The 72089-nt window shown below is 29.6% G+C and overlaps 1 protein-coding gene across 1 annotated transcript; it reads left to right on the forward strand.

Moving 5' to 3' along the window:
• The first annotated feature begins 5919 nt into the window (after window positions 1-5919).
• Window positions 5920-55857, forward strand: LOC132934542 (nephrin-like). The gene is made up of 20 exons (XM_061000861.1): window positions 5920-6424; window positions 26251-26388; window positions 26610-26795; window positions 30022-30174; window positions 30439-30621; window positions 32941-33094; window positions 33569-33705; window positions 36335-36634; window positions 37584-37720; window positions 38779-38932; window positions 41685-41990; window positions 46750-47019; window positions 47422-47703; window positions 47999-48171; window positions 49055-49271; window positions 51540-51734; window positions 52278-52454; window positions 52690-52826; window positions 53055-53241; window positions 53694-55857. Exons 1-20 carry the CDS (start codon window positions 6316-6318, stop codon window positions 54056-54058), a joined length of 3960 nt encoding a protein of 1319 aa, XP_060856844.1. The 5' UTR covers window positions 5920-6315; the 3' UTR covers window positions 54059-55857.
• The last annotated feature ends 16232 nt before the right edge of the window (window positions 55858-72089 follow it).

Below are 72089 nucleotides of genomic sequence, written 5' to 3' on the forward strand. Positions count from 1 at the left end.
AATAATTTTGGGTATTTCAATCTATGTATGTAATATGTGTACACAGTATTAGTTTCATGTTCCTGGGCAGGTTTGTTTTGTGATTTGGGGCATTTAACATTAAATATCATGCTTTGAAGTTTGAAATACAGATTTTGTTGATCATACGATTCATATTATAATATGTATAGGCTCTTAGCACAGATTTAATTAGGAATATTAAATTTATTTACCTACATCTAGACTTATATCAAATGTTATAAACTCCTATTACGTTTACTTAATTGTGAATGTCACTGTCTGCTGTATTGTGCCCTCGTTGCTAGCATTAAAAATAATGTAGTATAGCACACGATACAATATGTTTATAGTTTATAATTATTTATAAAACTGCTTTTTCATTATAAAACCCATTAAATAGATTTATTTTAAATTATTTAATAACACTTGCACAGTAAAAACATATTAACAATTATTAACTGAATAAACAATGTAGTTTCAAACATTGATATTGTACATTGTTTAAAATTATTTCAATTTAAAAAAAAAAAACAACATGTGTTTGTTTTAACCGCACATAATGTTTGCAATTTTCTACTAAACTCATTACAAAACGAATTGTTTACTATGATTATTTTCACGTATTGTAAAAATCCTGGTATAAATTTAAAAGGATCAATAAACAAAAATGTACAAATAGCTACAAAATTGTAATCATAATGGTGTACTATATTTACACAATATGTTTATACAATATCTATCGTTAATAATAAAATATTAGTATTTTATTTTCACTAACAACAAAAATTAAAACACTTAACACTTTCTTCGGGACTAGGAGGCACCTACTTCTATACTATCTTTAAACATTTTACTTTATTACTTTGCGACAGGTTTGTTCATATAATTTATTATACTTAATTTTGGATTTTAGTCAAACTACTGTATTGTGTACTCTCATGAATTGATTGTTTCCACTTAAACAGGATTTTCACCTGAAGGTTCTTTTAAAACTTCATTACGGTCGCCTACACTGCCATGTTCCTACGAGAAAATTATAATTTACGATGATTGCGGTCCATTTATGTAGCCATTGGTTTGTACACGAATCTACCTATAATCCATCCTATAATCATATTTTGAATGCCTATTTTAAATAAAATTATAATATAATATGTTGCGTTTTTATTAATGCCCATAGAACAATTTGTTGCGATCAATTCATAGATCATAACCGAATTGTATTATCCACATGGTTAAATTACATATAATTTAAAAAATCTCAAAACATGGTCTATGAATAAGCTGGTTATATGAACATAATATGTAAACAAGTCTTTTTATTAATACGATTCGTTAAATCCCAATCAGCGACAAAAAAAATAAACAAATGTATTAAGTACCTAGGTATAATATAAAACTAAATGAACTATGGGATTTGGATTGAATAAAATTATTATGTTTACACTTAGTTTTTGTTATTTCCAATTTCCACTATACAATGGTTTGTGTAGGTACAAATATATTAAATATATTTCATGTCTTAATCACTGTTTCAAATAATTAAAATACTCCATGTTTAAGTGAAAAGCGGTAATTAATTTAACGTTTGACGCTAATATTGATCTATTAAATAATTATTTAAAAATACAACAGAATTTCTGCATTGTATTATCCATGGTTGATTCTAGGTATAAGAAATCATGCGGAAAATATCAGAAAACAAAGAACTCAAGTGCCCGTCCGTGTTCATCGATTCGAAACTAAAAGCAAAATCTCGAAATTAAATGGATTCGGTTTATCGACCGTATAGAAATCATTATCATAACAATCTGGTCTTTGCTGGACGTCATTTTAATACCTTGCCCGGGGTTATTTCAATATAGGGTTCTCCTGTTTATTTTGATTTATTGCGTTTTTTTTTAATTATATTTAATACTGAGTTCAGAGTTGTACTAGATTACTAGAACGTGTTGAATGTTAATAATACATCTACAACAGATGGACGTATAAGCAATTGTAAATATCATACTCGAATGAAAAAAATATTTCAAAACAAACGTATCGAATTATAATGCAATTATTATGTATATTATCAGCCATCGCGAAAGATTCATGTTATTATATGAATTATAAATATGTATATTCGTACCAAAATATAACTATATTATAAGCCATATGATATTATTAAAACACTGCATAGTCTATAATGTATACAACATTTATTTGTACGTATTATTAGTTTTTAGAAACCATTAGGGTGGGGACATATAAGGACAAATTTGAGTAAAACAATATCTAATACAATGTGTCTCTATTCTCTATATATTATTATCGTTATTCGATGGTTGGCAGTTGAATAAATACAATGTTAATATTTTCCTATTTAAATGAAATAGATTTGGCCCTTGACGTTGATACTATGTAGTCATCAAAGTAGTTTACGCAAACAATAAGGGTTCATCTAGTAGCGCAACTAGCAATTATGTTCACAGAGGGTGGTCATTTCCTCCCCATTAACCCCCGCTGGTTGCGCCACAATGTTTATAATATTTTCGTGTTATAGTAATTATTTGAATCACATAAAAACTTAATGTAATCACCGAATCCCATCATTTTTGTAACATGCTACTTTGAAAGCCCTACAATTTATACTGAAAGCCATCGATCTATTATTATATTGTTTTTCTCAATTTAATAAAACACAAAACCCCTATATCAAATTAACACCAAGTTTATATATTATTATAAAAACAAATTACAGTCTTACCTAATTAATTTCAATCATAAATAATGATATTGAAGATTGATAAACTTAGGGTATGTGCAAACGATAATTTTTTCGAAAAGAGTATTTAGAAACTTCAAAGATTACCGAACCAATTTAAACAATTTACATTTCTTACATTTTTTGAAACAAATACATTATAAGACTAATATTACAGTCTATATTAGGGTTGAAAATAAAATAAATATGCTATTCACATATTTTTATAAAAGCATTATTTTAATAAAAAATAACAACGTTAACGTATAATATCATACACAATAAATTTGAAATGATTGTACGGTCAATTTGAACAAGTTAAAAAAGTTTCAATTTAATCAACATTTTTAGTTTACCTACGTACTTTTGTTGCTTACGTTCAATCTCCAACATTCAAACCATTTTTACTACCCCGAATAGTTTTCTCAGACAAGAACATTCACAGTTTAAAATTATGAGTGTGTCTCGAAGATAATTGCATTTCACATTTGAACATAATATAACATATTGAAACAATATAATGCATAAATATATAAAAACATTATGATAATATCACACAGAATTACGTGATTTTATACAGGAATAATGTAGGTAGCTAAACAAAAATCATGTTAGTTCGACGATAAAAAAAGTCAACGGGCCAATAAATATAAATAAAAATGTAAATTGAATTTGAAAAAGAAATATTACAATATTACGAAAAAAATAAATTCTAACAGTTACCTAACATCTTAAATGGAAAATATGCTTGTATAAGACAAATATAGATTCATCCGAACCGAAAATATATATATCGACATTATTATAAGGTCTACTGCGTAGTAGTTTGATGCCAAAGAAGTTAAATTAAAAATACAATTAATTAACGTTTAAATTTTCTTATATTATACAACAATTTGTCTTACAAAACAAACTACAATTACAAATTAATTTAAAGCCATTAAACAAAATGTTCATAATACGCAGTTAAAAAAAAAGAATTGAACACGTGTACTTAATAATTTTATTTTAAATCACTTTTTTGAGTAGATGTTGGTTTTATTGATAAATTTCAACGCAATAATAGTATAGCTCTCAAAAAATGATGTCGAGTGAACTTGTTTTAGAAGTCACATGTGATAAAAAAATAATACAATTAGAAATAAACACAGAATTCTAATTTTTTTTTTTTACTTCCTTCGTGGGCTTCTTCGGTATATTCTTATATAGCTCTTAACATACGTAAATTCTCAACCTTAATAATTTAAAGTCTCATTTATAGTTAAAACTTTGTTTTATAGCTATAACAATACGATAAATAATAATTTAACGATGATATTATAATATTATTATTGAAGTTAATTTATTCATTTTTCAAAATCATTAAGTAATACCAAGCCAGTTTTTAATGAGAAAACACATATAATAATAATGTAAAACAAAATATAAGTTCCTCACTTCCGTTCAGACTTAGATAATAATAGAATGATAAGTGCCCATAATTGATTGCGAATGATTGACTTTAAATGTAAGTACACGCATGTTAATATGAACATTTCATCATATAAAAACGCCATATACTTTTACTTATTCTTGCAAATGCATGCTACCATATTATGTAATAAAAATGTCATTTCAATGAATGTATAATTGGGTATTATTCTACGTCTTGATCCTTTTATATAATAATAATATATTTAATTAAAAGAGGAGTAGGTACAACAAGTTCTCGAGGAAAAAAAAAATCAATCATTATTTATTATTAACGTTATTATTTAATTTACATTCGTTTCTGACAAGCCATTTTAGACACGTTAAAAAAAAAACATAAAATAAAAAAAAAAATAGACAGATGAACTTTATAGGGATTTTCTGCTGGTTAAACATGTAAAAGTTAAATACTTTTCCGTTCATCGTGCGTTTAATATGGATTTAAAATATACGCGCGGGCGAGGGTTGTGTGTGTGTTGGGACATAATTTGCTCATTCTATTATTGCGTATTCATAGGATATTCGCGTTTAAGGTATTGAAATATTAAAATCCGGAATCTCATTTAAGGTATATAATTATTATTAATAATAATATTTTTAAATTGGCAACCACGACAAAACACGTGATCTCGTTGCAGTTTACAAAACGAATCGCGTGTAGTTGACTTAAATCGCCCTTTGAAGTGCATAAGAAAAGAATGAAAAAAAAAAAACGTAGAAATAATAATAATAATAATAATAATGGAAAATATTATGTACAACACCAATTGGGGAGTTTTCGACGCAGAAACGAATTATCCATTGACGAGAAGAAGAATATAATGCCCTGCAGTTTTCTTTGTCAATTGTTTTGATCCGTATTATTCGTCATATCTACACGTGCAGTACAATAATAATATATTATTATATTGTAATATTTTTTCCGTTTCGTATACTTATGCCTTATGGTAAAACCACGGCCGAAAGCCAAAATAAAGCCCTTCCCATCCACTGACACGTCTGAAATAGAGGGTGTGCGCGCACACATGTGTGTGTGTGTGTGTGTGTTTATAAAATTGTATATTTTTATGGTCGTTATTACAAGGTATAGTATAATATTATTATGTCGTCGTTATTATTTATTAATTTTTAATTATTTTTTCATATCGATAATATTATATGACGCGCGCACGGCCTCCGAGACGGCGATTAGCAAGCGGCCGGATTTTAATGGTGATAATCGTTTCTTTCTCCGTTTTTTTTTTTTATTTTTTTTTTTATCCGTCTCCGGACGAGGCACCCGTGACTCCTCTCCGGAGGAGCAGATGCGGCGGCGGCGTGCATAGAAACTCCGGGGGCTACCGGTCCTAGCGGTGGCGGCTGCTCGCACTACTACTACTACTACTGCTACTAATTTATAAGCTACTACTGCACACTACTCATACTACGACGTATTACCATTTAACCACCCCGCTCTGATTATTGGTCTCTCGCTCACCCGATCAGATGTATCGGTGTGTACACTCACACGATCAGAATAATATGTATCGGTGTACACACATATAATATATTATATCATTTATAATACATATGTGTACACGCATTATAATATTATTATGTGCTTGTGCGTTGTTCTGCTGCCGTCACGCGCGTGTTCCTGTTTCTTGGTGCCACCGCAGCAGCAGCAGCAGCAGCAGCAGCCGTCGCAGACCAAACGACGAGGCGACCGACCGGCCGGCCGCGGCGGTACACACGCAACACACACGCGGCGTCTCGTCTTCGCGCGCTACCATTCAGTATCGTCAGTCGTTCGGTCACGGTCGGTTCTTCGCTCGCGCGCGCGTCTTATCCATCGTCGTCGTAGTCGTCGCCGCCGCCGCCGCCGTCACTTGCCCACACGCGTCCGTCGACGGTGGTGCTTTAGTACCTAAACACTATATCAGTGTGATATTCCTAGTTCTGCCGATACGATTTTTCATCCCCTAAATTTCCCTAATTTTTTTTCCTCGGTCTCCTCCCCTACCCCGCCACATTGCGATTCGCCCCCCAACACGTCCATGTCGTACGACCCGGCGAAAACGGCCGACCACCGCTGACCGACCCCTACAATTGCAGCTGCTATGCACCGTTGCAGTCGTCGTACCTGCAGCGGCAGGAGGATTCGACGAAATCCACTCCGATCGTTTCCGCAGATCGGATTGCTTCTGTTGCTGTTTTCGTGTTTGAGAGGTAAGCACCGCATGGCCATCACTCGTATAATCAACGTATATTTAAATACGTCGTGTGTATAATATATAATATAGAGGCTGTAGGTTGAGACTAGGTAGCTGGACGGAGACATTAATTAACGTTTATATTACTGTTATGACAATATTGTATAGGAACTACACAGCGAAGTAAGTGCATAATATGTGCTATACGCCTAAATACATAATATGCATCGGTCATGTTTACCGCCAACGTGACTCGACAAAGTATATAATAATGATAATAATAATATAATAATACAGTAAAGCACGACGACAAAAACGGACGAACGATGGCAACAATGACACGTTATAAACCTGTACAGAATTATCGACGACACGTCAAATCCTCATCATAATACGTTATACCAGTTCAATTTATTATTAAAATATTGTATTTTCAAATATATATTATATTCTAAGAACATCAGTTACGGGGTTCGTTTTATAGTCAGAAAAACACCAAAACGACGCAATTCGTGTATAATGACATAACATCAACAATGTTTAAAAAGTTTAAAAAGTTTGAAAAGAATTTTCTATTTTTTTATCAAACACATGTTTTTATTATTATTTTAAATTTAAATATAAAGAAAAAATGTAATATAAATATACTGTAATATGTTGTATTAACTTTAGGTAAATCTTATAATATCGAATGCACATTACATTATTTGATAATTTATTTATACTCAATAAATGATGTATATGATTTATGATTAATGATTATATATCAATGTTATTCCTAGTTATATATACTAATAACAGGTTGGGTCGAGTCCGAGAAGATTATATTTTGGTCTGGATGTCGTATCCAAAAGTCTCATTTTATCTTAATAACAATAATAACTTTTAGTTTCAACATTTTAAATTTTAATATTTTTATTTAGTTTGGCATTTTTTATCCTGAGTTAATTAATATTTAAATAAATAAATAGTATGATCTACATTTATATACATTATTAATACACTCATATATATAAACTATATTAATTTGATTCTGTGTTCAAACTGAAATAAAAGTATTATAAGTTATAACAAGTTATTAGAAATTCAAGCGAAAAAAGTCTTAACAGTAAATAACTAATAAGTAGGTATAAGAGTTTACTCAACTTGAAAGATCATATTATTGTAACAATGTGTCAATAATTGGGTAATTGTTGGTACAATTAATAATCTACCTACTATTAAATGTTATAATACCTACTTAACTATTTTTAGTTTGTAATTTCATTATAATATGCGTATTTATAAGTTATATTTGAATCAATTTTAAAAAACACGATAAATACCTTAACGTGTTAATTAATAAAAATACTGAGGGAAATATTATATTTACACTATAAACAGCTTATAAAACAATACAGAATAATTTAAGTTTATTTGCTTCGATACCTGGACTCATTGTAATGTAAATATAAAAATAAATCTATACTTATTATACCCGTAAACTTGTTTTAAAAAACATTAAAAATGTATTCAGATATATTATATATAATATATATGTTTATTTTTTTTTGTTTTCATTCTAGTCTCTCGCGGGAAGTTTAAATCTCTAATGTTTTGTTAACTTAATAACGTGTTAGTAACCAACACTCATTCTGAATTCGGAGTTAGGACGTATACACACCGGTAGGATCATGTTTGTTGTATAAAATAAAAAAGCGGACTGGGAGGAGGGGAATGGGTTTCCAACAAAATCAGATCACTTGGGCTACTACTACAACCGGTTTTGATAGTAATAATTATAACAGACATCGTAATTTATTCAGATTAGTATTTTTCGAACAACGTTCGCACAGAGAAGATAAAAAAAAAATTAGCTACCAACGAGATCATCTGTACGAGAACAGCTATCGACCAAACTACATAGGAACGAAAAGAAAAAAATTAACGCTATATTTTATACGAATTGGTAATTGCAATTACAAACAAACCATGATATAACATTGATATTTTAAAGGAAATAAATATTTTGCCCAACGGTTGTAGTAAATCATGTCAATGCTTATAATATTATAATATAAACAAACGACACATTTAAGTTTTCCAGACTCGTTTTAATCAAGTCTTTCTCCGCAAAATCTGATCAAAACCAATATTTTAATAATGCTGTGATTATATCAACAAACGACGAATCTGCGTTTTGTAGATTTAAAATCATTTCTACTAATTTACTGAAATAACAACCATTATTGATGATAACTATAATAATACATAACACGACAGTATAATATTATGACAGTATTAAACCAACTAATGTATTGTACTAGGCATAGTAGTTACGTACTATAATATACACGTAGTATGTTCTAAAATTGTCACATCTACCTATTAATTAATATTATGACATTTAAATTGTATTAATATTAAATCATTTTACATAATATTATGATGAATATTAATTGACACAGATTGATACCACCACCTAGTAAATTGATTTTCCAATAATGTATGCGATAAAAACGACAATTTCATCACACCTGACTAACTTTTAAGAATCGTACTATTTGTATCCATCGATCTATCATATCAATACTAACTAAACTAGATATAAGATTAAGTGAACAATAGTTTACATCGTTTAATGATGCGTGCTTTGAAAATAATATTATGATTATATTTTTTGGAAGTGTTTGTTTTTTAATTATTTTAGAAACAACAGCAGGTACCTACTACAATATGCTATTCAATGATAGATTTATTGGATGAAAATCAATAATAAGCAATACTTTTTTACAATTAATTTAATAAAATACATTGTTATTAGACGATGAGGTGTTTTATTTTAGTGGTGGACAGTAAATTAAACAAATAACATAATATAGATATAACACATATACGGTTTGTTTTAAATTAATTTTGTATGAATATATGGTATTTTCTAGGTTAAACTGTGGTTTTACATTTCTAAAATGCTAATAAACAAAATATTATTACATACATTAAATGCATTTAAGGTAACAACAATTGTGTCGGAAAATGGAGTAATTTTTTGAGTTTGTATTGAGGGTATGGAATTCTGAAGTTCGTACATTTAAATATATAAATTTAATAGAAATTTAAAGTTTTTAAATTCATAACTCATAAGTTTGAGTGAGAAAAAATACTATATATGTATATTGACAAATTTACAATAGTGAAGCATCACACAACTATATGTATCAAAATTTCAATAGAAAAACTTAAATGAAACTTTCACAGTATTTCTATAATACTAAAAAGTGTTTACAGGAAAAATAGTTTCATTGTAAAACAAATATTGTCTCCGATTGGAACAATAGTTTCACAGCAATTCAGAAATAACATTGATTTAAATTGTTGGTAAAACTAAACACCAAATAAGAAACGCATCAAAATTAAAAACAATAATAGGTAATATGTTTCTGTAACAAAATAGGTTTCTATAATGTAACTATAATAATATTATATTTAAATTTAAATAAAACAATTAATACATTTAAATGCTCTATCCATATTTTGTACCAATCTATGTATAATTATATTCAGCTGTTTTATTATACATATTTTATATGGTTTTTCAAATATTTTTAAGACATACTAATCCATTGATAACTTAATAAACGCATACATTTTATTCGAACAAAATTGAATAAATTTTCCATACTGACACTGCCTTACACTATTCGTGTAAATATTAGTTAGTTTTAATGAATCACTAAGGCATATTGTACCGGTGCGTGCGGTGGGTATTTTGATAATCATATGCGCTGTGTGCTGTTATTTGCCTATAAACGAAATGTAATTGAATGTTAAAACAAAACACTTTAATTATGTCTATCGGCGACCCCTTCAAAATCACTCGTGACCCAAAATGCGGTCGTGACCACTATTTTGAGAAATACTGTTCGAAATGTCAGAATCTGTTCTTGTCACCCTGTCTATTACCTGATTCATTATTGGCACCAGTTTTGTAATTGGACATTTTTTTCTGTAACGGTTGTTTTGTAATTATTATGTTAATAACTTACGTCAGCGGAAATATAATAAAATGCTTCGCTTATTTAAAATAACAAAATTTTACTAGATGACAATACTTAGGAATAGTGCGTAAACGCTAACAAACGCTATTTTTGCGAAGAATCATTCAATTTTATTTAGTTATTTATTATTTATATACTTATCATACTTAGTGATAAACATTTACATGCTTCGTGGATTTTTTACTGTGTATTAGAATAATAGCGCATGCTTATTACAGGTTATTTTTCTTAAATGACAACCTCCCCCCTCCTATTGATCACTAATTATATGTTTCCATGAATTTTATTGGTTTAGTCAACTTGTTGAGTACAAAATTAGCAGAGTAACATCAGTTTAAATTAGTTGGTGTTTTTCGCATGAATTTGTGACATTTATCATATCATAATATATGGTCACTACATTTCTTAGTTCCAAAGATTGGTTGGTATATAATATTATCTTTTATGTTTAACGATAGTTTTTTTAACCTGTATATAGATAAAATAACTTTGATATAAAGATTTGTCACAGATTTATTTGAATAAGTATGATTAATACTTAAATTATTATGTAACTTATGTACCTATTTTTTACCGACAAAGGGTTGTGTTACATCAGTTTAAATTATTGTAACCTATCTTATTTTGTAATAAGATTATAATAAGATTGTAAAGTATGGAAAATTATGGAAAAGTGTGTTTGCTCACTATTTTTCCACAATATTATGTTTAGAAATTTAATATTTTGGTGATGAAAACTATATTTTCACAGTTAATTTTAGACTCAGAGAAAACTTGTAGGTATTTCAATAATATTATAATATGTTTAATGTATTTAATAAATAATAATCTTTTAATAATTGATCTTATATTTATAATGTTAACCAAACATTAAGTAACATTTCTTATACCTACTTCTGAAAAAAATACAATGTAGTACCTAAGCTTTATTTGATAAAAATATATTATGCCTTTGTCCGATAGAAGTGGGTTTAAATTCATTATGTTTTCTTTTTAATATCTGTTATAAGTTTATAAGTTATAACTTATAAGTACAATTTCTTTGAATTTACATTTTATAAATCTGGTTTATCATATAAACACTAATAACGAAAATAGAAATAATTGTGTTTATTGAAAAATGTAATTATTTTTAAATATTGCTTATTACTTTTTACTTTTAACACTTTATTTTTATTTTTTTTTTAAAACTATAAAAATACCGTAATTGAATACGACATTATAAAATTGGCAAAATGCCATTTAATAATTGAAAATATTTTTTTATCAGTTTCAGATTAAATGTATTTACGAATGATAATATATTTTTAAGTTAAATTGTCCAAGTTAAACAAACTATAGATTTTATTTTAGATTTTAATAGTAATTTAGTTCAACTTCATATCATAATATATATATATACGTACAATGACGTGTATAATACATACCCAATCGTTATCTCGACAAATACCTACCAAAGTGCCGAAACATAACATTTTAATTTCATATAAGAGTAATCCATAAACTATTATGAGTATTGCAGTACAGCATCATCAATAGTTAAAACATAAATACGCTTCCGTGAATATTCAACATTTTTAATTGGTCTCCTTACAATGTATTTACCTTTTGACTATAATACTTTTATGTCTTATTTCAAAGATATATGTCATTGTTATTATTGTTATTTATTACCTACGCTATGTAGGTACCAATTATAAATTATTTTATGCGATTTTATTTTTACGTCAAACATGTCAATATCATTTTATTCGAATAATATTAAATGTTAATGGAGCTATTTATTTGGATCGGTTACTCAATTATTATTCCCAACAAATGCGTTTAACAAAATATGTTAATATAAGGTTGTATGAGTCGACATGAACAGCCGCCGAATATATTAAGAAAAAAAAATTCAATTCAAAATTCAGCACAGTGCTGTCAGTCTAATTTATTATATTATTATTATTGTAGTTTTATTTTTCAAATAATTATACCGCATTAATTGGACTACGGAGCCAAAGGGAATAGTAATAACAATAATAGTAATAGTAATAATAATAATAATAATAATAATTGTAGATTGTAGATGAGACCTGGCCTTCTGTGTTACGGTGCATTGAGTTTCCCACACGCTTAAATAGTCCTTTATTCCACAAAGACGCGGCTTTTCCGGTTTCGCACCATTCTGTGTATCCTGTCTGGGCCCCTGTAATAATACCTAACACGTAGATGTTGGCTAATACATCAACGAAACTCGGTGGCCAATAAGACAAAACCCCTACCCCACCCCAACTGTATTTTGTTATTGTACACTAAATATATACGTGTACTGCTCTTTTAATATATAACCGTGTACCTAAAACTATCATTGACGGTTACAAAACTCAGGGAACCATCGTACACAAACGTTACCGAAGACATTAAAAACGAAGTTATAAAAAAAAAAAAACACGAAACAATAGCACTAAAACGGCCGTAATTTATGCGGTTTTTGATGAATCTCGACTTGCGCTAACACTGAATTTAACATGTTTCACCGTACACTCCGAAAAACGTTATTTTTTCCAATTTTATTTGTTACCCTCTTGAGTCTTGAGTTAAATAATCCCGTAAATATTTTTAATCGACACTCAACTTTTTCCATCAATTGATAATCCATTTCTAGTGAATCGGAATCCATTAAACAATGAAATTTAATGCACTTGAGAGTTTATACTGTCACAATTAACATAAACCGCAATGAGTTTGTATTATGGATGTCCGTTAAGTAGGTGCAGATTACACGATCTACATGACTGAGATGAGTGAAATCGCGAAAACAAATATTTGAATAATTAATTTACTATAAATAATTAGGTCCGCTGCACCTGAAAATATTACACATTTTGAGTTTGTATTTTATTTTCGTAATCATGTGATTTTTTTTTATTTAAAACATAATGCGATTACGACGTTTTATAAAAATGATGAAATGATAAGTACAAATAAAATTTACTTGGTGCATAACTATACTTGCAACATTTTACTGGTCAAATCGTTTTCTAAAACATCGTATTACATCGTTTATTCATGATATAAGATATTATACCCACATTAATTAATAAGATAGCTGAATAAATGTCATTGATATCACGACAAACCGATTATGGTTTAATAGTTTAAACATAAATCATAATATTATGTTTACTTTATTGAAGACGAATAACTAATTAATAATATTTCAGACATATCGTTATTATGATTGTTAAACAAATTTTACTTACTTAGTAATTTTATCTACTGAAATCATTAGAATAATATGTAAAATGTATAGTATACGTTTATCGATAAGTTCTATGTTATGTGCGTTGCTTACTAGTTTAATACATTTTAAATTCAATCACACAACTTACTGTTTTTTTTAAAAATACATCACAATAGGTACGTCTACTAAAAATATCAGCTATACATATGTTATAACTTTCCAATCTTGTGGTTTATTGAAACGAATTTGTAATGCTGTGATGTTTATAACGCATTGAAAAACTTTAACTTGCCCATTTAACCACAAGTTGACCTGATGTATGTATCGCAATAACTCATAGTTCACATACTATATCATCAAAATAGTATATAAGTGCCTTTGTTGAGATGCTTTATTTATGTTTTATTTAAAACAATATAGATAAAAAAACCGTTAAGAGCAACAATATTATCTAACAAAACACAATTCAATTAAAAAAATCTAAATGTAAATACGATTCCAATGACGACTAAAACCAGGATGTTTTCATAGTGCGATTTGGTTTAAATGCACCATATATACTGGTAAACGGAAGTGCGATCACTGGATGGTTTCTTCTCTCACCCTTTTTCGTGTTCAAACTTATTCTAGCACATATTCTTATTATGCCTTTGGCATAGATTGTATATTATCTAATAAAAATTTAAAAAAATATATAATTATTATATACTGGTAGATGGTAAGTTTTAAATGGTTAATGTTTATATGTACCTATGCGTTGGTGTATATTTGTCTATAAAAATATTTTAAGACAATCCTAACTATTTTATTGATCAATATTGAAATAAGTGTTGTTTAAGTGCGCACACAAATTAATACAGATATCTTATTTTACCGAGAAAAAAAATGGTTATATATTATTATATATTAATTTCGTTACTTCATTTTTAAATTCTGTCGTTGCATTTTATATAAAATTGTACCCAAATAATTTCTTTGTCTCCACGGTGCGCGGTGGGCTATTTAGTTAGCTACGATATTAATACTGCACAATACCTACAATAACTACTGCAATCGCGATTGTTTCGGTTTTGAGTGAAGTAGTGCTTATCCTAGTGCTTATCCTAGTGCTGAAAATAACTTGATAATTATTGCAGTATTATTAGGTATATATAATATTAATTACCAGACATTTGTGGTTCGATGCTTCTCGCGAGCGTGTGAAAATATTTTCCAATGTGTTCCATAGATTCCGTCTGCGCCTTCGTTGTGTATAGAACAAACAATATAAGGTCACCTACGTAAAACAAATCGTCACAGGGTCTCATTATGAAAGCTAATCCCCCCCCCCCCCCCCCCCCCGTTGACTGTTTCCAATATTTATAGCAACAATAACATAAAATAAGTGCCGAAGTCGAGTATATATAATATATATATATATAGAGTACGACATATAAGCCACTACTAATATTGTTTGTAGAAAGTGAAGTGTCCAATCTCGGGCACCGAATCGATGTTTTCCGTCACGCGGTTAATGTCAACGACGGAGATGTGCGCTCCTCGAAATAATTCTTCGCGTTATTCGCAAAAATGTTGATTTAGCTGCCGCCGAATGTGTTGATAATGGGTGGTCATCGCAGTGAGTTTTTTCACGCGAGATTCTTTTCACCGTCTTCTTTAATCACGGACGTGACCAGCGATTACCCACGGAGGATGTACGCTCGAAGCCTCCAGCCGTGACAATACAAAATTAATAATAAAATCTGATTGGGATCAGGTACACTATGATGGTGCCTACCCATGTTATTATGACCGTTTTAAATAAAGCCCATTGCCCAGAAACAGGACGTCATCGTCGTCGTGTCGTTGTCGTTGTCGTCGTCGTCGTCGTAGCCGTTTTCGATCGTATATTATATTGTCTACAATAATAATAATTATTACCATTACAGTGTGGCTGGTGGACAAATCGAGTGAAACTGACTTTTTTTCCTCGACAAAGGGAAATTTACCACAATTTCGCGATTATTATACTTATAGACACTGGACACCGCAGCATGAAATGTCAAATTCCACGACCCGTTTATGTGAACCTATTACGATCTTAATTGTCTTGAAATTCTTGTCAGAATCGTATTACAACTGGTAATTCACATTCACACCACCAGTCGTAACCGATACTTATCTATACTGGTTACATATTATTGAACATAACATTATCGTGTAAATCTTTAATCATTTGTTTATTTATTTATTTCTATTATATACAATTGGAACTACTGTTTTTGTAAAACACCCATTACACACGGCATTGTACACGGTGTTTTTGAATTTATCATTAACCTCATAATAATATACAGTTATTTAATCTTATCCGAGTATTACGATCCGATTTAATTTCATTAAATCAAGTGGCCATTTCAGTAATATGATTTCACGATGTATTGTAAAAATATTTCTTGTTTTGTGTTTCATTGTATTTTTTCTATACATTATTTGGCAATGAAATAACCAAAACAAAAAAACTGTGTTGACACAGTGCCAAGACAACGGATTGTACACTTTTGTCACAGAATATAATTAAACATAGTTAGTGAATTTTTGTTAATTGATTTCTGCCAATGGTAGTTAAAATTTGTAGATGCAAAAAAAAAAATAATAACAGAATAAAACGTACAAAAAATAAAAATATAATACTGCCGAACGCTTAATGATCTTGTTTACGGTCACTCCGAACTGGCATCCGTGGGAACATGATTTTTTTTCAACCAGTACTAATAAAATATATAAAACTTATCAGACCATTCATAAAAAAAAATCATATAATATATTAATATATAAATATATTAATACAAATTAATGCCGGTGGATGACGTCGGTTTGTCTGTATACGTTTACACATTAAATAAACCGAATAAACTCGCGGCTACGTAATATTATGTATAATTTTCATTGAAACATCATAACATTATTAGAAAAATTATAATGTAAACATTAAACGACATAATATTATATCCAACTAAAATGAAATATTAATGTATTAATAACAATTAAATAAATAAACTATTGAAAACATGGTAACTGCGATATAATAATTAAACGTTTAAAAATCCAAAACATTAAATCAAATATAAATAAAACATTCATATTTTAATTTTATATTCATACCGCATTGACAACTTCTCCATTGGCGGATCAACACTATAATATGATATAAGAAAACGTACTATCGCGTCGTTGGTGTTAAAATTTATAAAATGGTTTGAAATGTATTCGTCGGTGTAACATTCAAATTAACCAAAGTCAGCCAACATAATTTAAAGAACTAGTTATACCTGAATATAATATTTTATGCGTAAGCTAAAAATTGTTTGCGCTGATAGTGTTATAATAGTTTGTCAAGCAGATGTAATCTACGTTATACCTAAACGATTACATTTCCGTTAGTATACCATTATTGTAATACAGACACAATTTAATATAAAAATTTCTTTAATTATTCGAAATGTAGGATCACTCATCTTCTATAAAAATGACCACGGTTCGTTTCGAAGCGTAAAAATACGATTCCGTTTCACCTACTAATTTTGTACTCTAAAACGTTAAACGTATACTATAGTACCTATGTATTAAAATACAACCGAAGAAAGTCTGAAAGACATTTTTTCAATGCAACAGTCGGAATATAAACACGACCATCTCCATCAGACCAGAACATCGATTGTGTTGTTCCTAACCTGCCCCATAATCATTTTTTATTTTTATTTTTTTTTCGTTAACTGATTTCGACTTCATGAATCATGACCATTTACACGATCGACCAAAATTGTAATTGTACCCAGACACAAAAACAAATATTATAATATTATGTTACACTTATTTTTGATTCTATAAAATACGGTTTCAAATGTATAAGTAATATTTTATTTACACGATAAAAGTACACTGTGGTCATTAAATCAAACTTATGGTGCCGGACGAGCTTACCTGCCTATAACTAGTTTGTTATATCGTTTTACTTTTTTAATCTCCGTGTGAAATTAAATTTTATTACTTATCCCATGATTATAAAATATTATGTTATATTATGTTTACAATAATAATAGACCATCAATATTACTAATTGCAATAATTCTAAAAAATAAAACGTTCAAAGAAATTAGTTTCATTAAATCGCATTATATTTTAAACACTTACCAACATGGTAAAATAATATCAAACATGAATAATATCGATATATATTTAAGCAACTACGCCATCGGAAAAAAAAAAAAAAAAAACCAAAAACGTGTTTCATAAATTAATTCGAACGTTTAACGATATACCATTGAGATAGCGGTTTGCTTATATTATTATTATGTACATACCATAAATATATGTTTCTATATAAATAATGCATTTGTGATTATATTATAAAAGTTTCCAAGGGAGAACACACACACTCACAGATGGGTTACGGGAGCGACCGTTCGCGGCGTTCGTTTAAAGTTTTTCTTCTTTTCGTCCGGTATCGTGTATCTAATATACTATATACGCGATACACCTATAATAGGTGAAAAGGGGTCTTTGGGCTGTTGAATTAAAAAAAAAAAAAAGAAAGAATATATATCAAACCGCATCGTGTGTATGTTATGACTTACGAAACGGGTGGTGCGTAGTGGATATATAATATAATACACACGCTGTTGTAAAAGGGATGTGCCGTGTCCGTGTGATCCGAAAGAATAGAAGGAAGGAAAAAAACTGGACTGTTGCACGCCATCATTAAATATATTTTACGTCTAGAATAGTGGTCGGTCGCTGTAGTAGTATATATAGTAGCCGTATAGTCGTCGGTGTAGTAGTGGTTGTATAGTAATAATAATTGCCCGTCGCTCTGTATCCGTGAGTGGGTCCGGCGCGGCGGCGGCGGCGGCGGCGGGGCACCTGTCGCCTCGGCACCTGCAACCTGCGGCCCAACTTCCGGTTTTTTCCTACTCCTCCTCCTCCACCTCCTCTCCTCCTTCTTCTACTTCTTCTTCTTCTCTTCTTCTTCTTCTGCTCTTCCTCCTCATACTCCTCCCCCTTCATCGCATCGTCCTCCACAAGCCTATCCCGTCGGCTTCGGAGCGGTCGTCGTCGTCGTCGTCGTCGCGTTATTAACCGATTGATGATCGTAATTCGGACGACGACTACTATTAGGTCTCGTCAATAGAGTCAACCTGGCGTCTTGCCACAAGACTGCGTCTGCGGTGTGTGTGTGCGTGTGTGTGTGTGTGTGTGTGTGTGTGTGTGTATGCGTGTGCGTAAGAGCGCGAGCGTTTGTATACGCCTCTACACGAGGACCTCAACTTTTCCAGAATAATCGTATATTATATGTTCCTTGGACCTGCTATAATATAATAATATTATAACGAAACCGCGCGCGAGATGTGAATGAGAGAGGTGCGCAAGAAGTGGTGCCCACGCCTGATGGAGGTCAAACAACTTATATAAATGAAATACACGCATCAAAACATTATTCTCATAAGTGGGAAAAAAAAAAAAAAAAAAAATACAAACGTAATGTAACAACAATAATGTGTCTGAAATGTACGAAAAATGAATCATATTTTTGTTTTCACTTCCCTCCAAATGATAACAACCCACGTCGAGCGATATAATATTTTAACGCACAACACCCGCCGCCACATGGATATTACGCAGAAGGGCGTTCATCTGTCCCGGTTATCTAAATATAATATAATACATGTTCACTGTGTCGACTGTCATAATAGCTGTAATTAGGTTATCAATTATCGTATTTTAAAAGTTGTGAACACGCCACCAATGTCCCGGCAAAGAATACCCCCACGCGTTGTACCTATTATACCGACTGTTTAATAAATTCATAATTTGTCTTATTCGTATACGACTACAACTATTATCTGGACGACAATAATTATATATTTTAGTTTAACAATCAGATTTTAGAAAAGAAAAAAAAGTTAAATTTATCAACTTATCGATGAAGTTGTTTAGCGTTCTGCTGCCGCTATTATTTCCCCAAACAACGTGTATATGTATATAAAAACCCAAGTGTATAGTAAAATCGATACTTAGCGTAAATACAAAACTTCAATAGAGCCGCCGAGTTTTAATGTTTAAGAAATAACAATAAAAAACACGTAATCAGTTTCTGGTACACGTGTGCTTTATGACAATAGACACAATCGTAAAATAATTGTTGAATCTTAAGAACGTACAACACTTCTAGAAACTTTTAACCAATGCCTAAATTACTTATTAGTTATTAGCGAAAAACTTTTTAAATGCGTTTAGACGCGTAAACGCGTTTATTTTCTATAATATTACTAAAAAAGAGGTCACTATTATGAAAATAGATGATAGTGTGCAGTTGTGTGTGTTTACCATGAACAAACACATTTTTTAAAAAAATATTAACGCTTTATATTTGTTACAAGAATCATGATATTGTATTGTTGTGCATGTGAAAATATAATCTTAATACAAATATTACGATTTTTATATTTTTTTTTCTGTGCGCGTTCTAATTTGTTTTTAAATCCATACTATTATTTTATATCTTTCTATTTTTAATTCTATGGCAAGGTAGATATTAAAAGTAATCCACGACATTTTAGTGTTAACAATACTCAATGAGAGGTTTAGGACTTAGGACAAATAATTAATTAAAATAGTAACGCAATAAAAAGGTCATTCATATACAAAATATCTGTTTATATATTTAAAATATTTTCTGTTCTATTCCAGAAAGAGGGTTATTAAATTCCAAGTGACACTTTATAAATAATATATTATTTATTGTATGCAATAAAAGAAAATGTTAGTTTATGTCACAGTAAACTTAGTATAAATAATTATCGACCACAATAAAAAGGACCTCAAAAAAGTATTAATTTTAAGACTTTGCAATCATTATAGGTGAACCCACATATTGTATCAATTATTTTAGATAAATAGGTACTAATTTATAGTTACCCATAATATAATAATATAGTATATTCATATTAATATGTAATCATATCGTATTAATAATGTTAATATTTACTTTTAAAGCATATTAACGATTTTGTAATATCCTCCACACAACGTTTGATTGTTTAGCCGAGTTTTATTTAAACAACCAGAAGGTAATTCATAACAATCAGGATGTGTTGAATAGCAATAGGTACTGAAAATTCGAACAAAATAATATTTACCTACACCATCTAAATAAATTGCAAAATAATAATTATTGAGAGTGGACGTTTTCTTCAGTTTTATACAGTCGTAATATTTTTATTCTGAGGATATGCTACACTGATCGTATAATAGTCAATAGTCATAGACCATAGTATAATAAATAATAAATTATTATTAAAATGTTCATGCAATGAATACATTTCATTTTTGGTTTTTCGACAATATATAATATTATGAAATTTTAATATCTAGACAAAAATAATCAACTTTTGTTAAATATATTTCAAAAAATAACAGGTGGTCAAAAAACACCTTGCGCAATGTACCTATAGTATGAGCACATCAGTAATCGAGGAAAACACCTGGGACGGCTGTAAGAGTCACTACATCGTCAGGTGTTCTGTCGAGGGCGATTTGGTCCAAACTTTTGTGTTCGGCTAATCTAACAAGAATAATATTATCGTAATAAAAAATATGTGAAAATTATATCATAATTGTCGGTTTTTTCTTGTGCGTTTTAATGACCGGAAATCGTGTAGGAAAATAATAATATTTTAATAACATCATCCTAGCCCAACCCGTTTGTGGATGAAGTATACATTGCGAAAATACAATATATTATTGGCGTTTTCCTTTCACTCATCGATGCGTGTGGTTTCACACACTTGCAACACACGCGTTGTACTCCATATATTTTAACGCCCTTTTGACATTCAATCTCAGACGGAGAGTGAAAAAAATACCACGACCCCTGCTTAAGACGCACTCCAAATTGGTCCGATGTATTATTAGCCATGTACGTATTATGTAGTACAAATATAAAAATAGTACATTTGGGCCGTACGATTTTCGCATAATAACTCCGTTAAACGTCAACAAAATATTGTGTTGTTTTTTTAAACACCCCTCTCCCACGTAGACACTTGATGATAATAATAATAATACCGTGTGGTTTCGTATCGCACACATCTTGACGAGGTATACACTCTCGGTTAGAGACGGTTCCAGCTGCTTACCATATGTACATTTATGATGCCCCTTTTGAGCTGTTTTAGTAATTAATAGACCGGTCTTTATTTTAATATTTAAAAATACACATTTTGTGTATGTATGAGGTCAGTTTATATATTTTTTCACTTTGAATACTGTGAGAGTCGATACACGTTGTAAAGCGGAAAAATCATTATAATAATATGATCGTAATTAAATGCTTTTACTTTTATAAAATGTGTGGGCAGTATAGGTAGATACTAACGTACAGAAATGTATTATGTATTTCTACGGGTACTTTCATTCGTAAAATATTCTTACCCACAAAATGTGTTTGAAATTATATTAATTTCGGAAATGCAAAATGTATTAGTTTTGCAATAATCTGCAATGACTTAACTGTATAATACAACGCTGATAAAAAAATAGTGTGCTTGAAACGTATTGTACGTATAAAAATAATAATTTCATGAGAAGGTTTTCGCATCAATATTTACATAATGCAGATTAAATATATTTACCAATTACGATGTAATTAAATATACTTATTCAATGTACCTAGTTATTAGTAATTTACATTTTAATTGCTACAATGAAATATGATAAGTATGATAGGAAATTATTTTACTGAAATATAACAAACATATTATATTATATTATATATATTTTATACGTCGAAGTCAATGCATCACATATTTGTTTAAAAATAAAAATTATTAACAACTTCGACCGTAAAATAAAATAACTATAAATTCCTAGTATCAATTTTGTAAAATTAAATGCATATATAGTATTATTTTATAAATGAATAATAAAGCAGTAATGATAGTATTGACATGTTTTTATATTAATCATTACAATTAATAACCCTAGACTATAATAAAATTGTTACTTCGTGATACAAACGAAACTTCATAGTTTTATAATTATAATTTTTGCCTTTTAACAGAAATATTATTGTAAAATTAATATTCTATTGGAAAAATTTCATGTTTTTTTTTTATGTGTTACTTGAGCCTTCAAGCATCACATTTCTCACGTGATATTACATAATGATAGAATATTATATTATACAATAAAATTACTAATTATTGTTGGATAATTTTCGTTGTACAAAAGAAAATATCTTTTTAATTGACAATGTTATGATAGTTTTAGATATTATATCTAATAATTGTACAATATAAAACTATATGCTAAATAAATAATGAAGGTATAGGTAGAATATATAATATATATATAAAATTAGTTTTAGATTTATGCAATTTTTCACCTTAATTATTACACGATTCACAACGGTTCTAAACTTTATAAATGATAAATCCTTTTTTTTATCATTCTTTTTCAAACATTAAAACTGTGTTTCATTACTTATTTATGGATTCTGAAATCTAAATATCGAACATCGAATCAACAGTTTATTATTTAAAACATTTTAGTTTTCGATGAGGTGGGTAGTGGCCAACGGGGCCTGAACTCGTTGATTTCACTTGCCACTACAATGTTTCATTTATGCAGTTGATTAAATAATATCAACTTGACAATATTAGAAAACTATATAGACAATATGGGTCACAAATTTGAGTATACCAAATTAAACAAATATTATTCTTAATTACGTAATTGATAAAAAAAAAAAACAAGGAACTGACAAAATTATTATCCAACTTTAAAAGAAATCATGCTATTTAAAAAAAACTTAAAGTTTCTTTGAGATTAAATTGATTAAATTTTTATTTTATTGGACATTTGCATTTAATATAATATAATACCTATGAATATTTAATATGAACCTATCGGAGATGTTTGAAAAAGTGAGCAAGGCAAGTTGTCTAACGATTACCTGTTTACCGTGTAATTTTGATCGAGACTTGTATTTTAATTTATTAATTACGAAAACGGCAAATCGTTATCATCCTTACACTACTGAATAAAATATCTCAAGCTATTTAAACATAATTCGTATGCTACATCCGCACACGGCACACGCATAATTTATATTATAGTTATATACAATTTATTTTAATTTTTTCAAAAAATAATACTCTTAATTTTTAAATCTAGATTTTCCATTAAAACCGGATACAATTATTGTTTTCGCCTTCCAAATAATACACAATTATCAAGTTTCTCACGATTTGTTTTGAAAATAATAGTTTTACTTTTAATTCTACAGTAGTAGAATACACACACCCATTCTTAAAATAAACATTACAGCCCCAATAATCCCGGCTACGCCACCGGAAAGTGCATAAATTATGCGGTTTTTAATTGTTTAATCTTTACACTTCAATAATAAATTACAATGTTTGAAAAAATATAGAAAAAACGACTACTCTCGATTTTTATGTTCGTACACACAATACCGTCAGTTGTTATTCATTTGAGTCGATTATTTAATGTGGAAAAAAAATGACACACACGAGACAGTAATTATTTATCGATCATTTACATGCGTAGGCTAAACCGAAACAAAACAGATGGACCATGCGCTAATCATCACGTTAGATTTAAACCATCGATAAGACACCATAACTGCAACGTGGTTATAACATGAAACCACAGTTGTACCGGAATGGAAACATTATCCATATATATATTTTTTTATTATTAAAACACGTTCAACGGTGGTAATAAAAATACAAACATATCGCATAAACATTGTTTTAAGACATACGCAGATACCTACGTTTGTGCGCAACGTTTTGTATTTAAATAAAATTATAACATTTGTCAATCAATTATGGTTTTTATAATGTCATTCACCTATATAATATAAAATATTATTATTATTATTATTGTTATTATTATATCAGGTTTTTACATAATAATATTATATTATGTTCGAAATTACGTATATGTCGTAAAGCAGGTTTCTTATGCAGTATGTAGGTACATGCACTACGTTTTAGGCGTGTGAAAATATACTAAATGTGGGTTTTTTTTTTGTTAATTAACATTTGTGCCCGGACTAGCTGTGGTTTAAGTATACAACAGAAAATAAAAAATAATTGAATATACTTAATCCAAACTAATTCATTTTTAATCATACACCTACTTGCACATAAATGGAACCCAACTAACCAAAACTATGAACTTACAATATTATATTACGTAATAATATTATATTATTATAATTTTTTTTAAAAGTTACAACAATAAATTTAAATGTAAAACTTTTACGTCAAATACATAACTATTACAATTATTATTATTATTATTATTATTATTATTATCAAATTATGAAAAATTACCAGTTTTAATTAAACATTATGCGCATTTTTACTCCAGTAAAAAATACTTGAAAATGTATAATAAGTTATGGAAAGTACCTATTATAATAATACAGAACTACTCATAAAGTGTGTTTACAAATTATTATATTCTGTGATAGTAACTTCCGAATCGATGTTAGCATAAAACAGATGTATGCACCTATAACGGATTTCATGTAGTAGTTCATTATAAACGTATGTAGGTAGTATGTATCATGGTAACTTAATATTGAAAACGATGTTTGTATATCAAAGCATTGACGGTTAGATAAAGCTAATTGTATTATATTATAAGTTTCAAATAATATGTAAAATATTATGCTATATTGATATTGGAAATTACGAGAAGGTATAACATAATGATCTCAAAAATCCAATTAATAATTTTAATTACGTTCGAGATCAGAAACGACCATCCAACAAGACGTCCCAAACTTGACTTTTCGCAATAAACAGCATAATAAAAGTACCTACTCATCTTTTTTGTTTTTTTAGAAACACGTTTAATTACATTTCGTTTTAGGGTATTTTTATAATATAATATTATGGTGCTCAATATATTGTTCGTAAAAAAATAATGCAACCGCCACCCATATTATATCATATTATTATTCATCAATTAATATCGTAAACAATATTCATGGCGTATATTGTTTGTACACTTAAACGAACAATCGCGCTTGTCTGATACACTTGGATTGGAATTATTTAAGTTCGTTTATTTATCATTTTCATCCTCGTTAACGGGATTTCGTTAACGATTAGATATTATCATCGTTCCCCGCCAAGTATAATATAATAATATTGTGACAACGCTGGTGGGACGTAAACAAAAACAGTTAATAATGTGCTCGTTTTGCTTTTTTAAACGTATCTATAGTGTGTTATATTTAAGACTACAGTGGACACTATTATAATACAAGTAAACTAGAAATATAATCCGATCCATTGTACGAGGTTATAATATTATTAACTTTAAAAAAAAAATAAATATCCGTTGTTATTGGTCAAATTGTCGATTTCATTGTATTGCTCCTATTATAATATTATTATCTCGTCGTAACGATCTATAGAAAAATATAGTGATTAAAACACGCAATGTTGTGACTTTGATAATATAATTACAATTTTTCATTTCTTGTTTATATAGTGACGACGTTCAAACAGCAAAAGTTCAGGGTGGAACCGAAAAACGTTAACGCTCGAGAAGGTTCGAATGTGACGTTGCTCTGCGAAATCGACGACCTCACTGGTGATGTCCAGTGGACTAAAGACGGTTTAGCTCTGGGTAGGTTAATCGCGTTATGCAAATGTTATTATTTCGGACAGAATGTTGACCTTTTTTAATAGCCGCAGTGAATCGTCTGGCCGGCCGGCAGGGGACGTCCAGAAATTTACTGTATATACTATATAATACACAGAGGGCAAAAATGTGGACGAAATAAAAAAAAAAAATCGGCACTGCAATATAAAAACGCTTATAATAATAATAATATGTCTCAATTACAGGTTATGCAGCCGAAATACCGGGACATCCGAGGCACTCTATGATGACCGATCCCGGAAATGGGGTGTACAATTTACTTGTCAGAAATGTGACAATAACGGATGATGCGCTGTACCAGTGTCAAGTGAGCCCCGGGCCGGCGGCGGGGAGCAAACCAATTAGATCATCGGCCACGTTGTCCGTCCTGAGTGAGTATCATCACCGCATCACTGCCGTTTTAAGTTTCATAATACATACCCATATACGCACTGCAGTTTCCAATGACAATTTTAATGTGCCCAACAGTTATTAGGAAACTTCTGCTAAATTGAATCCGTTCAGTCTGAATTTTTAATCACATTATTGACTGTACGCTGTCAAATCATAAACGCTGTAAATACATATACATATACATCATTTTATATATATATTAAATATAAAGGTTAGGTTATATATATATATAGTATGGTATACGTTATGTACGCATACATCAGTTTAGTTTATCGTCACAAGAGCCCCGTATATACATAATTATTGTGTTTGTCGTTTCGTACGAACAAAAATCGATAAAATTTAAATATGTGGTAACAGTAGCGACGGAATAAAATTAATTAAGTCCGTAGCTTCGAAAAAACCACTGAATACAATCACAGATTTTGATCGTAATCATTATAATATTATTTTTCTAGCGCTCGAACGCACACACACACCAGGACCCAATATTTTTAACCAGTATTTACATAAATAGAGTTGTATAGGATCGTGTGAATTAACATAACCGTTGCCCTATGATATTTATTTATTTTTTTATTTATACTAGCCACACCGAGATTTTTTATTAAAATGTATACGCCAACAGGAGAAAATACACTTATTAGCTCCAATCTAGTGTAATAAGATTGTATACTATTGTGATACTTACGACGTCATTCTTTTCTGTTTTTTTTTCTGTTAAAAAAGCTGTTGATCTGTTGACATATTTGTATATACCTACTTATTTTGTTTAATTATTTTCAAGAAGTATGTCAATAGTGAATAATTATTGTACAGAGTTCACATCGTATTTTAATTTTTTTTTTTTTGTTCTTCGTCTTTGGGAAAAACTAATTTATTTTTGCTGACCAATAGTGCCTATAATAATATATAATAATAATAAATAAATAACTATGACGCCTAAATTTCGTTTCAATTGACTGATTACTGAGACGGAGGTAGGCGTACGATTAAAACGCACTAAATAACTTCTTCGAGATTTTAGAGAAATAAAGTACCTATATATTATATTTGGGTACACACTACACACGTTACTTGCCCCGTAATTGTTCAGTGCCTATTGCAGTATGCTATATACTATTGTGTGGGCTGTTTAACGAGTCGATTTGTTTTTTTTTTAGGTATAATGAGTACACCTTCTTTTTATACCATGCATTACTAATAACCCGATTTTTATCCAGTCGCTCACATCGGCGTAACAAAGCTATTTTCCGGATACTTGAATCCGAGGAAATAATGCGCTTTTTAAATATTTCACACCCACACGTCATATGTGATGATTTAAAAGTTATACTACATCGTTATACCGTGTATTATTACTCACACTGAATGTTTTATCAGTTCAAAAACCATAAAATATATTTTTGTACGGTATTAATGCCACAAACTATAGTGAATTGGAAATTACACATAATATATAATAATAATAATATACATTTAATTAATACATAAGTATTTCAAACGAAACGTAATCGTAAAATAACAGCAATTTATTTTTTTTTCACGAAAAAGTAGATCTAATAAAAATATTAATTAACTTTAATTTGATGATTATATAATTAGGTATATTTCCCCTTGTTTTCCCACGTAGGTATAATGAAAATTTTAATTAATTAGCAGAGTAAGTGCAATAATTTTTTTTTTTTTTAAACTCTATTTATTCGTTTCTACTTAAATTCTATTTTATCGTCGTATAATCACCATTTAATAAATACATACATGTTTATTCTACATTTTAAATAACGGCTTTTATAAATGTTAAAATCAATGGTTAGAACCAATATATTTAAAAAATCACTTTATTTCTTTTAACATAAAACTAATTGGTTTCTAATTTCTAAATACATTGAATCATATTTTGAACCTATAATTATATTTTTTTCATAATATTATGTTAACCTAGTCAAAAATTCGGTAGTAAAAAAAAAAAAAAAAACAACATCGCATGTATTACAAATTACAATTAATTGGTTTGTATTAGACGCCCCTTATTTAAAATATATAAGCTTATATAAGTGTATTATAAAACCTTGAATATATTTGGAATTTTATTTAAATATTCTTAAAAAATATATGTTATATTTAATTCAAAAAATAATAATTCGTTTTTCTACGAAGTTCATTGCATAATTACTCGTTTAGTCCTATCAAATTATATATTATCATCATCATTATCAATCCTAACCGTGGACTCAAGAAACAATAATTATTGCAATATATTTTTAATTTTGAACAAAATTAAATGCTGATATACCTACACCATAGTTTTAAATGTTTATGTTTTTCTGTTTTATTCTATTATTATAATTTGACATTTTGTCGGTGACGAGTTATTTTTAAAATTTTTACTCATTTAAGTATGAGTAACTACGCATATATAATTTACAAAACCCTTAGAAGTTTTAATTGAAACAACGAAACCCTTCGTAAGACCCGAAAATGTTAACGTCCAAGTATTAATTTCCGGTATACGTTTACATATTTTTTTTATAATCAAATGACGTGTTTAAATTAATAATAAAATATTACCGTTTACCTTGCAATTTGTTTATTGAAACCTAAGAAAAATACTGTTAAGTAATAATTCTTTTATTTATTCACACTACGAAGCACAATATTATTATGTTTTGACAATTACACTTCAAAATCCATCCCATAAATTATAATAACGATTCAAATTTATCATTTTCACTAAATAGAAATATTATTTTTTTTTTAACAAATTTAATAAATTTATTAGAGAGCAAAAGTATTTTAATTTGTTATCCTTTAGTCTAATTGTGTCATTTGTTGTTTAAAATCCCAGAGGGGATAAAGCCAGATGTTTGTTACACCATAAAAAATAAGTTTAAGGCTAACACATGAATTATTATAAATCATAAATGACGAACCCCACTCGCAATAATAAATAAATATGTTAAACATGTTTTTACTGTCAAAAAACATTTAAGCAATTGTATAATAAACTTACTATCATTGCTTATCATTATTATTTATCCTTACAATTAATTTGGGGAGGGGGGAGAAGACGGGTTGCGTGGTATAAATTGTCTTCTCTGTTTTTCTACAACCCATTTTTGATTACAAACATAAGGTTGAAATGATCAACTTAATTTTTACTTCGGTAATGTCTAACATGTGAACTGAATATTGTTTGAACAGCGCCGCCTTCGTCCGTAGAAATTATAAACACATCCGAAGGCTCAAAATTGGAAGTACAAGAAAACCACGAGGTTTCTATTGAGTGTATAGCTCGAAACTCTAAACCGGCTTCGAGAATAGTATGGTTTCGTGGCGATGAAGAAATCAATCCCGGTGAGTACCTATAATATTATTATTATTATTATTATTATTATTATTATTATTATTATTATTATTATGTATACCTATACCTATTTTGAACGGACATGAATCACATTCAATGTCCATATGGTGCTCAATAAAAAAATCAATAATAATATTGTGACGATACGACGACGATAATGACGACAATGAATCATTAAAAATGTCATTTAATAATATTCAAAAACGTACACTTCATAGGTACCATAATTTTTTTTTTGTATTATTATTTACCAGAGCAACGGTCCGATAACGAAAGTGAAGAAACCGCGGACGAGACAACATTAAAACTGTACACCGTCCGAAGCCGAATAAAAGTAACCGCCAAGTCGAACGACGACCGTGTGAAATACAAATGCGAAGCTCATCACCAAGCTCTATCGGATCCGCTTTCAACCACTGTTCAGATAAGGGTTTTATGTAAGTTTCCATAAGTTTATCATTTTACACACAACGATCGTCGGTTTAATAATATGTTTCTAAAAACTATCGTATTAATTTCTAGCATTGAGTCGGCACACACTATTTAAACATTATGACGTACTGTCTCATAGTACTTAACGATGCGTAGCACTGTTGTAGTAGGTACCTCTCTACCTATCTCATACCTTTCGATAGTATAAAATATATTATTATCCGGCAGCATCTACGAAATTATTCACATTCCACAGTATTGTGTATTCCATTATCTGCATGCCGTATTCGTATATTAATATAAATTTGATTTTAAAGAGTACCTATCATTGAAAGTGCTTCGTTTCACGAGACTATCGGTTTTGGAATTCAGACTCCATCTGCAGAGGATGATAATATATGTTTTGTTAAACCTTCATTCAATTATTATTATAATATCTACCCTAATAAAATGGGTACCTACAAAATAAGTAGCATAATATTAATTTATTCCGTCCCAGTTTATACGAAAGATTCTAACGATGACAAATAATTATAATCATTACGTTCGAATCACCGTTGGACTACAAAATCATAAAATCAATAAATTATAAAATGTACATCACCGATAGACAAATAAAATCAACAACAGTTTTAATATGTAACAGTCGTGTTGTATACGTTAGGTTCAAGTTATTTTTGGAAGGGTTGCCATAATAATAACCTTTATTGATCATTTACCTATATAAGCTTCCTGATTTTCCTTAGTTTCATTTCATAATTGCCATTCAAAGCCTATGCAAATCGAATAATATAAAATTGTAATTTGTTATTTTTTTATCATTCCGTATAGTATCGATGAAATATAACAATTTATTTAGTTCAATACTATGATAAATATTTAATTTGTTAAGTTTATGAAACTAAATAAAAACCATTCAAAATACAATGTTTATGTATAATTAAATAAGAATACTATATTTAAATACATAATATTATTCAATTGAAATATAAACATAAGAACATAATATTATTAGATGAACAATTATTATTTGTTATACAGTATAATGGTTCAAAATTATTGCGAGACCTCAACCAATTTCGAATTTTTTTCTAGCGCTCCAAAAGTAGTTACATAGTGTGCATAATATGTTGTTTTTTTGTTTCGTCACATTTACATAATTAATAAAAGGAAATTTTCATTAATTGCTTATGCTCGATATTCCTTGAAATAAAGACGTAACTAACCTAACCTAACCTAATACCTATCAATAACAAGAGTAGTGTTTGAATACATCATAAATAACATTTATAAACAATTAAGACTTTTACTAAAAATGAAAAAATAAACCAAACATGAATTGTTATTTGCTCCGACTTCTTGGGTTATATACCATACCACTGTTTTATCTGAATAAAAGTAGTGAAATACATTTCTTGGATAATCACCAACAATATATAAGTAACTAAAACACGCTGTTAACAAATGCGTTATATATATAAGACGAACGTGTAAAACTTTTTCCAAAATGCTCTATTTTTATTTTGAAAAATATATATTTTATGTACTGTACTATCATGTGTTTAAATTCACATTCATTATATGAAATAATGAAACGTGAGACTATTATAGGGACTTGCAAACGAGGCATGTTTTTTTTTTACCTAAACCAATACAATAACGTTTTAATATAACATTATGGGAATTGTGGAATACAATTTGTTAATCTAAAATTAATCGTTTTAAACTATCCAAGGAATGTAATTTGTAGCACATAATATATTGAAAACTCTATGAAAAATTAATCCAACTAAAACGTAAAATATACAAGTACTTACCTATTAATAGTAAAAATTAAACTGCATTATGCTGAACATAAATTTATAGCAAACAAACTTTTCGTGCACAAATACCAAACGTTTATAATAGTAATAAAGAATAGTCAATAAAGAACCTGCGACCGTCCAACTATAATCTATTTGCATTTAACAAATATCGCGAGGCAGGTACATAACAATAACGTTGTTATAACTTATAAATTATTTACTTGAACGAACTTTTAGCGTTCTTAAAATATAAGGGTTACAGCAGCAACAGTTGAACTGAATAATGGGCTGCAGTTGTTCAACTGAACAATAGATTGCAGTTTTAAAATATCGAGTTAAATATTATTTGATAATTTCAATGTTTTATTTACCAAACAATAATACTATACTGTAACAGTTTATAGCTCTAAAACGAATTATTGCAAAGTATCTGATAATTGTTTATATATATATATATATTTTATACAATTTTATATTGAAATATTAAAATACAAAATTCGTGAAATGTTATTTACTTAGATCCACCGGGAGTTCCTCACATCGAAGGATACACAGAAGGCGATATTTTGGAAAAAGGACAACATGTGTCGCTGCGTTGCGTATCGAGAAATGGAAATCCACCATCACAACTTGCGTGGTTCAAAAACGGCCAATTGATTCATAACGACTACAGGTACATTATCCACACATTTCAATTCGTTATTATTTCAAAATTGTCTATTTTGTTTAGTAGTTTGATTTATTACATCCAAATCGCATAACCTACGATAAAATATTTTTTCCCGTACCTTTAATGCGCGTCACTATTATTAGGTATCTACCTACCTCCACCGCACAATTCGATACGAAGCGGATATTATTTGCATTTATCAGCGGTGGTTCTTTTCTCATAAATATATTCAGTTACATACTTCGGATATATTTTGTATGCACTACAGACAATACATTATCGAATAAATGTTTATACATATTTATATTATAATATAATTTAGACGCATTATTCTTTCATCCAATCATCCTATCTCGGAAACAATATTGTTGTAGTTATACGACACGAGTGTTCCTATTAACTGTGTACATAATATTATAACATTTTTATGTGTGTATAGTTTTCTTGAATAATAATCACGTCTAACACAAATTTCAGTACAACGGAAAAAGTGTCGGAGAGCACGTACTCATTCATAGCTAATGTCTCGGACAACAGCGCAAGATTTCGCTGTGAAGCAAAAAACTCAATTAGCCCACTTCCTCAATATGCTGACGTTGTGCTCTCAGTGTCATGTAAGTGTTATTTTTTTTTTCATTTCCAGTGTAATTAAAATCTGCGTTGGTTGAGCTCAATGCATGTACACACTATACGTTATACATGTCATGTTTATTTTACCTCAAATTATGTGAATGAATTCATATTTTTTTTGTGCATCACAGAGTGGAATTGCTATTTAAGTGTTTTGATGCGGGAGGAGGGGCTATCGGTGTGTCGCTTTCATCTAGCGGCGATGTTTTTATAAACAAATTATTGTCCTTGATCGTATCAATAATTGATTAATATTATTGATGTTATCGGCATTTCCAAAATTTAACGATAAGAGGATACCAGGATATATTCAACCAACTGGTTTGGCTTCATTAAAATATATACATAAGCACATAGTGATGTCGAAGTGTGATTCCAAGCTATCACGCATCAATTTATAAACAAAGAAAAATAACTATATTACTTTCAACCTTAAAAAAATTAACAACTTTCATTTCTTTTTTTACGTTTTGATTATTATAGGAAATAACACACAATTATAAAAAGATAAAAAGATAAATCTTTAAAAAATAGTTGTTTACTTTTGTATTTATAGGTGTGCGTGTTTAGGGAGAACGGTGAGTTATTGTGTTCCTCTCGATATTTGTAGATGGATTCCAATTTTTAAACCCGCCTTGATTGAGCTTTGTACTATACTCCATTGGTTAACCATATTTTGAATGTGTGTAACACATGTGTTTGAACTTTTGTGTAACTATCGCAAATTATACGCAAAATAGCAACATGAGAATTCGTGCATTTTAATAGTACACTTTATAAGATTTAAATTAAATTAACAAGTTGCGAGAATTAAGACTTTCGCAAGATACCTAAACAATATCTATAGATACTTCGATTCGCGATATTCGACAATACACCTTGGATATGTACCTTAAATATTATGTTACATAATATTATATATCCAAATAGAAACTTGAGGTTAGCTGGTGTTAAGATTAAATTTAATAAGTATATGTGCAAGCAATAACGTTTACTTTGTCTCATTAGTCGTTGCACTATGGAATATTTCAACAAACTGTAGCAGTCATTTGACTGCAATTATGAATTTGATTTCTGTTTTCTTATTACCAACGCGTATTATGTACGTATTATGTAAAAAATAGTTAAAATATATTTTTATTAACTCAGTATAAATTATGAATTATTTAAATAAACATAAATTACATAGGTAGCTAATAATGCTTTAAGCGATTATTCTAACACATATTCTAGAACATAATATTGTAGACTTTTTTTCCAATGCATATTTTTATGTTTTTTAAGCGTGATGTAAAATCCTGGTAGTGATTATGTAGTGCGTGTACCAGCAGCGTATTATTTTCCCGTTAATTTAGATTCGTTTATTTTTTAATATAAAATTAGTAAAAGCGTTTAACATTTTTTTTATCTATCGAATACAATATTATTTGTAATAAAAACATCTTTATCGACGGAATAAAATGCACCAATAAAAGTATATTATTTAAGCATAAAACGTTCATTTATTTCTTATTTCCATAAATTTATTTCCTACAGTAAGTTCAATATTACTATTTACGTAATTAAAATGTACAATTTTATATTTAGTTTGTATTATCTCGATGTACGCATCATAGTATAATATAATTATTAATTAGTGAGATATTCGTTTTTAGCTATACATCTTCTCAGTTTTGTTATTCTGAAATATTGCTTGATTACTAATGGAAGTAATTAATACATACAGAACGTTATTCATATCAAAAATATGATTTATTGTTTTGGAATAATATCCATCTAAGGTATTCACTATTAAATATTAATATTAGTTCCTATAATTTTCGAATGGCAGTTAGGCAAATCGTGAAGCTGTTGAGTTTTGTTCGTCACCTTAAATCGGCGTACCTCTGGATACACCGAGAATGTCCACCTAATGTAGACTAGCTGACTTTAGACGTTCAATATTTTGTTATTATTTCAAGTGATTTTGTGCTTTTAATGTAAATTATCATGAGCGAGGACGAGTCCATTGTATCAGTGATGGCGTGCTATCACTTCAATTTTAAAGCTCATGCTCGTATAAGTAAAAGTCTTCAACTCACTGGATTTACGCGCATGAACAGGCGATAGTTTTCCCAATGGGGGTAGTCTACTATTATAAAAAACCATTGACCTCTAGTAATATGATAAAAAAATCACTAAACATATTTGAATTCTTCATTATGTTCACGTGAGGTTGATATTTAAACTTTATGGATCCTTTACATACAATTTTTTTTTTATTTACATCTATCATATTTCCAAGTTTGAATTATCATACATTTCATATTAGTTTAAAAATCAAATGTAGGCATTGATAAATAATTACAATTTATTTTAAGAAATATTACCGGTAGAATATGGTTTTTTGGTTTGGGTAAAAACCTGATAATATCCAAATGCGTAAGAAATAAGATTTGTAGTGCCGGATATGTTGATATATTTACGTTGTGCATGTATACAATGAGTGGGTGTCTGATATTGGGAGGTATTACGATAGTGGTATAATCAATCGATTCATTGAATTTGTAATATCCAAATCTTCACATAACCCACCTAATACATAACTTAAATGTTAACATGGCGCACGCGCAGTCGGCCCGTCTCACGTCCGTATCAGGGGACCAGACGAAGCGAAACAAGGAGACTTGATGACCCTAAGCTGCGAAACTGGCCGCAGCAACCCAGCGGCGGTAATAAAATGGACGGTGGCCGGTGAACTGGAAGAAAACAGTACGTCCACTAATGTGCCAGCTCCGCAGTCCAGCTGGATAACGAAATCCAACGTGTCGTTTGTCGTACCGACCGGGCAGCGCTACGTTGTGGCTTCGTGCCAGTCCATCAGTAGCAGCGTGTTCGATAAAGTCATCGACACGCATAAAATCAGCATACTACGTGAGTACAGTTTTATATCGCATTTATATGTATTAGGAATACGGCGTTTAGAAATATGACTCGTTTACGTGTCTCATTTTGCCGGAGTAATTAGTAAACCGGTGGTTGATACGCTTTAATACTATTATTATTATGTTTTGGCGCATGTGTGTTGGTGAAAACGAAACGAAAACACATTTGTTAACAATACGAGTAATCCGACGTATAATAGCGCGGCCAGATGTGGAGTAAATGTTAAAACAAACGGATATGTATGTTCAAATATGTCATAATCAAAGATTGTGTAGTGAAGTCACACGTATATTGAATTACACGCTCAAATGGTCTAGAGCAATACTCCTAGATATTAAATATCCGTTGACCTATTAATTTCATCCGTCAAAAATCAGTGTACAAATATCATATATCCAGGTGGCGTGAATTAAACTTAACGGAGTACCTATACCGTAATTAGTAGTACCCGAGACGAGTAAAACACATCTCAAACGCATCGGTTTTTAAAAAATGCATAGTTATTATTTCAGTCGAAAAGATATATAATTTTTGGTAGCAATATTTCTGTAGAATATTATTTATTTTCTTTTTCACGAATCCTATCATATTTCAAAATGTTTTAATGACAAACAAATCGCACGAACGTTTTGTAGCGAGTCATTTTTGATATCTCTACAAAATGATTTTTAAAAAAAAAACCTGAGTTAGGTATATATAGGTATGATTAAAATATATTTTTTATTTGAAGATCGATTCAATACAATTATTTCTGTTAAATTTCTGGAAGATTTAAAAGAAAAAAAAACACATGAATGTCTTTCAGCAAAATATTATATAGAATAAGTCCAGCAGTTAAGTTATACATTAACTGGAGCTCGTAATTTTAACGGAAGTTTTATACATGTTAAATATTATCATAATAATAAACTGTTACATTTTTTTTCCAACGTTTTAGACCCGCCCGGAGCGCCGATCATAATCGACCACTCGGCTGGTAATCCAATTCCATCGGGAAACGTCCACAAAATATCTTGTCTGTCTACCGGTGGCAATCCACTGGCTTCGGTCGCATGGTTTAAAAACGATAAAAAGGTACAGTGTGATATTAAATTAATTTAAATTAGTTACCGTCATAACCGTTAATAATTTTTGAATTGTAATTTGTTACATATATCATTCAAGTATTATTCACATATTATTTTGTGTGAGTGTGTATATGAATATGTATATTATAATATTATAGTCGGACAATCAAAGTACCTATAACTGTGAAATTGTATTCATACCATTAATAATAAAATACTATTGTAACTGATTTAGAAGAAAAAATTTGTGGTAGAAGGTACAACATAAATACAACGAGTAAAAAAAAAAATCTATTTCATCAATTAATTGAATAAACTATTTCGTCATATTATTATAATACTTTATCGAAACGTCTGTCATTGACTATTAAGCATTTTGTACGGAGACATCCATATATTATTATGTTAGGTATAATATTATTGTGAAATCGAATAAAAAACAATGATTCCCTATCGTAATTATATTGAGAAAAAGCATTGCCATTGGATGAAAACAATAAAAATTCTAAGATCAAATTTGAAACAACAGAACAAAATTATATTCTTGATCTGGTCGTAACTTTAATAACTGTAAAATATATGCTTGTTAGGTTACACGAGATAATATCTTATTAAAACGTCAAACAGTTTGACGTATTAAAATTTATAATATTAACGAATACTAATTAATGTTATAAATAAGATATACAGGATTAAAATTATTCAATCGGAGATAAATTTGAACTATAATATACGATCAAATCAATAAATAAATCAAAATCTAACCACAACGCTAATAAACCAATACAATTGAAAATATTGGATATTGATTTTATAAAATTAACAAAACAATGATGGATATTATATGATATTATGTATTACAATTATTTCTAACGTTGTAAAAATTATTTGAAAAATTATGTCGATGTAAAAAAAACGTAAAAGATTTAATAATATTATATTATACTATAAAGGCATACTAATATAATATATTATTATGTATGATATTATTTATATGGGACATTATAGGGGAGGTATATTTTTATACCAAGAAAATATTAAATTTGACTGTGTTTGATTCTTTAGGTACATTCAATTGTAACAACTGGGGAAAATTCGGTTTCAGCTGAATTGGCATTCGTGGTCAATTATACGGATAATGATGCTACTTATAAATGTGAAGTGACTCATCCGGCTTTAACAGTGCCTTTGATGAAAACCCAGAAACTCAAAGTCCTATGTAAGAGAAGTACATTTACACTAAGATAATATTATATTATAACATGTTATTACCAAAACAAACTTAATATATATTAATGCGTTAATAAAAAAAAAAAAAACGAAAATCATTAGTCGGTAAGATTGAGTTGATGGGAAATTGTTTAGTTAGATCACAACGCGGAAAAATATGTTAAGACTCGAGAGCATGGTAAATATTGAATTACGATAATGTTTCTCGGATGTAATTATATTTATGTTTTCCGAATATTTAGCATAAAATAATTGAAAGTTGACGTATACTACACGCATAGTTAATCGCGACGTTTCACTAACAATAAGTAATTATAATTATAATTTTTAACACGCACTGACGGCGTTAATAAGATACCGAACGTTTCGGCGTCCGTTGCAGTTTTTCGCCACACCGACGGAAAATCGGACTTTGAGAAAAAAAAAAAAATAGCAATCGCTTTTACAATATTGTCCCCAAACGCACGTTTGTTGAGAAAAATACTCGTTGGCGACGTAGGTAGGTACCTATATACAGCTTATTCGCCTCGCTTTGAATGTGCAACGCGACGGTCGCGGGACCGCCCACTTGCGAAATTAAATTTAAATAACAAAAGCAGAAAAACGTTCGGTTATAATATAATAATAATAATAATAATAATAATAATAATATCGTGTTATTATAATAGTCGTCGCACTATTATACCTACTATATATTATAATAATATAATGCGGGAAAAACAAATCGCGCGGACCGATTCGATCTATGCGACAATAATAATAGTACGAGTGGACTGGTGCAGTCTGTCCGTGTGGTGGTAGGCAGTTGTAGTTGTAGGACTCGTATCCCGTTTCGGCGTCTTTACATAATTATTATTTTAATATAATATGTCATCCAGACGATTGCCTAAGTGTGCGCGCACACCCAATCTCGAGGAGTCGCGTCCGGTGCGCGGCTCTCGAACGAACACAACACTGTTTAGGTGTACCTACGGATATTGTGTGCACACATACACACACAAATACAAACACAAGTCGCTGGTCGAGTGCGCCTACTGTTTGGTCTATATTATATAGAATTGGAGTTGCACTCGTCCGATCACGCGAAACGACATAATAATAATAATAATAATAATATATTGTATAGATTATCGAGATCGTAATAATATTATCGCGCGAAAGCGGAAAGCGCCCACTCCCGGCCACTTATATATATATATTTTATGTGTGTGTACCTCGTCGCAGACCAGCACGTGTGGGTTATATCTGTTTACAGCCACCGCTTTCCACGGCGGCGTCGCCCACTCGCACACCTCGCCGACTTGTCGAAATCTTCGTCGATATTAAAATAATAATAATATTATTCAGCCGAACGACTCTCTGAACCACTACAACGCCGTATAGTAATAGTAATATTATTATTACTATCGTCGTCGTAAAAATCACGAAACGTTATGGTACTGTAATAATTATTCTCGGTAGGTAGGTTTTAAGTCCGCGCGACGGTTATTGCTGGTGCACGTCATAATAATATTACTATAGTGACGGAAACGTTTACGCATAGTTTTTGGATAACGGGAAGACAGGACGTTTAAAAACCAATAATAATAAAAAAAAAAAATCAATATTTAATCGCATTATTACTTTTTACTAGTTATTATGCACCTGCATTGCACAGCAGGCTGAAGCAGTATTAACGTAAACGCGTCATAATCTATACAAAATTGCTGCGGTATCCCTACCGGTAGCGGTTAGGTTAGGTTATTTTAGACATTTCCTTAGTGGTGGGATGGTCCATTAATGTGTTATATATTATTTTTGCGGTGCGCTTATTTCTATTATATATTATTATTATTACGATTTATATTAATACCGAATACAATTTAACGGCTTGGTGTTGTGGCTCGTTTCGCAGGTTAACTCAAAACGCGAATATTTATTATGTGTTTAACTCCCATGTACATACACACACACACAAACACACACACACACACACACACACATCAACCCACCCTGTTATTGGACAGGACCGTTATGATTATTTTTCAGCGTAACGTTTGACAATGTTAATATTATTGTACTGTATAAAGTTGATACTTTTGAGCCGCAAAAAAATAAATCTTTTTGCGCCAGCCGACACTTAGGTCATTATAAGTTGATTTTACGTTTACTCTATAATAGGAAATGTAAAAAAAATATGTATGAATTTCGTTTGAATAATAATGATTTTACTTCAGAGTTAAAATACTTTTTGAAAATTAATTGTTAAAATGAAATAAATTTAATATGCACGTATAATACATACGTGTTACTCCTTATTTTTATTTATAAGTAGCAATATTTTGTACGATATTATATTTGTAACTTTATATTTTATTTTTTCATATGAATTCATATTAATTATTGTCTTCATACCTGTTAGTATTACATATTTTCAGATTTAGAAATTTTGAACAGTTGCATATTTTATTAAAACAATGCCACGTGTGATTTGTATTGTGTGTTGTGCAAATTCGTAACAGACCTAAAACTATCATTTTTTAATACGGCATCTCTACAAGAACATAATGAGTTTTTAATCGGTTCTCGAATTTTGAATTTTATTTGATTGGTTATTTGATATAATCAAAACTTTATTATTATTATTAGAAACACTTTAAAAAAATACTAGTTCAAAAAACAACATTATAACGTGCACATAATATTATAAGGGTAGCATAATAATATGGATAATTGATATCATATTTTATTATTTCGTGTAGTTTTACCCGATCACCTGAACATCAAACACGACCCGGTGCACCTGAAACCTGGCGATCAGGCCACGCTCACGTGCGAGGCGACTTCTAGCAATCCGGCGTTAAAGATGAGCTGGTGGCACCAGGGCGTGCCGGTCTCTGAGGGCATAAACAGCTACACCAAGCCCGGGCTGCACGGCGGCAAGCTGTCTACCATACAGATGACCTTCAACGTGACCCCCGAAGTGGACGGCAGTTTGTACATGTGCCAAGGCTCCAATCCACTGATGTCCAAGAATATACACAAAGAGGTCACGCTCGACGTTTACCGTAAGTGATTAAATAAGTACATTAATTTAACAGTAGCGCCATGTGAGTTTTGTGAGGTGTCAACACGTCTCGAGGAGGATAATAATTATTGTTTCCGCGTTCGGACCACTAATTCATCATAGTGAATATTATACGTCTAGGTATACCTGCGAGTATTTTATTCAGCGGCGCATGCGTACACTGGGGTTGGAGGGTTATTATTGTTTAATAGCTTATTGAATTTAAAATATGAACTTTTTTCGTTGTTTGCCGTTTGGATTTTGGTATAGGTAAATATGAATATACAGTAAACTCTCGTTATGTATAGGTACGTAACTCAAGCGGAACCGAAAAAAAGTTCGAAATATCGCGTTTTATTGTAATGGCAATTATTATTTCAAGGGGATATTTAAATTGGGTACGAGATTTCAAACAATTCGAGACTTATAATATAATATATATAATTGATATATTGCTAAGGGCCCGTTTTACAATCATAGGTTAAATCTCGGTTACGCTTAACCCACTGATTTTACCGGCCGAATTCGGCGGTTTAACCTTAGTTTAACAATTTTAATACGGGCACTTAATGTACATTTCATATTCAAGTTTTTAAGGGATCTGATTTACTTAAATCTAGTATTCTCCCGGTCGTAGGTAGTTAATCAATATTTTTGGAGATAACGATATTATAGTATTAACAGGTATGAACGCTTATCTAGGTATATATGGTCATGAATAGGTTAGCATAATGTATTTGAACTTTTAACTATTTACGCATAGGGAATATTCGATATGTTTGAAAATTACATGGCAGGAAAGTAAAACACAGAAAAAATATGGGTGCAAATGTACAACTAACCCCAATGCCTACCCCTATTCCTCTCCTACCCCCCCCCCCCCCCCCCCCCAAATGGCACCATATAAAATAGTATTATATAACGGTGATTCATAATATTATTATAATATTACAATGAGTAAGATTGTGGTAATAGCTAGTATGACGGCGTAAATGCACACGATAAACTAGAGTAGGTAAGCTACTATACTAGGTTAGGTTAGGTTACCTGGTATTATAATTAAATCGGTGTACCTACAATAATTGTTGTCAAATCCTCCAGATTCAGCGTAAAATATGAATCCAAAGATAATAATATTACGACGAACAAAAACAAGAAGTAGCTCCGGACTTGGTCTTTGGATAGGGTGGATTTTTTTATGTTTAAAATAAAAATAATCGTTTTTAAAAATATTTAAATTTATAATAAACGCGACTCTTACGTATCCCATTAACCCGCCGGGTTTTTGCCATCGTCATTATATTTTTTTCCTGCAAATATATTTTGTGTAGACTCACTAAAATATATTTTAACGTTCGACAACTCGTACTAGGCAGAAGGTATTGCACGGATTGCACTCAATGTCTTCTTAAAATATGTTCTGCTCGTTTTTTCTTTACGAAGTGGAACTAGTATATTTTTCTTTTTTTAATTTTACATAAAATCTGCACTTTGAATTTCAAAGTACTTACAACATACAGCAAACAGGTAGAACTAAAAACTGCTGTTCACAAATTCATAATGAAAATAACGACTTTAACTGTAAATAATATTATAGTGATCAAATAACCAAAGATTCAAATCAAAATAATAATTATTTAATCGCGCTAACAATCAACGTTTAGAGGACATTGCCATAAGCTGAGTATTTACCAATAACACCGGCAGACAACAACCATGTGTCGTGAATTTAAATTAAATGCAGTGGCCTGGTGTGGCCTGGTGGTTGGGTTAGGCCACAAAAGTGTTCTAAAGTCAATCATAAGTCTGTGTCACTAGTTCCCGGATGGGTGACCACCTGGGGTTTAGTGACAAAACCTCACCACATATACACATGTCCTAACCAACCGTACCCTTCCCCACAGTTAAATATCTACGAAATAACCTTCAGGCTAATGACCATAGCTGTTTGAGTCTTAACTCAATTAAAAATTAAATTAAATATTATAAAACGTTCAATTTATAAATGGAATGATAAAATTAAATTCTATTCTTAGCGTAATATTTTATTGGATGATGTCTGAGACACTATTCTTGAATGTTTTTATCTTATGATTTTACGAATCTCATAACTATGTATTCGCAACTAAAAAAAAAAGTTGAAGGAAGTAAACTCGAGATGATAGTGAACTCTGTCTGGTAACGATTTCGTTTTTATAATTTTTAAGACGTAACATTCTGGTTGAAGTAGGATCCGTTTCCAATAATTACCCAACATCTCAGTGGTAATCGTATATGTGGGGTGGATTTCCAGGTTCAACTTGCCTATAATATTCTGAGAATTTGAACGGAGTGGTGAATATATTGGTTTTACGATGATGTGGGTGTTTTCGATTCTGAGCAGAGTGATGTATTGATTTTACAATGTGTGTTTATATATTTTGTGCGTATGTGTACACAGTTTATAGTATAAAAAATGCTTTGATTTTCAACTCCAATATATATTGTCTGGTAAAAATTGAACCTGGTTGGTAATTTTAGGAGGTCCAAATTTTAAATTCACAGTGATTTGCATAATAATTAAGAAAAACAAAAATAATTAGGGATAAACTAGTTTTTTTACGCAAATTTAATCCAAATAGATTTTTTTATGTTGTCCTCTAAAATAAATTTGAGAATATTCTTAGAAATATAGACCGACCCATCATTTCTGCTGAGAAACGTTTTTTGTGTACAATAATTTGTCGTTTAATTCAAATCTAACACAATAATTACGATTACCCATGACCTTTTTAATAATAAAGTACGTGTTAATCTAAATATAAAACCGATTGAGTTCCCCATTTATTTTTTAATTGATGGATAATGATCGCTTTTTTATTACCATAATTTTAAAATGTAAGGGTAGGTAGCTAGATGTATAGTGTTTTATTCAAACTTAAACAGTTTAATATTATTTTTCTACAAACAAAAGTCTAAACACTCTCTTGCCACCATAATATTACATGTCACGATATTTGATATTGCGCTTCACAGACCGCTGCACTGAATTTACTACCTATTCCAGTTTTACCCGAAATAATCCATGATCGAATCGTGGACGATGATAACAATAATATTAATATGATTCGATCAAACACGTGTCGTACCATATTGTCAACAACTGTTGATAACGTTAATAAGTGTCTTTTTTATTGCATTCTACTCATTAGCAGTTTTATATTATAGTTTTTTTAAATTATTCAAATTAATAGTGAACCATGTGTAGACTACATAATAATAATATATTAATAATATTATATTCAATTTCTTCAATCTTCCCTTGTGACTTTATTCTAGTTACGACTGATGATTATTTTAAATGTATTGATTATTGTCCTTTTATAAATAATATATTTGTCTGTCTACCTTTTGTAAATAGATAATAGATGACGACATTTAAGTTATTATTAGTTTTATAGTATATTGGTTTTAAACTTAAATCCTCCTTTAGAAATCGATTTAAAGACGTATACATAATAATATGTTTGTATACTGAATCCTAAGCGTGCTACTTACATCACTTATTCGAGGGACCAATTCCATGTCACTTTTATCAATCATGAATCGTGGCCTGTCTATGCGAGCCAATTCGGATGCCCAAACCGTTTTATTAGTAACCGAAAATAAAAAAAAAACCCACCCGATTACTACGTGACTTACGGGGGATTTTATATATACGCTGTAGCGGACAAATTTACTTATCTACAATAATAATATACTATATTATTATTTGTATCAGGATTTAAGGGAACGACTCACGTCGACCTCGATCACGGTGAAATGTATCATTTTCATTCGAAATCTAAATTGTGGTTACTATTATCTATTTCACGTGGGCTCTCGTATGCGTGGTTTCTATTATTAATATAACTCACATACAAAACGGCAAAGGCGAAACTTGTTGTGGCATAGTCCTAATATGCGCACAATCATTAAATTGAAATCGGTGTAACGATAATGCGCATAAGGCTCCCTAGTTTTTAAAAAATATTTTCCTCTCTATACTTATTTAAAACCTTTTTTTTTTCCTTAGCATTTTCGGAAATTTATATTTATATATCATTCAATTAACTATAATTTGTTTTTAAAACCCCTTAGGTTTTCTGCATTCTCTATTTTTATAATTTATTTACCGGTTTCGATAATATTGTTAGCTTACTACCTTCATTTGCTCGATTTTCTCTTTTTATTATTTTTAATTTACGTACTATGACGATGAACGAGTGTAAAACCTTTTTTCACAGTTAAAAGTTTGACCTAAATTTTTACTGAATCTGTATTGAGCATTTAAATAAATCGAATTTTTTAAATACTTTTGATGTTATACCTACTGTTTTTTAGTAGCATAATAATTTTACTAAATAAATATCAGACGATGAATGCCAATTTTACAAAAAAAAAGAACGATATTACTCTTGATAGTTTTTCCATTACCTACCCATATATATCTAATGTTTTTTTTTCACATTTTATTTATTATTTGACATTGGTTAAAAAAATAAGCCAAAGGAAAAAAAAAATAATAATAATAATAATAATAACAGTAAATTTCGTTCAATTATATTTCCATCAGCATATTTGACATACCTACCCAATACGCATATGCCGTATATATTATTATTGTTACCCTATCGAAATATTATTGTATTTCGCGAATGTTTAAATCACAACGATAACAAATATAATATAATATCATGTAAAGGAATTGCTATGAAAATATTTAAATAATTATTTTACAGACAAACCAACTTTTGATTCGCATCCCGACTTAATGACGTATACAGAAGGGGACAACGTATTCGTCACGCTGCAGGCAAAGGGACGGCCTTCACAGATTACTTATAAGTGGTTCAAAAACAACAAACTGTTGTATTCGTTACACAACCGGCGTGTACAAGATTCCAATATAAATTTCACAGGTATATTCCGCGACGATGCTGGAAATTACACCTGCGAGGCGAGAAATACAGAAGGGTTTTCAACCTTTTCGTTTATAATATCAGTGAAACGTAAGCATTTGTGACGATAACTAATAACTATGATTAAGATTTAAAAAAAAAAATTAAAAACGTTTTGATTTGATTTTTTTTCGGATCAATTCGAATTGTATTTTAAAGTAATCTGAGTTCCTAATCTCAACATAATATTGTTGTGATTTAGTTTTATTTTTATTTCATGTTGGTAAAAATACAATCATTTTTATTATACTATGGTATTTATCATTATCAGTATTATATTACGCCATAATTTTTTTTTAACTCACTTTTAAATCTTACTCAATACAATAATTTATCTGTTTTAGTGAGACGGTTTTTTTCTTTTATATTCATTACTTATATCGACACATAGAATTCGTTTTTGTATGCTTTAGTACCTATTTTCTAAATCAAATTTATGCGTTTTTTTTCTAGATCGAGCAACTATTTCAAATACTTCAAGTGGCGTCATTGTAAGTGAGGGCCACGATGCTCAGCTTTGGTGTCGAATAGATGGTTTTCCGTTAGGTCCGGATCACATAAGCTGGACGCGTCCAAATTTTTTCTTTGACGAACGGACATCAATATTACTTAAGAACACTACTTCGTACTTAACTATTTTAAATGCAACACAATTTGATAGTGGGCTATTCTATTGTGTCGTTAACAATGGTATAGGGAACGAATCATCGCATTCTGTAATGTTGATTGTGGAACGTAAGTATTGCCTTTTTTAAAAATACTTTTAAACTAAAACTTAACACTATATTATAATTTTATAGTTATTTATTATACTTTGCATATTTCATAAAAATAATTCAACTAACCATACACTAAGAAAACGAAATGCCCGTATTACGTATAGATATATGCAATCATTGTATATTACTACCACGATACCTACCTATCTAGATTTCTTGTTTTTAATATAGAAAATTAATATAAAAATTGATTTTATAACCTTACAATTAAAATTATTTTTTAAGTTTTTTACAATTCATGTGTGTTACAGATAAACCCGAGATCCTGACAATGGAAAACGAATCAAAAACGGCTAGCAATGCTGGTATGTCAGCTAAACTTCATTGTCGAGCAGTTGGCGCTCCAATGATTAGATTTTCTTGGGAACGTGATGGGTCGAACATAACAAGCGTATCTGAGAAATACATCGTGGAACAGAAACGAGTAAATATAATTGCTCTATTATTTAAAAAAAGTATATACATTGTATACCTCTTAGGTATTTGACCGAAAAATCAATATTATATATAGTTAGTATATGTTTAATACTTAGATATTTTGGTGATATATATTAAAAACGTAGGTGGTTTTTAAAATAACACCTAAAGGTATTATAATATTGTATAATAAATACGAATTAGTAGTAGATACCTATAAATATTGCTATCGTGTTTTTTTTTATTTAACTTTGACCTACATGATTCTTATTTTCTGTATTTCAACACGATATTTACCAAGAAAAAAAATAATCATAACAATGCTTTCTATGAATATACTCAAAAAATTTTGCATAGAAAACTACTACTTCCTCAAACTACAATAATAATAATATTATTATTAATAATACGAATAAAGCGAAAAAGTAATCAACAAGTCTCCTATATCTATGGTATCGCCTACGTGATCGTTAGATTTTCTCCGACCAAAATCGAATCACACCGCGGTATAGGCAGTGTAGCCGGCACATGTTTTACCATTATAGGCACCCAATGTTACTCATCTTTCGATACCTACGGCGGCGTGCCATGTCGACTGGTACAATAATATTATATAATAATAATATGAATAATATATTATTATCGTGTTACTACTCGTATTATAACCTACGACAGCGGTGCGGCGTCGCTCGGGGGGGGGGGGGGGGGGGGGGAGATCATATAATATACATTTAAGACGGCGCGGTTATACAATAGTACGATTGCTTCGCTTCCACTGTACTAATGATGTATAACAATAATCGTCGATCGTCACGTCGTGTTATAAACAACGCACGAGTCATAATACGAACCGATATTGATAATAATTTACTGTACGCTGCGCGTTTCAGCTGAACGAAACGTTTTACGAGTCGACGCTGACGATACTGCAAGTGGACCAGTTCAATTACGGCGATTACGTGTGCACCGCGTCCAACAATCTCGGGCGGACGACTTCAGTCAACCGGTTGACCGTCTTCTCGCACCCCGACCCGCCGTCCAACTTCCGATTGGCGAACGCCACGCACAACCGGGTGATGCTGACGTGGTCCCCCGGATTCGACGGAGGTAAGACCTGCTCTGCTGCTGCTGCTGCTGCTGTAGTTACGACTTTTAAAACACATCTAATGATTATTATATGCGTACGACTGGTGCACGCACGCACGTCGCGTTCTGTTATAATAATATACAGATTAGGTGTATTTTAGTAGAGATAAGGGGCGTGACGATGTTCATTTTTTTTCCCGTCTGCATCGGACGCCACTAAACCCATGCTCCGTTCCGACACCCGGACAGAAACGAGTGTTAAACGCGAACCGAGTGTCTTAACTTTTTCGTTAAAATTATTTTTTCCATTTTTGTTCGATTTCCATGTTCTCGTAAACTACAATGCGCGAACCGCGTATAGTAGCTGACACCCGTATAAAATATATTATTGGTAGTCAGTGAGTACCTACGCACGGACTTGGGCTATTGCGACGATGGTATTCCATTCGTAATTAAAATATTATGTACAGCGGGACAGGGAGCGTTGTATGAGATACTTTTTAAAAGTGTTCGAGTACATATTTAATGATTTAACAAAAAAAAAAAAAGTATTCTAAATAATACGGTTAAATACTGTTATAGATATACAAATATTTACACAGTGAACTGCGCATAAATTAAAAAAATTTAAATTTTGGTTTGTTTATTTATTATTACATTTTATAAGCACTTTTTTTTGTACTTCCGTAAGAAGAGTTAATTTCACCTCCACTCCCCCACAGCCAAACAACAATATTTCATTCGGTGGTCGTTTTATATCGAGTCATAATATTTTTAATAAACATATATGTTAATACTATTTATTTGTGTCTATATATTATTTATCAAATTATGAACTTAAAACTACACAGGTTATAAGTTAGGTCGGTTTTTATAAATAAAACAAAATGATAAAAATAAAAGTTTTTAGTAATAATATATGAGTTATTGTGTTTGAAAAGCACAAATTAATGTATCTAAATATCAATACTCAAATAATTGACAAGATTGGGTATTTGATATGAATACCGATTTAACGATTAGTTTCCATGTTTGTTTCACAATTTTTTTATCTCTTATGAATACCTATTAGTTTCACAGAAAATTAGCTCTTCTTAAAGAATTGAAATCGAGACAGTTACTCGTTGCACCTGTAGTGCTATATATAGGTATCACTGATGGTAAACATATTATTTGTGTTAGTTAATGATTATATGACTGTCTGGCATAGTATTATTGATGATGCGTATAAATTAAGGGTGGGAAGTAATCAGTTGCATGTATAAAAGTTACGTAACAAAGTTACATATTTTTTTAACTTGTAACTAGTAATCAATTCCATAATATTAGAGTAGGCAGATTTTTTTAAAATGTGGATGGTTGAAAATATTACTAAAACATTAAATCAAAGATACCAACTAATATAGGTAGGTATAATAAATTGTAGTTTTTTGTTGTAATTATTGAATTAATTATTGAAATTGTATATAGTTTATATAACCGACATCGAAATGTAAGTGGTTTATTTTTCAAAAAGATATTGAAATTACTATTGCCTATATATTTAAAGTTTGAACAGAATCATCCGTTCATACGGATTATTTCATATACCGATTAGGTACTTTCATTATTATCAGTAGTTATTACTTATATTGGTAATATTTCAAGATTACAATATAATATGTATGAGTGATAAAAATAATAAGTGTGGCAAATTCTTAATGTATTAGTTTATTATATCAAAAACTTGTAATATTGGTGACTGGTATATACGGCATGGCAATTAGGTAGGAACTCTCCGTGCGTACCTAAGTAGGTTATTCATATTTCGTGTCAAAATATTATTTAGTATACATTAAAGTTCGTTAACTATATTTTGATGTTGGTATGTTTTACTCGAGTAATATTATGCTCTAAATGCATAATACGAATATTAGTTATTACCTACATTTTGTGATATTTTGTAGCCATTTTTAAAAAATATATTTTAATCCCTTACTACAAAATATAATTAGCAGTGTCGTTATTATTTTATTGAAACAATAAACATAAATCGTTTAGTACTTAACGCTAGTAAGCAGTTACTCATTTCCAAAATATCTCGTTTCTCGTAACTAGATACATGATTTTATTGTAATTCGTAACTTGTAACCAGTTACAACTTACGACTAATCGAGTAATTTGTCCATCTCTGGGTATAACAGATAGCGTAGTAAGACATTAGGTATAACAACAGTTGTTCTTTGTATTTGCCTAATAAAAATATGAATACAAATATAATTTCCATGGGCTAAATGTTCGTTTGTTTAGGCGAACCGGTTACGTACCGCATTCGGTACAGGGCGTCCGACAGCAAAATGTACCGGTACGAGGACCTCGGAAACGAAACTCATCACACGGTCGCCGGACTTGAACCATTCACATCATACTTGTTCAGCATCATGGCTCGTAACTTGTATGGAGACAGCTCTTACGTGTCCCAGAGTATCAAAGTAACCACAACAAGTACGTAATAATGTCATAAATAATAGTGTTTGATGTCTTTTAGTAGGTACTTAGGCACACCTGTTTGTTTGTATAATATATCCATATTACGAAATCTCACGGAGGACAATAAATAATTCGTATCATAGAGAATTACGTTAAATATAATTAAATAAATTTGGTTCTAATTAGGTTTAGTTTTAAAAATATTTCGTTAAACAAAAACTGTGGTTAAATGGAAGTTTCGAGTTCGTTATATGAAAGTTTCACTGTATAATATTTAGTCACATACAGTCATTGGTCATTCTATTGGTTTAACTCATAGCGTGATGGAACCATGTGCTCCATAAATATCTGTTCGTGAAAAAGTCATAGAACACGAGGTTATTTTGATTTTTGGACACTAAATATAAATTTGTACGATAATTATACTGTGATAATTTTGTGACGGATTTCACATCGGCAGTATTTGGTGATGGAATGTTATGAGAGGACACGTCTTCATGGTCGTACCTATCATTTCAATCGTTTTGATTCGAAACCATTTGATATTATGATTTACAGAGGAAAACGTACAACCTAAGTCCGATTCGAATGCAGAGAAGCCAGCCGAAGATCAAGGAATGCGCATCGTGTTCACTTTCTTGGGAGTTTTTGGCGGTGTATTGATACTCGTCAGCATATTTATTGTATCGTACTGCATTCACAGACGCCGTAACGTCAACAAACAGATAAACAACGGTATGCATAGTTATAATATTATATTATTCACAACATTATCTATCGAGAAGAATGTATTTTTAAAAAAAGTGTGTGTTTGATGAATAATCGTAGTGGTAAAAAATTGTTATGCTGATGTTTATTATTAATGTAGATAAAAAAAGAGTTAAAAAAAGGTTGCGTCCCATCGGTAATTGTTAATTAATTTATAATTATTTGATGTAATTACAATTGAGAATTTTCCGTTACTTTACAGAAAACAACGATTCTAGTAGTAAAACTCCAACGATCGAAATGTATGCACCAAATACATATAACGGAGGATACGAAGAAAATTTAAGCTCAATTTCGGCCAAATCGGAAACATATTCAAATGTTTCTCCGGATTATAACGTAAGTAGAAACCATATAATTCTATCTGTGTAGTCAGTGTTATTTGCATGCACGTTGAACTAAAAAGAAAATAAAAGAAATAACAATAAATATATTTGTTATTTATAATAATATACATACAAAGCGGTTTAAGAGAGAAGGGTACATATGTATTATATATAAAAGAAATAAATAGAAAATATGTTATGGCTGTCACGGAAAACCGAATAAACAGAAAACTGTTTACAGGACGATCAACAGCAAAAGTCTGCCGAACAATCGTACTTGATCGAACAGATCGATTATCCTTTCATCAACGATTGTGATCATCCACTGCAGCCACACGTTCAATACGGCGGTGGCTTAAGTATGAGCTCTGACCAATCGATGCAGCATTACAATATGCATGAAAACACAAACGACAGAAGAAATATCGGTAAATTGAGAAAATGTTAAACCTTCCGCTAATCGCCACAAATTATATTTTAAGGCCTGCAGGACGGTCCTAAAAATGCCTTCGCATGGACGGAGTCTTACATAATTATTATACAATTTATATATATAGGTATATCTATACATACACACGCTTGAATTAATAATATGGTTTCGGTTTACGCATATAACATAACACAACGCAGCAATAATAATAACAAATTATGATGATAACGATAATATTACATTAACAATATCGTATTATCTTAATAATTCTATGGCGCACGTGTCATAATGGCACGTTTCAATTAACCTATCATCGCAATATTATGTGCGTTGTGATAATAAAAACACACGACGTGTCAGCTAGCGACACTATAGTCTTCTACGAAAAAAGACATGTAAAAACAAACAAAAACTGACCGAAACAATATTGGCTCATCATGTGTGTTGCAGAGAATCGAACTTCCCACCTCCACCACCACCATCACCTCCACCATCTCCACCACCTCCAACAGCATCAGCAGCAGCAACAGCAGCAGCAGCATCAACTGCATCATCATCAGCCGCAGCAGCATCAGCATCAGCCACCTCATCATGCCTTGCCGGGCGTACCGACAGCTCGAGCCGTGCCATTACCACCGATTTTGCACAACCGACCGGTGCCACCTCCAACGATACCGCCAATGGTCAGCAAGCTTAACTATTACTCGCCGCCACCTCCACCGCCTCCGCCACCTGATGTCACGGTGTTCTCGTCGCAAAACGTACTCACCACTTTCGCGCACAAACCGGACGAGACGGAAGGACACTTAGTCTGAGTCCGCCCGTTTCCGTTCAACCCTACCCGCCGCACCCCACCGAAATACCGTGAATTTCCGGTCATATGCATTGCGTGTGATTCATTCGATAGTGAAATTTGTCGGACATCCTGCCCACGACTCACGATTATTTTCCAATCGGGTTCCTTTTTTTTTCACGTCGGTAAAGACGAATTCCCCTCTTTCCATCCCACGATCTAAAATACAATCCTACGATACGCGTACAAATCGTGCGTCGCTTATGATGGGGTCAACGGATAGTAATACGCATTTTTTTTTGCCACACACAACTTTCCATTGTCATTTAATAACAAAATAATGAGCCACCCGAAAATTTTACATAATTTTGCGGGAGACCTTTTTTGATAAAATAAGTTTGAGGGTGGACCTTTGATGGGGTGGTAGGGTGGTAACCTACAGTACCCATATATTCTTATAGTTATTCGCTTTTAACGTACTTGTACTCCTAAATGCTTTCGAAATAGAGTCAGTGTATGTCAATTACTCGTTATTCAGCTATCGTTTTAATTTACTATTATTTTGACATTAATTATCCTAATACCCACATGATGTTAGGTTTGCTCGTCAGGGGCGAATGTAATTAATTCGTGTTGTTAAAGAAGTCAAAAGTTTTAAACATGAAAAAATAAATAAAAAAGTGTTATAATATTCTTACACAATTTCCGAATCAAATCGCTCGTCACTCGGTCTAAACTGCATTGCAAATTTTCAATTGAAAGGTTGAGAAACGCTGGTGTAACGTACTTATGTAGTAAGAAGTTTTCTGTCATTATATATTAACTGGTAATCATAAGTTTCCTGACATCGTTCATATGATGTATCATATGTATGTACCCCTGTCAAGCTTTGTCCGATTGAATGTGGAATTTATTTCGCCTGTAATAATAATATTATTATTATTATTATTATTATTATTATTATTTATATATTATATGCATATAAAATAATATCATTTATATAATATGTATATAACATTATATATTGGTATGTATATTCTAGTCACGAATAAACATTATTAGCTTAGATATTATTATTATATATACTTAAATAACGTGTGCGTTTGTTATTTACACATGAATGTATGGTTTAAAACGAATACATATATATTATACACGTATACTCATTTATACCAAAAATCGATTTCTTAAAATAATAGTTTGTGCCACCAACAAAAAAAAGAGATTATTCATAGTCCACTCATGTAGGAATTACGCCAAACATTTACGCAAATCGGGATCTGTCTTAAAGCGTTGGTCGCCACTTTATTTTATGCTCTTTAACAATTAATTATTGTGATCTCGAAAAGGTTTAAAATTGTTTTATTTTAACTAGTCTGTTAAGTCTATATAACTATTATAAGCGCACCGAAAATTTTAGTTGACTGAACCGTGTTTTTTTCCTAAAATAGCTTTTCATTAAATTATTCGTACAACAATTAAATAGCTATTATAGTTTGTTGTCCATTCATTTACAACATTACGACTTCAATGTATATGTATTCTTTACTACAATTTTCTTGCTATTGAGTTTCGTTAAGTTTTTGTTTTAATTTAAACACTTAAAAATAAGTAAAACATATTATTATGATGTACCTATTATATTAAGTTCTTTACACGCTTATGTATATGCCTATTGACTATATATATATATGAGTTTATTTTGTTTAGTAAATTTATCTACCTACCTACATACCTAATATAATTGTACAATGTATTTTTAAGTTTATTCATTATTTATAAAATAATTCGTATGTAGAATAAAGATAAATATGTAAAAAGAGTCGAATACATTTTGTTGCAATTTATTTCATTCTTTGAAACCCAAGGAGATTTTGGTATAAACAAAATGTTATAAGTAAATTAATTTAAGCTATGTATATATGTGTTAGCTATACTACATGCAACCATTTCAATTAACGTTTAATTCAATATAATAACATCGCATTATAGATTATGTTCGGCGAAGTTTTCAAACTTTAATAGAATTACTTACAAGGTTGGGAGTTGTGCTTTTTTATTCTTAGATTTATCTGAAGACAATATTTTGCAGTTTTGGGTTGAAAAATAATTTATTTCATTTATGAAGCCACTGAAATATATTTACTGAATTCAATAACTATATTCAAATATTTACCATCAACAATATGTACTAACAATTTATTTTACAAGCACTAAATATTTTTAAAAATTTATCTCAAAAATTAACTTTTAGGAAACCTATTATGTATTACGTTAAACGTAATCTATATATATATTCTACAGATCCAGCTTCATTCATACTCGTTTCTGTACGAAGGAGGTATTCATCATTGGTTTGAATTTAAACTAACAATACAAAACTGGCTTCTCCGAGTCGATCGGGATGAGACTATATTATATAGACTCGCATACTCTGACCATACTTTAATAATAATATTATCAAAAATCACCAATAGTTGTGACATTATAAACTTTTACCAACAAGTTAAAATATAATAATAAATGTATATTTTACATCCACTTTCATTTCTGTTCGAATTTAACAAACATCAAAAAAGCCAGGTCAGGCTCTTTTTATTCGTCTCGGAAAATATTGCATTCAACGTATACATTTCACAGTAAGTAATAATATCACTTGAGACATGAATAAAGTTACGGAGAAAAAACACAAAATAAAAGTGGTAATATCTACACACAGCGATATTTTATATAACTATTATTATTATTATTAAATAATTTTTTCGTTCACAACTTTTTTCTCATAATGCTACATGATTGGATTGTACTGCAGTTATCAATCAATACAATTATTATGAAATAAGAGTGATAATGATAGAAATAAATATTAAGTTAATAACATTTTAATTTATGGCGGAATAAAAGGTATAAGGTGCAAAGTATTGGACATTTTTTTTAAGTGGGTTCATTAATGAAAATTAAGAAAAATATCTAAATACAATTACGTGTATAATAATAATATATAATATAATTAAACAACTTACAGACAAAAATATTATTATACGTTCATAAAGTACTTAATTTTTTTATTGAGTTAATGAAGTTTAAAGAAAATAATATTTTAAAACTATTAATTGTATTGACGTGTTTAAACGTAAATAATTTATTTTAAAAACTATGTCGTCGTATCATTTCACTTTTGTAGTCGTGTAAGCCAAACAAAATACTTATGTTATGGTTTATTTTCTAGTTCATTATCAAAAATATATTATGGTACACTAGGTACCTACTAGCTTTTTAAATCTATTGTGATATCATTTGCTACCAAGTTTTAAGGAGTTTCTTATTAAAGTTATCCATTCTATTTTTTATAAACATAATTACCTCTTTAAAGTTTGAATTGGGGCAAAATATATTGGCTTCATGAATCACGACGTATTTTATTTAACCTTTTTTTAGTTGAATTTTCAAAATTTTAGTTTCGAATACTTGAAATGTTAATTCACAGTTAATGATATCATACTATAACTATATTCAAGGAATCTAAAAAACCGTTTTTCACAATTTTTTTTACGAGCACTTTAAAATTGGAAAACTACATAAATAGTATAAAAAACTGAGTTCCACTAAGAATATTTTTAAATTGCAATGATTTATCATTGTTTCCAAATTTATTAAAAATAACGCTAAACTTTGTTGCGTCGATATTATGAGCGAGGCGAGATAAGTGCTCAACACTTTACAATCTATGTCGTGTACACTTTTTATGTACGTATATATACTGTACTTAAAAATACAAATACTTGGAAATATCTTTGACTATTCAACTTGAGACATATTAAGAAAAAAAATAAAAATATTATAAGTCATAAAACATAAACAATTGTTCTTAAGAAGACATTAATTCAGTAATAATAATTATTCTTTTGTTGTTTGTAGTAATATACCTATAGGTATCGTGAATAAGAATATTTAGTTTCTGATATTATGTAAGTACAATGCATGTATTTATGAGTAATAATATTTAATTATAATTTTTAAATGTTACTATGGATCAAAACATAATAATATACAATATTGTGTTACCTTTTGTGCAAATAATTTATGTTTTTAAAATTATTTTATATGTCAACTAACCAGAAAGTAAATAAATAAAAACAAGCATTTCTACGAAACCAAATAGATCCATTTGATACAAAAAAATTTAATTAGTTTTCAAACCTATAAAACAATGATAAAATTCTATGAATAAAACATTGTCAAATAATTTTTTTTTTTAAATAGATAGTGTCTGTATTTAAACTATGATCTCTACGATTAATGTTAGTTATATATTCAGTTTGTTTGACATACAATTACACATTTTACATCATAAGAAGAAAAATAAGAATAATATTATAAATCACTATCTCAATATTTATTCATTAAATAATAATGTTTATGCATTGTATTTTATGTATGATATCACCATGATTTAGTATGTAAAAACTTAAAATTAAATCTAAAATGGTTATAAATTATGGAAAATTGCACCAAAAAAATTGTTTTTGGAAGTATGAAATAACAAAACTCGAAAAGCACAAAACAGTGTTTTTACCGTTTACTGCCATTTTTTGTTGGTTTTATATTAAGCATTTGTAGAAAGTATCTAAACATTTTATTTGAACATCTCAAAAGTACTAACATACCTACAAGGAAATGGTACGACGATCAGATCAAGTCAACTCGTTGGAAGTCGATTACCGGAAACCATCATTAATAATGAAGTAACCATGCTAACAAAAGTAATAATAAACGGTGACAAATAAAACTATTGGTAGTTTGGAATTTAGAAACATCTAAATATTTACCTATGAATTAAAGAAAGAAGAAAAAATTTACATTTTTAATATATTATAATTTTGATAAATTTAAATTTGTATAATTCTTCTTTTTTTTTTACAAAACAAGTAGGTACCCGAATAAAACGCAAAATTAACATAAATGGAATTGTTTCTGTGTCTAGAGTTTCCGCTTTAGACAGTTTTCATTGCATACGTTATATTTCTCTTAATTGAAATAAAAGTTTTACTCCAACACCAGTAGTTATTTAGATACATGCAATATTTTAAGGTTTATTTCCTTTCGTGTATAGACGGCTGTCATTCTTAATTGTATGTACAATTTTATCAAAGTTTGTGGTTCGCTTTGTTAAAAATTCATCTGTACAAAATATTTTACTCAATAGATTTTATTCTGTTTTGTATTGACTAAAAATATACAATTATAAAACGGTTATTGTTTTACTTATTTTTAATAGATAGGTATTTAATTAGTTTTTTAGTTTAAATGAAATAAAATGATAATTAATAAAAAAACTAATCTATTAGGTACCTAATGTATTTACATTATTGCATTAAATGTGAATGTATTTATCGTCTGATGTGTTTTATATAAAACAAATTCAAACAGAGATGGAATGAAAGAACTCTGTATAAATGTATAATACATTACGTGAAGGTTAAATTACAAAGATCCGTAAAATCCAATAATATTTATACGTTTACCATTGCTGTTTGCAATGTATATCCTCCAAAGATTTACTATTTCTATATAACGAATCCACAAACCATAATAATCATTCAGTATTAGACCGTACTATTTTGTATATATCCAGCTAGCATTTTCCAAAGTCAATCAGTTAAAGCCCGTCATTCGAACTTTGTCCAAGAGCCGTTGTAAAAACCGTGGTTTTACCGATGTAATTTTACCGTAACACATATAGGTATACAATACTCACATTTTTTTCTTCGATAGTCAATAAAGCTGTCTATCAGTGCAATTCCATTGTGCGCGATAGCCTTTCAATGCCATTATTGTAATCAGATTTAACCCCGTTTCTCTTTTAGGCTCAATTATATTTTTACCTAAATGTTTTTTTTCAAATGTATTGCTTTTCCTAGAGCTTTGGCTGAGAGACACATGGAATCAATCTTAATTTCCTGATATCAACCGTAAACCATGTTACACATAGGTCTACCCAACAGCGCAAAAAAACAATCACCTATTATTACTGAGATATTTTTAAAATTGAATTAATATCTATTCAACCAAATACATTTTATTCTTAGTTAAATTGGTCGCAACCATTTTGACTCGTGACCCTGAATATTTATCAGATTCTTTTGATAACGTGGTGTCATTCTGAAATCGTTTCAAAACTCTAAAACTTTGGCGGAATTCTTGTTACGATTTCAAAACGGGTTTGATGAAATTAAATTAATTTCACTAAAAAACAATGCTGGAAGTATAAAATGTTTGCAATTATCAAAATTATTTCGATAAGTGTTCACTGTCAATATATTTATCCCACACAGCCTTTTTATCTAACATAAAATATGTATCCTGAACAGCAGTGCTAACTTAAAAAATAATACAATGTCTTAAGAGCATTGGATCTGTATTAATTCAGATAGTTAGATAATGTATAGATGATTTATCATTGTATGTAGAAAAAATAGGTAATGCAAAAGTTAAAAAAAATATCATAAGCCACACAATTATTGTTCTTCAATTTACTAAGAATCTATAATAAATAGAAAATAATAACGTTTTATTTTCCCAAATGGTCGTTATCTTAAATGGTATTCATATAACACTGGTATTGATTATCAGTTTGTCGTATTTTTACGGCACATTGTATTATTATTATTTCGTAATGGCTTTAAAGACTTATTGTAGATATACCTACAGTCAAACATTTTTCGTCAGGAAGATCATTGTGTTTCTATATTCACAATTTGCAAAGAACCATTTCCTCACAAAATAACTACCAAACTTAAAATACATTAAAATGTATTATTTATATACAGAGTTAATGTATAATTTTTTACATAGTTAGGTGTTACACTACTATACTTAAATTATTTGAAAAAAAAAACCCTTCAGTAACAAGTAGTTTTTTTTTTTATTATTTGTATAGGGACGAAGATTACTTTAATAACTTTCAAAGAATAAATTATTTTTTATGTGTATCACAAAATACAGGTAGTTATAATAATATAAGTATTACATTTTTACATCGAGCACAAAACCTTGAATTATTCATCATTTATAAAATTTAATTTAATTTTCTAGCTTTTTTTTCTAATATAATTATTAATATTCACCGTTTATCTCAACGTTTTCGCGAACCGACCGCAACTAACACAATATTCGGCCCACCGTTTTTATAACTAATCGATTTTTCACCTTGAAAAATTACTGTAAATTACTCGTAAAGAAAAAAAGATATCTGCAGGATATCCACCTCGTCAACTCCTTTTCGTCCCTCCTGCCGTCACATAATAAGTTTTAATATAACATAATTCATCGTGTGTAGAATTTTTCATGCAACATTATCTGCGTTTTTATATACATATTATTATTATTACTCTGAGAATTATAATTTTATATTCCGAGCAGAGCGACGAACGCATTGGTTTTACAATAACGTGTATTTACATTATTTTGTCTTTTTTTTTTCGTTGTGTCTGTCATAACTTTTTGGCAAAAAAAATGGGTTATTTTTCAACTCTTAAAGTGATTTCTAGTGGAAAATTGGATCAAGTAGGTAACTTGAGAGGTCAAAAGTATAAATTATTACCTTCAAAATTATCAGAAAAAATGAAAAAAGAAAATATAGAAAAACGGGAATATTTACGCATAACCAGATTTAGTCAAAATAGGTTTTGTTCTTTTACTGCAATTAAAAAATAACTGAACAAAACTAACTGTTGAATAATGGAATGTACACCAAATATTTATTTTAGACTATTCTAAACAAGATATAATTTTCAAAATATTTTAGTATTTTTTAAACTTTTTATAGACATTTAATTTTTTTTAGTATTTTCATGATATTATGTATGATACAATTTTTATTTGTTAGTAAATACTCGAATATCTTAAATATATAATATGATATGTGATATGCGTGATTATAGTATTACGTTTTTCATATTATGTAAAAGCAGTAAAAAAATAGTTAAGAAAAAAATAGTATATTAATATTGTATATAAATTTAAAAAAAAAGGTGGGCAAGTGGGTGTCGCTGTGCTGTACAGTAGATTACAAGTGGGTCACTTGTTGTAATGGGTGGTGTTAAATTTGAATTCAATGATATAATAATAATATCATTGTATAAGAAAAACGATTCTGAGCGAAGACGGTCAGACAGCTTAATATGGTATTAATAAGTATATTTAATGAAATTATTGTGACTGAATCAGAACTCGGACGAGGATTTTGATGGATAATTATTTTATTACTATCATCATCATTATTATTATCATTTTTGTTATTGTAAAAAGAGAAAGATGTTATCAACTACAAATGTTAGCCTACACAAAATACATTTATAAAAATGTTCATTGTATACCTCTATTATACTATCTATATACTTTTAAGCAAAACTGGGCATTGATGAGTTAAGTTAAGTTACTTATAACTAAGTTAAATAAAAAGTTATAATTATTTTTTTCCATGTTATTCAGTAGTTTTGAAATAATGAATTTCATATTGTCACGCTAAGTTAATTCTATTTCTGAACAACAGATTACAGATATATTCAATTTTGTAAAAAATAATTTTATATAAAATAAAATTAGGTGGATTTTGCTCTGCTGTAGAGTTACAAGTGAGTCAATGTTTAATGGATATTGTATTAAACTTGAATCTATTGTATATACCTAATATAATTGTATAAGAAAAACGATTCTGAGCGAAAACGGTCGTCAGTCAGCCTTTGATATTACCAAGTATATTTGATGATATTATTGTAAGTAAAGTAATTTATATAATATAACCTATTTACGTGGAGCCTTGTTTTAAATGTGCAATCCTTAGCCATACATGTTGAACATTTTATACATTTTAACTACAAAATAATTATTGAATTTTGTCAAAAATTTAACTTAAAATCGCTGAATGAGAAATCGAGTGAAAATCCAACGTTGTAAAAATATAAACTTCAAACGCTCATGAAAATTTAATTTGACTTCCGATAGAGATTTTTTTGTTGATAAAGGTAAGCAAACTAAGATATCTTGTATTCAATTTTAAAATCTTAGATTTAAAAAGAAAATTTTTTATGAATTTCTAACACATTTTCGTCATTTTTACGTATTTTTTCAACATATTTTGAACTTTTAATGCTTATAAAATAAAATTGTGACAATGGATTTTTAATATTTTTCAAACGTCATTGTAAAATTATATTATTAAGAGCATTATATTAAATTTTCAAGCTGTTTATCCAGCAAATAAAATTTTATTGACATTCATAAAATAGCACTTTTGAAAATTACTGGGAATTTCAAATTTTGACCTAACTAGATTCACTTTCATATCAAACAAGATACTGAAGTAGAAAATCAAAGAATCACTCGAATACTTATCGTGTACACAGACATAATTAATAAAAAAAAAAAAAAATTAAAAAAAAACACTCATCATTGTAAAATCAATACATTTATGGCTCATAATTTCAAATTAACTAACGTACAATATCATTTTACTTACACAACCTTTGTTTTTTACCCAAAATTTTAAATAATATACCTAATTATATTGTGTTAGGAGTTCAAGATTTTTTAATTAGTAAAACAATTTATACTCAAAGGTATTACAAGTACCTAACTATATAATATAATATAATATTATAATGTAGAAGTGATAATTTATATAAATGTTGGTACTCATATTCAACTCTGTTCTATCCCTGTATGTGAAATAATTATGAAATAATGCTGAGCGACGATGATACGACGATGAGATGTAAGATTAATATAAGAACATGAATTAAACGAGGTAACTCTCTCATAGTTGTAAATTATATTCAAAACCAAAGTTTAAGTATTTAATTTCAATTTAATTTTAGTTATTAATTATTATTATAATCAAAAAAATATGACATACTAAAATATATTATAATAATTGTGCAACGCACGATTTGTGTTTTAAGAGAACAGTACACTATCAGTAATTTATCTATTTAAAACGATTTGGCATGGGGCAAACTTGTGGACATACTAAATTTAAAGTCACTTTTCCACAATTTATAGAGTAAAACCGTATCTATGTAAAAACATTTTTTTTAATGTATAAGTTACAGAAAATCCAAATCATTCATTCGTAAATCTTAATTTTATTTTGTTTTCGTTCATTTGTTTATAAGCCATTATTAGTGAGTAGGTATATTGATACTAAACAATTAAAAACGTTACAAAACTATTGAAAATCTTTTGAATGTTGGAAAAATTTGTAAGCTTCCAAGAATACTGTCTTTTCTTTTTAAGTTTGTCCCACACTAAACTGATTTTTTATATAATCTCTTAAATCTGCAGCAATCGTTGTTGGTAGCTTTGAGCCTACTGCCATGGACCACTTTTAAAATACTTTGAATTACAGTGGATTCCACTTAATGTGGGCACGTTGGGATCAGGTCTGTTTGCCCACATTAAGTGGTTGCCCATAAAAACCGAAATTAGTTAAAAAAAAAAAAAATTATAGTTAAAAAAAGTTTTTATTTTTATTATCATATAATTGAAAAAAAGTGAAATAATTACTATATAAATTAAATTAAATATAATATACAATAAATAAAATTAATATTTGGATGTGTAAGGTATACAAAACGTTGTAATTGTTCGTTGTTTAAGCTGTTTGGTGTGTATCTGGTTGACAAAATGGGCACACGCTTCAAGCTTATCAGACGGACTATTTTCGTTACCCTCTTGCATGAAGAATTTCTGCAACAAATCAATGCACTTCTTAGCCTCTCTAGCTGTAACTGGTGGTTCGGTATCTTCTTCTTCTTCTTCTTCTTCATCATCATCTTCTAACTTCCTTTTTTTAAGAACATTTTGTACTACAACATCACAAATTTATTCATTATCATCAAAACAAGGAGCATTTTCATCAATGTTTTTCAATTCGTTATGGTTTTGAACAAACAAAAATTGTTCATCCAACTCAGTCAACTCAGGTTGTGGACCAATAAAATTAGAAAATCCACAGTGAGCGAAACAATTCATAATAGTTGAGCAGCTAACTTCTCGCCAACTCTCGGATACAAACTGTATCGCTTGCAATAATATGTTTATTTTGCCACTTATTTGATTAGCAGTTGCTGATCATAATGATTTTTATTACTTTCGATAAACACATATGTGTATATTCTAACGCTATGATAAAATAAAATTGTCCACATAAACCGAATCGAGTGCCCATATTACGCGGTTAGATTTAACATTGTTAATATACATTTGTATTGGGACCAGACCTGTTTGCTCACTATAAGCGGATGCCTATATTAACCGGTGCCCACCATAAACGGATTCCACTGTATTTGTATTTAAAATTGTAATTCTTCTCAACATTTCATTAAAATATCTTATATAATGTTAAATTTCTTAAATATCGGGTGTGTGACGTTCATTTAATTTTTAATATTTAAAATAATAACTCCTAAAAATAAATTTACAAATATTTGGAATTTTGCGAATTTTATAAGAGGGTAGTGAAGAAGTATGGAGAACAAAGTTTTTTTTATTATCAAACATTATTATTAAATTATGAAGCTAATTTATTAGTTTGGTATAGTTTTGAAATCGTTCAGTCAGTTCATATAGTTGCAAGTTATATATAAATTAAAAAAAAAAATGATATTGGTGGTAATTTTTTTTTTTATAAAAATAAATATTAAAATCACAAAGGTACTTATAAAAGAACTTTTTTTATTATTATTTAGTGTGTAAAGGTCATGATATTTTCCATGACCTCTTACTACACAATAATATATTTAATAAATATAGATTTTGAAATTGCAACTTTAAGAGCCATAAAATAAATTAATTTTAGTTGTTGAACATTTATTGAATAAATCACTATATTTTATACATTATAAATAATAAAACATTAAGAACTTTTGTTTTTAAATATCAGCGTAATAATATAATAATTATAAGCTTATTATAGTTGGACGCAAATTATTGTAAGATAACTTGATATCATTCTTGTACAAGAACACAAATTAAATTAAATGAATTATTTCAAAATAAATATTGTACTATTAAAAAGTTCAAACTTAAATCTTTTTTAAAAACAATTAATTATTTGATTAAATCGTCATAAGAATTTAGAAACGTAGTATAATAGTCAACAACACAACTATTACAAGCAAATAGAACATTTTTTAGAAATATATTATTTAGTTTATAACGGTCAATTATATTTGGTGATAATATCATTTTTAGTTGTGTACTAAATAGAATAAATATTGACGAATATAAAACTATCAAAAAAAAAACGCTCTGATACGAATTGTAATATATATGAATGAGTATTTTGAACAATGACATTTGATATTTTTGAATGAAATATTATGTTTTTTTCTAAAAACGTATTAATACTATTAGTGTTAAAATAATTTATATTATTAATAAAATAATAATATTATGACAAATTATAGAGATGGTATATAAAATAAAATATTTTTTACTAAGCAAAGCACTTCACGCCATCTATTGCGTTACATGTAGTACTCTGGTTAGATACCCCCATCGCCAAAATAATTAAGTAGAGCGCGCTAGTGTTATATTTTACTGTTAATATTGTAGACAGGACTGAATCAGAACTCGAACGAGGATTTTGATGGATAATTATTTTATTACTATCATCTTCATTATTATTATCATTTTTGTTATTGTAAAAAGAGAAAAATGTTATCAACTACAAAGGTTAGCCTACACAAAATACATTTATAAAACTGTTCATTGTATACCTCTATTATACTGTTTATATACTTTTAAGCAAAACTGGGCATTGATGAGTTAAGTTAAGTTACTTATAACTAAGTTAAATAAAAAGTTATAATTATTTTTTCCATGTTATTCAGTAGTTTTGAAATAATGAATTTCATATTGTCATGCTAAGTTAATTCTATTTCTGAACAACAGATTACAGATATATTCAATTTTGTAAAAAATAATTTTATATAAAATAAAAGTAGGTGGATTTTGCTCTGCTGTAGAGTAATATGTTACAAGTGAGTCAATGTTTAATGGATATTGTATTAAACTTGAATCTATTGTATATACCTAATATAATTGTATAAGAAAAACGATTCTGAGCGAAAACGGTCGTCAGTCAGCCTTTGATATTACCAAGTATATTTGATGATATTATTGTAAGTAAAGTAATTTATATAATATAACCTATTTACGTGGAGCCTTGTTTTAAATGTGCAATCCTTAGCCATACATGTTGAACATTTTATACATTTTAACTACAAAATAATTATTGAATTTTAAATTTGATAAATTTTGTCAAAATTTTAACTTTAAATGCTTATGAGAAAAAATTGTGCCTTTGTATTTTTAATATTTTTCTACTGCTATTGCAACAATATATCAGGAGCCTTGCATCAAATATTCATGCTTTTTTACCCAACAAATAAAAATTAATTGATATTTATAGAAATAAAAAACTAAAAACATTGAAAACTGACAATGTCCGTAAACAGCTCAAAAAGAATCAAATTATTTTCAAAATTTTATTGTGTATATAAAATGCTGATATAAACATTCAGTGAAATTTTCAATTATCTACAGTCATACGTTTTTTAATTACAATAAAATAAGAAAATCGTTACATGAGAAATCGAGTGAATATCCAATGTTGTAAAAATATGAACTTCAAACGCTCATAAAAATTTAATATGATTTATTTGCAGACATTTTTTTTTTGACAACGTTAGACAAACTTATGAGGAATCTTGTATTACATTTTCAAATCTTAAATTTAAAAAGAATAGTTTTTATGAATTCTCAATTCAAAATAATTTGCTATTTGTGATGACAGACACAAAAATCACCTTTTAGGACAGTAAAAGTGCTTAGATTTTCTTCAATAGTAACTTTTCTGATAGGAAAGTGAATCTAGTTGGTACTTTGGGGGGCCAAAAGTAAAAATTTCCCAGTAGTTTTCACTATGAAATGTTTAACTTTTATGGCTAAGGATTGAAAATTTAAAACAAGGCTCTACGTAAATAGGTTATATATAAATTACTTTATTCACAATACTATCATCAAATATACTTGGTAATATCATAGGCTGGCTGACCGTTTTCGCTCAGAATCGTTTTTCTTATACAATGATATTATATCATTGAATTCAAATTTAACACCATCCATTACAGTGACCCACTTGTAACCTACCGTACAGCAGAGCGACATCCACTTATCCACCTTTTTTTTCTATGAATGTCAATAAAATTTTATTTGTTGAGTAAAAATACTTACAAGGCTCCTACTAAATTAATACAAGGCTCCTACTATATTGTTACATTGACAATTGAAAAATATTAAAAATCCTTAGTCACAGTTTTTTTTATAAGCATTTAAAGTTCAAATCTTGACAAAATATGGAAAAATCACGAACATTAGCAAACTATTTTGAATTGAGAATTCATAAAAACTATTCTTTTTAAATTTAAGATTTGAAAATGTAATACAAGATTCCTCATAAGTTTGTCTAACGTTGTCAAAAAAAAAATGTCTGCAAATAAATCATATTAAATTTTTATGAGCGTTTGAAGTTCATATTTTTACAACATTGGATATTCACTCGATTTCTCATGTAACGATTTTCTTATTTTATTGTAATTAAAAAACGTATGACTGTAGATAATTGAAAATTTCACTGAATGTTTATATCAGCATTTTATATACACAATAAAATTTTGAAAATAATTTGATTCTTTTTGAGCTGTTTACGGACATTGTCAGTTTTCAATGTTTTTAGTTTTTTATTTCTATAAATATCAATTAATTTTTATTTGTTGGGTAAAAAAGCATGAATATTTGATGCAAGGCTCCTGATATATTGTTGCAATAGCAGTAGAAAAATATTAAAAATACAAAGGCACAATTTTTTCTCATAAGCATTTAAAGTTAAAATTTTGACAAAATTTATCAAATTTAAAATTCAATAATTATTTTGTAGTTAAAATGTATAAAATGTTCAACATGTATGGCTAAGGATTGCACATTTAAAACAAGGCTCCACGTAAATAGGTTATATTATATAAATTACTTTACTTACAATAATATCATCAAATATACTTGGTAATATCAAAGGCTGACTGAAGACCGTTTTCGCTCAGAATCGTTTTTCTTATACAATGATATTTTATCATTGAATTCAAATTTAACACCATCCATTACAGTGACCCACTTGTAACCTACTGTACAGCAAAGCGACATCCACTTATCCACCTTTTTTAATTTCTTTTTCTATAAATGTCAATAACATTTAATTCGTTGGGTAAAAAAGCTTGAACATTTAATACAAGGCTCGTAATATATTATTACCTTGGCAGTTACAAATATTAAAAATACATAGTTACAAAGGAAAATTCAATCATTAACAATTTTTCCAACATTATATTAGATGCCGCTAATCTCACTATCGGTAAAATAAATATCAAAAAGAAAAATAAAACCGTTCCATGGTGGAACAAAGAATGTAACATGGCAATTAGAGCCTACAAAAAATCCTTAAACAAATTTAAAAAAGCCAAATCCATTGATGACCATATAACACTAAAGACATTTTGCGCACAAGCTAAATTTATAACAAAAAAAAGTAAAACTGAATCCTGGAAAAAATATACAAACTCAATTAACTCAAACACCTCCTCGACCGATATGTGGAACAAAATTAGATCCATAAAAGGAATAACTCACCAGTCCTTACCATTCAATCTTAACCATAATGGTAATTCACCCTCATCCCCTACAGATATAACCGAAGCTTTCGCTCAGCACTTCATCATAAATATCTGTAATTCAAACTATGAACACGAATTCCTAAATTACAAACACACGATAGAAGAAAATATTACAAGGCACCTTGAACTTAATTCTTACCACCAAGAAAACACAATTAATCAACCCTTCAATATAACTGAACTACACAATGCATTATCCGAATGTAAAAGCAAAAGCCTTGGTCCAGATGGGATACCATATTCATTCATTCAAAATCTACCTAAACAAGGACACGAAATACTTCTCCAAATTCATAATATAATTTGGAATAAAGGCATATTTCCAGATCAATGGCGTAACGCAATTGTTATACCCATCCCAAAACCAAATAAGAATGAATTCGATACCTCCAACTATAGGTCCATTTCACTCATCAATACACTAGGCAAAACATTAGAAAAAATAGTTAACAAGCGCTTCATTTGGCACTTGGAGACATCGAATATACTAACGATTGATCAATGTGGATTTCGAAGAAATCATTCAACTCTCGACACCCTCTCTTCATTACACGATAATATTTGTAACGCAAAAAATCAGAAGCAAAATCTTATATTAATAGCCTTAGACCTAGAAAAAGCATACGATATGGTATGGCGAAATAGAGTCCTTCAAATTATTCAAGAAGGTGGCATAAATGGTAAAATGTTCATATTCTTCAAAAATGTCTTAAAAAATCGTACAATCCAAGTTAAAGCTCACAATGAATTATCAAACACCTACCTAACTGAAAACGGCCTTCCCCAAGGTTCAGTGATCAGTGTAACAATGTTCCTTCTAGCTATTAACAATAAGGAAATACCCAAACCTACAAAACACCTTCTATTTGCCGACGATTGCCACATTTATTGCAGTGGAAAAAATATTAAAACCACGATGGAAATACTTCAACAAGCACTTAATATTCTCCAAAATTGGTCAAATAAGACTGGTTTCAAATTCTCTCCAGGGAAAAGTAAATGTATTTGTTTCCACACTCGTACGACAGAGAACCTACAATTATTCCTTAATAATTCTGAAATATCCTTTAGTAAATCCTTACGCGTATTAGGAATGATCTTTGATAGTGAATTAAAATGGACGCAACACTTAACGAAACTTAAAAGCTTTTGCAAAATGAAAATTAACATAATGAAAACACTTTCAAATCACACTTGGGGGGCTGACACAAAAAGCCTTCTAAATATTTACAAGGCATTAATACTGTCACGAATAAATTACGGATCAATTATTTATAATTCAGCCAAAGAAAACCTACTCAAAATATTAGATCCGTTACATAACGAAGGTATTCGCATTTCAATAGGAGCATACAGAACCAGCCCTATCGACAGTATTTTATGCTACGCTGGAGAACTACCTCTCAAACTCCAAAGAGAAAAAGACATACTCATCTACGGCGTAAAAAGGAAAAGCACTCCTAACCACATAGGATACAACAATATTTTCCAAAACCAAAATAAAATCCCAACCAACATATCCGGGAAACAAATACCACCCATACACGTCACCTTCTCCCGTTTGTGCACAAAGTTTAAAACCCACACATCTATTAAAAATAAAATTACTTTCCCAACATAAATACCACATAAATACTGAATTAACCAAGTATAATAAGCATGAAACAAATCCGACAACTATCACGTCTCACTTCAAAGAAATCATCAAGAATAAATACTCCAATTTTTCACAAATTTATACTGACGCATCTAAATCTTAGCATGGAACTGGCTTAGCAATCATTAAAGAAGAAACCAAAATCCTGCATAAGCTTCCTCCGAAGAGCAGAATTTTCACAGCAGAAAATTACGCCATATTAGAAGCAATCAAATCAACAAACCGGACACCTTCAAATAACAATATTTTAATAATAAGTGACTCATTTAGAGCTCTCCTAGCTCTCCTAAACCCCTTCTCGACAAATGAAATAACCCAGAACATCTAAACTGAACTATATTCTACAAAAAAAAATATAGAACTTCTGTGGGTACCTTCACATACCAGCATTGCCGGTAACGAGATGGCCGACAAAGCAGTTAAAACCATCTTACATCCAACAATCACTGACATACCGGCTAACGACATAAATATTTCCATTAAAAACAAAATAAATATGATATGGCAAAGTTACTGGAATTCTGTTCCGCCTTCCAACAAATTAAAAAAAATCAAAAAATGCACCCAAAAGTGGCACCATCTCCATAAACAGACGACAAGAAGTC

This window comes from Metopolophium dirhodum, chromosome 1, assembly GCF_019925205.1.
Source record: "Metopolophium dirhodum isolate CAU chromosome 1, ASM1992520v1, whole genome shotgun sequence".
NCBI classification, from domain to species: Eukaryota; Metazoa; Arthropoda; class Insecta; order Hemiptera; family Aphididae; genus Metopolophium; species Metopolophium dirhodum.

Excerpts from the sequence above, each read along its gene's own strand:
- LOC132934542 (XM_061000861.1), top strand. The coding sequence starts at position 6,316 with ATGCACCGTTGCAGTCGTCGTACCTGCAGCGGCAGGAGGATTCGACGA. Across the intron at positions 26,389-26,609 it reads TAAAGACGGTTTAGCTCTGG|GTTATGCAGCCGAAATACCG; the intron begins GTAGGTTAATCG and ends TCTCAATTACAG. Across the intron at positions 36,635-37,583 it reads GCATAAAATCAGCATACTAC|ACCCGCCCGGAGCGCCGATC; the intron begins GTGAGTACAGTT and ends CCAACGTTTTAG.